This window comes from Olea europaea, unplaced genomic scaffold (assembly GCF_002742605.1).
Source record: "Olea europaea var. sylvestris unplaced genomic scaffold, O_europaea_v1 scaffold2960, whole genome shotgun sequence".
In the NCBI taxonomy this organism is placed as follows: Eukaryota; Viridiplantae; Streptophyta; class Magnoliopsida; order Lamiales; family Oleaceae; genus Olea; species Olea europaea.
In genome coordinates, this window is record NW_019248217.1 from 1 (window position 1) to 66,011 (window position 66,011).

General features: G+C 35.0%; 4 protein-coding genes across 9 annotated transcripts; 1 reads left to right on the forward strand and 3 right to left on the reverse strand.

Moving 5' to 3' along the window:
* The first annotated feature begins 5,265 nt into the window (after window positions 1–5,265).
* LOC111384633 (protein trichome birefringence-like 39) lies at window positions 5,266–9,242 on the forward strand. The gene is made up of 5 exons (XM_023008940.1): window positions 5,266–5,771; window positions 5,872–6,043; window positions 7,595–7,770; window positions 7,850–8,008; window positions 8,745–9,242. Exons 1-5 carry the CDS (start codon window positions 5,488–5,490, stop codon window positions 9,040–9,042), a joined length of 1,089 nt encoding a protein of 362 aa, XP_022864708.1. The 5' UTR covers window positions 5,266–5,487; the 3' UTR covers window positions 9,043–9,242.
* Window positions 9,243–10,216: 974 nt separating this feature from the next.
* LOC111384634 lies at window positions 10,217–14,122 on the reverse strand. Of its 3 annotated transcripts, none has more exons than XM_023008941.1 (7): window positions 13,930–14,122; window positions 12,917–13,067; window positions 12,311–12,584; window positions 11,597–11,749; window positions 11,356–11,436; window positions 10,762–10,934; window positions 10,217–10,680 (listed from the first exon to the last, which is right to left on the reverse strand). In XM_023008941.1, exons 2-7 carry the CDS (start codon window positions 13,001–13,003, stop codon window positions 10,489–10,491), a joined length of 960 nt encoding a protein of 319 aa, XP_022864709.1. In that variant the 5' UTR covers window positions 13,004–13,067; window positions 13,930–14,122; the 3' UTR covers window positions 10,217–10,488. The 3 variants fall into 3 exon arrangements, with proteins under 3 accessions (XP_022864709.1, XP_022864710.1, XP_022864711.1); XM_023008942.1 differs by lacking the exon at window positions 13,930–14,122 and adding an exon at window positions 13,741–13,877; XM_023008943.1 differs by lacking the exon at window positions 11,356–11,436.
* A 2,674-nt stretch (window positions 14,123–16,796) lies between these two features.
* LOC111384631 (uncharacterized protein At1g03900) lies at window positions 16,797–26,843 on the reverse strand. Of its 4 annotated transcripts, none has more exons than XM_023008936.1 (8): window positions 26,610–26,843; window positions 22,003–22,034; window positions 20,809–20,909; window positions 20,649–20,721; window positions 20,437–20,468; window positions 17,659–17,749; window positions 17,396–17,507; window positions 16,797–17,316 (listed from the first exon to the last, which is right to left on the reverse strand). In XM_023008936.1, the coding sequence occupies exons 1-8, from the start codon at window positions 26,703–26,705 to the stop codon at window positions 16,999–17,001; spliced, it is 855 nt and encodes a 284-aa protein (XP_022864704.1). In that variant the 5' UTR covers window positions 26,706–26,843; the 3' UTR covers window positions 16,797–16,998. The 4 variants fall into 4 exon arrangements, with proteins under 4 accessions (XP_022864704.1, XP_022864703.1, XP_022864706.1 ...); XM_023008935.1 differs by lacking the exon at window positions 22,003–22,034 and adding an exon at window positions 24,979–25,010; XM_023008938.1 differs by lacking the exon at window positions 26,610–26,843 and adding an exon at window positions 23,596–23,843 and having other exon boundaries at window positions 16,797–17,313.
* A 9,566-nt stretch (window positions 26,844–36,409) lies between these two features.
* LOC111384632 (transcription factor bHLH30-like) lies at window positions 36,410–38,832 on the reverse strand. The gene is made up of 2 exons (XM_023008939.1): window positions 38,240–38,832; window positions 36,410–37,103 (listed from the first exon to the last, which is right to left on the reverse strand). The coding sequence occupies exons 1-2, from the start codon at window positions 38,510–38,512 to the stop codon at window positions 36,606–36,608; spliced, it is 771 nt and encodes a 256-aa protein (XP_022864707.1). The 5' UTR covers window positions 38,513–38,832; the 3' UTR covers window positions 36,410–36,605.
* Between the last annotated feature and the right edge of the window lie 27,179 nt (window positions 38,833–66,011).

Here is a 66,011-nt window from a genome sequence, read left to right on the forward strand (position 1 = left end):
TCTAAGTTTGTGGAATGCTCGAGGTTGTAAAAGGGAATCTTGATTCCTTGACGGAAGGTTAGTATTTGCAGCTCGACTGGATGAAATGGGTAGTGCTATCTTGCCTTCTTCCACCAGTACGATGGTGGCACAGTATGCCTTCATTGATCTTTTGAGTACAATGCAAATTGTTCTCATCAATCAAATGACTTTACAGTTTTCAGAAGATTAACACGACTTAAAAAGTATAAAGCAATGCGACATCAAGGAAATATACATGTAACATCCATCAAGTTAATTTATTAACCAAACTTTATTTGGTAATATCTCCTTAAGAAGTCGACTTTTGATGTTAAACAAGTACACCGTGCTAGTCCTATTGTTCATGGAAATTTTTACTTCGACAAGATTTGATTTTGCCAAATTTTCTAAGCATATATGGTGATGCATTTAATGTAATAAGAACATTTCTACTAACATGGAAGAGATTTCTATATCTTTCGAGATCCATCCAACAACACGATGTTAAAAAGTCAAAAGTTATTTTCAATGTGATGTCAGTGTCTATTATGAACCTTCATTTAGATCGGTAGAAAGAAGAGAACTCATGCAAAAAATGTATGGTCGAAAAATTCCAGATGAGAAAATTCTTAGAAATTGGGTACAAAAATTCTCAACGTTTGATAAACAACATGATATTTCTGAGCTGCAGAAGTGTAACCATCTTCTTTTGATGGAGCATTTAAATTGAGCAATGGCTTCACTAATTGGTTCGAGTCGTGATCTGTTGTGCGAATTGTTCTAAGAGTATCTTTACAAGCTATAATGGAATGTGGATACTCTTTTGTTTCTCACTCATGGTTTAAGCAATGAAAAAAAATATATGGAATACGCATGTATATGCGTTTTATTTATTATTCCAAGTACAGTTGAAGAATTAAATAGAGACATACGAGGAAACTAAGAAATCAACTATAATATTATAAAAAAAAAAAAAGTAAATTATAATTTGGGACACAAATAAAGAAAGCAAATTTTATCGTTAGGGTTGGATGGAGTAGAATGCCAAAGAAATATGAATTGAATGCAAGAATTAATACACATTGGTCTTCTTCTCTTTTTCTTGATAAACTCAGTATGTAAGTATGAGAAAAATAATTAGTATGATGAATAGTTGGAAAATGGGGATGGTGATTTGATGAAATTTGGGAAAGTGGGGAAATTTGAGATATTCATTCAAATTTGGAAAAATGTTAGAATTGATATCCCATGCATGCGTTCATTTTCAATTTTTTATTTTTTTTAATTAACCACTTAAACCACCAAGCTCCACTTACAAAATAAGATTTGATTAAATTAGAAAAATTGATTAACCCAATAGGTGCGAGGAAATTTTATTTATTTAAGTGTAAAACATACTTAGTTTCAGAGAGACAAGAATTAATTTAATTTTTTTCCCGTTTATTAAGAATGAATGATAGTAAAAATTCTTCATTTTATCCCCTCCCCTAAGCTTGAAAACCTGGTGGAGGACTTATGTAAACCTATTCATATGTACATGATCAACCCTTTATACCTTTTAATATGCATATAAATAACCATTTCTATTCTTTATGTTAGACTAACAAATTGTAAATAAAATGGTAAAAGGATTAGGTTTTTTTTTTTTTTTTTCATGAAAATATCTTTCGAATTAAACCACCACAAATGTATCATTTGTTAATAAGTACTAAAGTGGAATTCAGTCTAAATATCGTCCCACGGAGATTGATTTAGTTCGATTTTAATTATCACAATCTCAACCAAAACAAGAATAATAGGATGTATTTGTTGTAATAAATTATAACAAAAATAAGTTACTATACAATTATGAGTGAATTAACTAAACTAAATGCAAATTTTACTAAATAAGAGTTGATCTCTTCTAATGAATGACAAATGCACTATGGTCACAAATTCCAATGTAATAAACACTGTTAACCTTAGTTCTACACTTTGACAACACGATTGAATTTTGACAAATCAATATTCCTATTTTATTCAGCAATCTCTGTCAAATAATGTCAAATATATTCTCACATATGAATCGACTATATTTCTATGATGGATGTTAACATATAAGAATGCATGAATTTTTATGAACACTTAAAGATTCACAAAGGCATAGCTGTATATCTCTATCCCCTATCGAATTCTATGACGATTTATACCATGTCGAGTCTATTTTCCTTCTTTCGAATGCATAAAATAAGTCATCATATTCACACAACTACTATGTAAATTAATTGTGAAGAAAAGAAAATCATATAAATCATTCAATATCCAAAAATATATTTTTGATGTCAACTATGTAAAATTGAAAATTAAAAATTCATATTACATGATTTATCGTTTTCCTAAGACAAATAAATCTAACCTAACATGTTGAAAAATAAAACAAAAGAAATATTGAAGAACCGATATTATTCAATTAAATTTGAATTGAATCTTCAAGTTTTGGAATCAATTTTCGTATTTTTTGCCTCCTTCTATTCTCTAAAACCTATATGAATACGTCGTAATATGTGGTAAACTACTTATGAACAGTCTTAGGTCTTTAAAAGACGTACCAAATCATGTTTCTATAAGAGTTTGAGTCATATGAGGAAACCAGAATTTTTCCTTTGAAAATGTACTATGCTATAGCATAGTACAATCGTATACTATAGCATAGTTCAATAAAATTCAGCCATGCGACCGCATGAAAGATATAGGTATGCTATAGCATAGTTCAAATGAAAATTTATTCTTTGCATTTTTGTCCTTAAACTCCATTTTCTTGTTTCTTGACTTCTTTCTCATTTCTTTTTCCAATGCTTCATGTCTTCGCAAAATTGGTCTTTAATCTTTCATATCTTCATTTCTTCCTCCAGGTCATCTTTTGACTATTGGCACTTTGGTTCCTAAACTTTGATTTTCATCCAGCTTAGTCATTTTCGCTTGTTTCTACTAAATCTCATTATATTCATTAATATTGTCTTGCAAAATGTAATTTATATAGAATTAAATGATATTTCAACACTACTAACAACTATTCATATTCTGTTGTCTAAATAAGTGTGTAAAATGCACTTATCAGTTTTGACATGGCTATAACCACAAATAGGCCCTTGCCCAACAATTTTATAACTTTTTAATTAATTTTTTTGTAGCAAAAAGTTTACAAATAAATAACCCACCCCTTCTAACAGCTGTGCCATGCCATCTTTCCAGCTCTCAATTATGTATTTCGTGTGCTTACTTGACGATCTCATTGGAGTGGTTCAATTAACTTGGCAATTCAATCCATCGAGTTATATAAAAATTGCTTGACTCTTCTAATGAACCTATTAATTTAGAGTGTGTCTGGTTCCGATTTTTTTCCAGAAGAAATGGATTTTATGACCGTTATTGTTCTGTATGTGGGCCCCTTTGTGAGACATGGAAGTCCGGCTTGCAAGGCTCCAACGGTCCAAAAAGGGCTGAAAATCGGGCAAAAAAGTGGAACCAAACACTCCCTTAGTTCCAATAACAATAATCAAGGTTTATAAATTGCAACCCTCAACACATTCCTCGGGGATATGCTAAGGTGATCCATTCAGTAGAGGAATACTTCATCGAATACCTTCTTCACGATAAAAGAATTGATAAAATTGAGCTTGAGATTATTTTCCTTAGGAACCATTCACTCCAACGAATCCATAATTGATTTGAATGGTAATCTTTTAGCCCTTTGTTAAGTAAATGCAGTCAATAATCATAATTGAGAATTGAGAGGACAAATATATAATTCCAAATTATTGTTTTTTATTATGTTTTACAAAATTATTTGGTTAATTACTCCAAAAGTAAAAGTTCCAAGCATAGGCAACCAGAACTTCAAGTAGTGGATGTTCAACTTCGTAAATCTGAGTGGGATTCTTATTACTTTATCTTTGATTCAATTTAGTTTTCACACGTTTCAACAATAACGAAATTATGAAACGTGCATTGAAAATAACCATGATTTGTATTTTTCTTTAGCAATTATTTAGAAAGAAAGTCACACTTAAGAGAAGTTTGAAGTGCAAATCAATAAATACTTTTTGATGATAGGTTTAAATTAAGTGCTAATTGAAGTACTTACGGATACAGCCTAAGCAAATATTTGAAGTGGCTTTTCTTGAAAGTGCCAATTATCAGGGTTTTATGTAGTTTTGGACTGTGATTTTATGGACAAATGAGTACATATTAAATTCATTTAATTGGAGGCCCTACATTTAACCTATCAATATAGCAAAGTCCAAATCTATCGCCATCTTATCTCTTTTGTGTTTTTAGTTTGTATTATTGGTGATTTGTGAGAGCTGAAATAAGTATAGATTTTGAGATTTTTGAAGAACTCTATACCTTTAACTGGTATTGAGATTCTTTTTACACGGAAAAAATTAGTTAATTATCAGTTCAAATAACTGGTTCAATTAAATTTAGGGATATAGAACTCATGTTATTGAACATGTTATTCAATATCATATAAATATGATTATTCATTGTCATGTTAACAAAAATCATTACAAGATCTACTCCTAACAAGTTGCTAACTTTTCATCTATCGAACTTCTAATTTTCAACATTTTTCTTCAAATATCCCACTCATTTGAAGTAAGACTATCTTTCACTTCAATACTTGTTCTTTTCCTTTTTATAACCATGCATGCAATATATTCATAACTCTTTTATTAGAGTTACTTTACATTAAAATGCAAATACTAAATTTAGAAATTGACATCTAAAATATTTGTAAACTATACGTGCATACAATTATTAAAAACATGAGAAAATATTAATTTAAAAAGTTGACCACAAGTTATAAATGTAGCAACATATCCCACATGCTAGCTGTCGGCCATTTCCATTGTTTCAAATTATCAATTTATTTAAATTTTGTGTACTCATGATAAGTGAAAAAATTATTTATGTGAAACGTATGACACTATATTATAATTTCATTTTTATTTCTTCGATATTTAACATAATTCAAACTTAATCACTAGTTAGTTTTTTTTAATATAAGAATTACATTTCAAAAATATGTAAATGTCTTGTTGAAGTATAATAAAATGCGTTCAAAAGTTTTTGTGAAGTTCGGTAAAGATTTTTTAATTTTACTAAAAAATAAAATTAAGCAAATTTTTTCGAGTTTTGCTTGATGGAGTTTTCAAAGAACTTTGATTTCTGAAGTAGGTCCAAAATAAAAATGCTAATATTTTAGAGGCTTGCGTACAACCTAGACGGCATTAAATCAAACTGAAATAAAATAATTCGTAAATCCCGGCAGATCAGGTCAATATAAGCCTTGCAGTTCTTCCTCTCTCCCTCATGCAAGTGTGTGATGTGTATATATATATATATATATATATGTATATACACTCAACATAGTGTGCATAGTACGACGCTAATTTGTTCAAAACTCGTTCTTTACTAAAAATTTTCTTGGATCGAAGTCCAAGAATGGGCTTCGTCTTCAAAACGCTGTTTCTCTCACTACTTTTCTTGTTTTCACGCCAAGCACATGCTGACTTAAATGCCACCAGCTCCACCGGCGGAAAACTCGTCGGAGCTGCAGGCGGCTGCAATATTTTCCGAGGCAAATGGGTTTTTGATGCCTCTTATCCTCTATATGATTTCTCAACTTGTCCTTTCATAGAGGATGAATTCAACTGTGGTAAGTACAAAAGACCTGATAAAATGTACCTCAAATACAGATGGCAGCCCTTCTCATGTAACTTACCAAGGTGAGGTGGACTCAACTTGGATTATTTTGTAACTTGGACTTGACTTTACTAGGCTAGACTCGGCTCGACTTACTTCCTTTTATTTATTTTTTTAATGTAGGTTTAATGGGGTGAAATTTTTGGAGAAATGGAGAGGGAAGAAGATCATGTTTGTGGGTGACTCACTCAGTTTGAACATGTGGCAATCACTGAGTTGCATGATTCATTCATGGATTCCAAAGGCGAGGACTACACTTATAAGAAGAGAGGGAATTGTCGCACTTGTATTCTTGGTAAGTTTTGAGCCCATAGTTTTATTTTTATTTTTTGCTTGAAAGCTAAATATTTTCATTAAGTAAATCGTCACAAATAAACCAGGTATACAGTCTCTCCAACTACGACTAACACAATTACATGCATCTTTTTTTTTTTCATTTTTTATGGGATTGAGAAGATATTCAATCTGGCCAAGCTATTCATAGCCACTTGATTTCAACTACTTTTCTTGATAAATTTTAGCCAAACCGATAAGTTTTTATAGTGCATTCATGTTATGTCCTTGTTCCTTAAGTTTGGGAAGGTAAAAGTTTAATGTGTATTCATTGAATCCAAATTTTTCTAGTTTCACTCCCCCGACAATTATTGTGTTATAACTCATAGAATAAATGGAGTAGAACTTTTAAAATTTATCAGTCCGACATGTGTAGCAAGTTAAATTGAACAACACTATTCCCTGCAACATTGATGCAGTAAAAATTTCATTTTTATTTACAATGCTGAAAATTTGTGATTGGCGCCAACGTCGATGACCTGAGCAGTAGCGGAAAGGTTAGATTTAGGTGGAATTTTCAAGGGTTGTGTACACGCAGCCTTACACTCCCCTCACATGGAGGAGGCCCACATATAATAAAATATTCGTGACCCTCTTCCATGTGAAGGGGGTGTAAAGTTGTGTGTACACCTTAGCCATCGTATTGAATTTGGGTCTTGGGAGGAAAGGGAAATGAATCGATTATTTGTGAAGAGTCATTCAGTACACTATTTTCCAATAATCCATACATCCCTACCTAACATGAATTCGATATTATTGGAATGTGGAATTTACTTTAGTCGGTGGAAGGCATTTTGGAACTGAAAATGGATAGGCATTTGGGGTATGCTTTTAATTGGCTGGTTATATCCTTTATTTGGAACTTTTAGGTGAAAAACTTTAGGCCCACAAATAAACTTTTATAAATTAATTTGCCAATGGCAGTAAACTTATATGTTAAATTTGATTTACTTCTCGTTTTGTCACTTCTTTGCCAAAAAGAAGATTCTTTTAAAAATTTAACACTTTGAGAGTGTCTTTATTTTTAAAGAGCATATTATATAATTTAAAGAGTAACTATAAATTTAGAGAGAAATTTTTTTTAAAGCACTTCAACGTGCTTTTTATATTTAACATTTAATTTTACTGCTCCAAAAAAATATTTATTATTTTTCACTGTTTTTTATTTTAACTAACTTTTCTTTATATTATAATATTATTTTTCAATATTGAAAATTGAAATACTTTGAATGTATTTAATTATTTTTCAACTCTTTAAATTAGAATATTAATTTAAAGAGTTTCTTGAAGCATGATTTTAAAAGTTGACTTTTTAAAATTGAGAACATTTCATGTTTAAAAAAGCTCTTGGAGACGCTTTCCAGGCACGGAGGGATGTATCTTTTTTTATGTGGGGATGCCAAACATTGTCTACTATTGTATGGACAACCCATTAAATGGTCCACATCTCCTGTCAATTTTATTAGGGACATAGTTCAATTTCTCATTAGAATCTAACTATAATTTGAAACAGGATTATGGAATGAAATTGTTATTATATAGCACGCCGTACCTCGTGGACTTGGAGAGCCAACAGGCAGGTCGGGTTCTCAAGCTCGACTCAATCCGAAATGGAGATGCATGGAGAGGAATGGATATGTTGATTTTCAACTCATGGCATTGGTGGACTCACACCGGAAGATCTAAACCGTAAGATTAACATTTTGAAAATAAATAGAAAAAATAATAACCTCTGGTAGAACAGGAGACTCAATGAATTTTATTTCAGATGGGATTACATGGAAGAGGGTGGCAAATTGTACAAAGATATGAACCGTCTGATTGCTTACTATAAAGGGTTGAACACATGGGCAAGATGGATCGATAGAAATATTGATCCTTCAAAAACCAAAGTGTTTTTCCAAGGAATTTCCCCCACACATTACGAGTAAGCATTCAATTTTCTTACTAAAGTGCAATATTCTTCCTCACTCAATTTCATGCTAAATTATGCGCTTGACAACACTGTGTTAGCATCCTAATAGAGATGACAATGAGGCAGGTGGGATGACACTCCCACTCCCCTACCTCGTAAAGGATTTCTAGGAGGTAGGGTTGGGAGGAAAATAAAAATATAATCACTTTTTGTCCATTTATTTATTTATTTTTAAATATGATTTTAAAAGTATAAAGATAAAATAAAAAAGAAAATAAGTGTGGTGGGATATTTACCTTCCTTACGTACTACCATAGTTGACATAAACTTTTAGCGGGATCAAAAGATAAACTATATAGTCTACAATCTATAATAATATATTGAACAATGCTTCAGTAATTTTGACATCATAATTGATAGCTCTTTTACATACAAGAGATGAGACCACGATTAAAATAATCGATGGCCCACGACCGTAAGAGTATTGTATGTATACAGCACTGTACACATAACATTCTTGTAATATATTTACTACCATGATGAAAAGTTAACAAAAGATGCGTTTAATGGCTCGATAGATAATTTTATAAGATTATATCAAGAGCTCTAAAATAAACAAGGGGGGTAAACTACGATTAACACAGTCAAAAATTGTTATTATAGATTTATTTTTACTACAGATCTTTTAATGAACCAAATCGAGTGGTGAAAAATTATTCATGTAATCGACCTTATCATTCAACTACAGGGGCAAGGATTGGCGTGAGCCATCAAAATCATGTAGTCGAGAGATACAACCATTCTTTGGCCTGAAATACCCAGCCTCCATACCCTCGTCTGCCGTTGTTGTAAACAAAGTGCTACGTAGAATCAAGAAACCAGTATATCTACTCGACATCACATTACTCTCACAATATCGAAAGGATGCACATCCAACGTACTACAGCTTGCAAAAAGGGCTCGATTGCAGCCATTGGTGCCTTCCTGGCTTACCAGATACTTGGAACGAGCTTCTCTATGCAGCTCTCTTTGCTGAAGATCGGTGATAGAAGATTAGAGCCAAAAATTTACTTATTGCAAGAAAAAGATGGTGATTGAATTGTACTACTGATTATTTTTGGCATGAAAGAGCTGCCTGAATTAATTAATTGACCGCAGGTTCTGACGGTAATATTGTAGTAAGCTGGTTCTAATGTAAAGCATTGGTCAGTTCTCAATAAACGAAATCGATCCTTGTTTTGATTCATACTGTTTCACGTCTATAAGTGCCCTCTTAGCGTTAGATAGAATGAGTGTTTAACATAGCTATGAAAACCTGTGCGAGTTGGGTCGATAAAAACATACTCAACCAGAACCAGTCTCTTTTAGGAGCATTTCACCAGAACATAAAGGAGAGAATTGGTGCTTAAAAGAGACAAAAACCATCAAGGACGACTAGTACATAACAGTGTTCTCAACAACCTTCGCAGACGCTGTGGAGCGAACAATAGCCAGGATGAAAACCCCAATAGAATCTGAATAACAGTGTGCTCAATGCCCTTCGCAGAGGCTGTGGAGCGAACAATAGCCAGGATGAAAACCCCAATAGAATCTGAACATTAAAAGCTTTCCCAGTATAGAATAGATGAACATCCAACAGTTCATACTTAAAAGAAAGACAAGCAACTGATTGAGTCGAAACTCAAAATACCAGAAATCACTGCTGACTGTAGCCACCTGTGCATGCGGGGACCGCCTGATATTACTGTATGCATCTATTGTCCCCGAAGGATTGGAGAGGAGTACTAATTCTTCGCATGAAGTTTTTGGTGATTTCTAAAGTCAATTTAAGCATTAGCATATTAAGATACGATAGATAGTACAGTAGACAAAATTTTAACTTATTTTTTTTGTTTAATACTGTACAATCCAACTTATCAAAGGCACAATATGAATTAGATAGAGTAGAAATACTGGATATTCATACAGCACAAAATATCAATGAAACAACTCAATATAAAAAACCCAGTTCAAGAGAATCCTAGTGACTCCTTCTGCCTTGTACGCCACTTAATTTTCATGCGATTTGCACGTCTATTCTTTGGCAATATGGATGCGGCTACAAACTTACAAGCAGTATTAATCATTGCGAATCAACACCTCCATCTTTAAGTGATTTGGTGTATCTACCCTAAATTTCAATCCCTTCAAGTAAAGATAAAAATAGCGTCCACAAAAGAGTAGAAAGATAAAAAGCCTTGGACTTTATGGAAGTTATCCGAAAGCAATGAAAATTTTAAACAGATATGCCACCAATATGTTACATAAAAAGAAACATATAAGCAAAATACCAATATTAGATTGGCCACGAAGCATGAACATATGGACTTCTATGTACAATGTGTGTTATTGATTTGTTCAAACACTAATTAGAGTATTTTCTGAATTCTCGATTCATACCATCCGCATAGTTATAGTAGAGGGAAAGCAATACACTCACAGCAGCAGCAAATCTAGAGAAGCTCCCAGTCAGAATCAGAAAAATTAAGACCTTGCAATTTCGCATTGTCAGAGACTTTATTTGAACCAGGAATCACCATCTCTGTTGCTTCCATTCCATCTCGATTTCCATATTGGACAAAAAGCTTGTGGTACTCTGGTTTCCTTGATATCAATTTTGACAAAAAAGCTTCACGAATCTTTTTCTGAAATAAAATTAAGTCAAAATCATAAATATAGAAAGTCGCATGAGCAAGCGCGCGCACACGCACAAAGAGAGATCGAACCTTGAATGATTTCTGTTTGGCAGTTTCTTGAAGAAAAAAACGGAGCATATCCCCTTCCACCATGACACATGATTCCTCTAAATTTGATTTATCATATTGCTCTAAGATATCTGCTCTTGGCTCAACAACTTCATCATTGTGGATGACACCAACATCAAATTTATCTTCAGCCACTGTAGAAATATACATCAGTAAAGATTTGGAAAAGGAATAATGCATCTTAGCAAAAACTGGATCCAGAGGACAATAAAGTTGAGTTCGTGTCCTGCACGTAAATGTACACAAGACTGAACGTGCATACTTGGCCCTTTTGGTTGTTTCCGACATTTTTTTTTTCTCCACAGAAAATATAGAGCATGATCGTGTAAATAAATTCATTACAGCAATATATCATTAAAATTATATTAAATGAGTTTCTTTCATTGTCATCTGCTGCGGTGGCTTGAACTAGTTAGAGCGTTAGTCAACTACTTAATGTTTCTTTATTTAACGTCACATTAATACTTTGTTTTTTTCCCAAGAAGACAAAAATAGAAACCTTTCATCCTATGATCCTAAAAGCACCTTCATAAAAAATGATAACCTCCTCATTACCAGACTTAATATCGCATTTATTGCTGCTTATGTTTGAGCCTTGTTGAGAAACTACATCACCATCCACATCCAGGAATGTAGCTGAAGAACAAATTATTATACAGGATTGAAGTAGTCAACCACAAATAAATACTGATAGATTCTGAAGGCCGGGGATGAGAAAATGAGGTATAACAAGAAACTTCTGCATCTTGCCTGGCACAATCAACTGATAATGTTACATTGGAAGTAGATGATTCACCTGGCGCTTTAATGATTGAATCATTAGTAATCACAGCATCCACAGAATTACAGCTTCCAACCAAATCTGTGGATAACATCACATTTGTCTGATCAGATGGAGGTACGCAACTTTCTCTCAAGTTACACAACAAGGATGTGCCTCTCTTGTCACCTGTTACAGGAGTCATTAGTACAGATATTTTCAAAGGATGATTGTTCTCAGAAATTGTTTCAAAGCAACAAGGTGATATTTATCAAATCCCACTTCTTTATATTTTGTAGAATATACAAGAATAAGGGTCCATTTAGCCAGGCTTTTGAAAAGCCAAAAGCTGCTTCTAAGATTAAGAACTGCTTTTGGAACTAATAACTTTCTCGAAATGCTTTGCCCTTTGTTTGAACTCCATTAAAATGCAATTTTGGGAAAAAATGTATTTTGTAATAATGATTTTTTTGGAGAATGTGTGGTTAAAAAATAAGGAAATGTTTTTTTTATTTACGTGTAATATTATTTTATGGGAGAATGTGCGGTTGAAAATGAATTCTAAAAAAATGAGTTTTTGAGAAAATAGGGGCCAAATATAGGCTTTGTCTAGCCAAAAGAGCTCCTAGAGGAAGTTGGCTCAAGGTTTCTTCCTCAAGAAGCTTTTCTACAAAAAGAAAAAGCAGAAGCAGGCCCTATGCATTTTGAGCAGAAACTTCACCTATGGTGATAAAAGATCATATACATTACCAAGTCCACTTAATGACAATTTCTTTCCCACATCCTCATCAGCATTCAATTTATCCTCAGTTGATTCCTTCTTTAAGTCACTATTTTCAAGCATAGCTTTTGGCTTTTCGTTCATATCCAAATGAGCACAAGGGCTAAGAGACACATCACCAGCAGCTACTTTCACAGGATCTACACCAGATAGAGGAAGCAAATCTTGCATGATTTCTGAATACAACTTCTTGACATTGATACCAACTTTCTGCACCTGATTTTCCACATACTTAACAGTATCCTGTAATTTTCCAACTTGATAAACTTTCGTTATAAATCAATGCCCAAATGCAGTTGTTTTCCAAAAGAAAAAGGAACAACAATCCAGCTAGTTTCTTTAGCTACAATAAAGATTTTGATGAAATAAAATGTAAAATCTGCCTGTGGAGATTTTACTAAGAAGTTAGGTATTAGCTTTAACATACTATAAAACATTATTCATTTTTGTAAACAAATACATAAGAGATAAACAACAAAATAACAAACGGTCACACACAACAGACAATCCAACATTGAAAAGGAGAGACTAAGCTTTACAGAGAAAGCTAAAGAAGGATGGAAAGGAGGCTTTACCTGTCGCATAACCTCTTCCACCTCCAAACACATAGCTTCAAACTTCTCATATACATTATCAGCCCAGGCTAAACCTTTAAAATCCATGTCTATTTGTTAGATGCCACCTGGCTTCACTCGGTCCAAGTTGGAAGATGTCGTCACTTCACAACTACGAAATTACATATGGAGATGAGACTTGCATGAAATGCTTTGTTCCGAGTACAACAAAATTTCCAGCATAAGATAATGTGATTTTCTACAGTCGAAAAGGCCTCTAATGAAGAAAAAAACCACCAAATGCTGAAAACAGTTGACAGCTAAGCTCAATTCATAAATAAAAATGTATATGCCATATATCTTTTCAGCAATAGCTGCTTCCAGTAATGATATCCATCTCCAAAACAAGAAAATTGAAAGACAATACTAATACGACCTCCTTGTGTGTCAAAGAAATCACATATGATTAACAGGACAACTTACTAAACAGAAACAAAGCACTAAAGATCCTTCCTCTCTTTTCTCATTAAGCACACAATCCCCTTTCCAATTCTTAATTTTGATAATTAACTTAAATTCCCTATATAATAAATATACTTCTCCAAGATAGAACTTCACACCAAGAATTTAAATAAGGAATGACACTTCACTGATATGCGACAACAAGCCACTCAAGAGTTTAGTTAGGAGTTCTCAGTTTCATCAAATTTCCAGTAAAAGTACCCCAGAAACCCATCAATTAAATCATCAAACACTAAATAATAGTAAAGTCAAAATCTTTCCTCAAACTTCCATCTTCCTAAAAACACAAATTCATTATACTGGAGAACTAAACACACACGTACCTACACAGAGAAAAGCAAACAGTTACTTTTAGTACTAAAACCACACACCAGTTTTCATCAGAAAGCAGCATAATTGGAGAATCAGTAAAATTATCAAAAGCATATAGAGAAACTTTGGAAAAAGTGACTAAAATTCGAAAATAATTTACAAAAATAAAAAATTAGTAAACGTTGAAACGAAATACTTACAAATACAGAAAAATGGTATGGCCCAGAAGCAGGAATCTTGATAATGAACTATTATCATCTAAATTATTAGCTTTAAAGCGGCGAGAAATAAACTGAAACACGAGTAATAATAAATAATAATTCTAGAGAGAGAGAGAGTTGAAGCCTTTTTCTTTTTGGGTTCTTCACGTGTACTAGAATTCCATTAGATATATGGTGAGAAATTATTGCAAAGTTTCAATTTAGTTTTTAAAGTTTTTTCTCGACTAAATCGTCACTATTAATTCAATAAGAGCAATATTATAAGTATAGATTTTTTTTTAAGCATTAATACAAAAAGACAGTCATCTTTTTGTAATTGGCCGTTGTCAAATTTTTTGCAACAACAAATCATAAGAAGATTATTGTTTTCTGGGTACCAATTCTGTTAAAAAAATCTATACTCCACGATTTATTTCTTGACTATTTAATGATAACGATTAAAAAAAAAAAAACTGCATTTTTGTTCCAATTTGAGCTCCAATTTTGCCGCCTTTCGTATACGTGAACGAGTAACGGAAAAGGAGATATGTGTTACCAGTAATTAGGTTCCACTCTGCCAATTTTCAGTTGCACAATCAAATTTAAGGTCTTAGTTGTTCGTTTAACCATTTAAGAGCTAACACGCAAGTGATTGGCGTGGATATTTGTTAACATTAGCTTATCATTTGGTTCAAAAGAAAAGGACTGACTTAAAATTTTTCATGATATAGTGACTAATTGTGAAATTAAATGAAATAAATACTAATATTATGATCCTAATATTTATTTTTCTATTGATCTATGTTTTTATTTATTCAAATAAATATACACTTGGAACATTATATAGGTTTGACTTCTTCATAACTTAGCCATCCTAAGTAATGATTTAGGAAATTGCTGGAAATTTGATGTGTAATTGAAAATATTACTTAAATAACAGCTTATATTTGACAACAATATTACCAATTACATAATTACTTTTATTTAAATTTAAGATATTTTATTTATTTATGTATTTAATACATGTTACACCCAAAATAATGACATGACCTGATTTGAAAGTCAGAACAAACCACCTTATTCGACGGATAAAAATCGGATATTAATTCATATTTAGTTCGGATAAGGTCGGACCCTCTTATTCCGAGCTAAGAATGACTAGTTAATACTTAGACGAATTGAATAAAATTTAGAATTTGATTCAACATCTTGAATGATTATAGTAGTATCCTTATATGGTATGTAGGATGAATTAGTGAATTTGTGAGTTTGATACAATGCATTCTCCAATTATCACTTGTTTATTTCAAAGCATTAATTTGGTAAGGAGCAATTGTAAGATATCGAACAAATTATGCCATTTTTGATACATTATTTCTATATTATTACCTTTATTAAGGCTCCGTTTGAAAGCAATTTTGAGAATTGATTTTTTAACCGTTAGGAAAAAAGTGGAGGTCACCTGTGAGAAAGGAAGTCAAACTTTATGACTGAAATTGTGAAATAACGATCAAAAAATTAATTTTTTATGGTGAAAAATCACTCCCAAACACCCTTTAACTCACGTCCGTAATGAAATTTTTTTTTTTGCTCCACCCCTACAGCTTCAGGATACTCAGGATGTTGTGATTGCATCTGCAACTTATAGGAAACGAGGTTACGGCATCGTCTGCTAGAGAAAACTTGTGCGAACTACATTATCATGCAAGGATGGATGTTTATACCAGCATTCTATATAGTTTGCAGAATCTCAAAGTGTTGGATTTGGCTTACATTACTATTAGTCTATTACAGCAGTTGATTTCCTTGTTATGATCTTTTTTGTTATGCTTGTATATCAGCTTTAGATTGCAGTCTCTCGCTCACTGCCTGAAGTCATGACCCTTGTGAAGATTCACATCAGATGACAATTTAGATCCACAACCACAAGAGACGATGAAGTTGAGTAGTAAATCACTAAAGAATATTCATGCTGAAGGAATCAGATGGCGTAAGTTCATATTGGAGGTCGATATCTTGGAGAAATTGCACTAGAATGATTGCGCTCTTGATGTTTTTGCAACTGTTGGCAAGGGAATGCACAAGATTGAATGCGTTATTGTCAAAAATTTTGAAATTCATGAGAGTTGAGGATGTGAGGAAGGGCACAATAATACGGCCAAAATTCTATCACATGAACTCAATATCATCAAAATTGAGAACGCTTAGGCATTGGGGCGTCAAGTATTATATCAAAAACATGTGGTTGAATTAGAGATGATTTCTTGGTGCTTTTCTTTTCTCGAGTCATCTGTCACTGACGAACGATCGTAGTGAGAATGCCATTCAGTATGGATTTCAAGGTTCATTTGTTCTCGAGAATGTGGTTATCTTGTTTTAAGTTATTTTCCGTCTCTCCTTACTTTATTGCTCTGAGATTGCTCCTTCACTTCGATGCCATAGATTTTTCACCAATTAAGAAAGTTTTATAAGAGGAGATCACATGCCTCACACCGGCAAAAAAGGATCCCCCGTCGTACTCATCATATAACATAGGAAATATGAGTTCTTAATGTACTTATATAATGGAAACAAATTGCCAACACTGTAATTAGGGTCCACGAAATCCAAGAACATTGATATTGTGTGCATAAAGACATGTTGGACATGGACAGCTTAAACCAGACTACACTAATCAGAATTAAAGAAGAAAAGGACCCAAAAAAAAAAAAAAAAAAAATCTAATCTCTTGTCTCGACTAGTATTATTAAATTATATGTGCTTAACATGCCACAAGAGGGCACCACCCAGAGTAAAGCAGTATTTAGGAATTGGGTGCAATTGACCCATCACATTTGACCACTACGTAGTAAATTTCTAAAGCCATGTACCAGTTAACAAGGAATTTCATAAGTACGAAAGAAAAAAACTCTTGTAGTACCATACAAGAAAGCAAAATATATGAAATTGATAAAAATAAAAAATAAAAATACATGGTAACGATGCCTGTAAAACCTTTATATATAACCCATAAAACATGGAACCAACTCAAAAATTTCAAGTACAAAGAAATCAAATTCCAAGATTGAGTTATCCAGCTGCTTGAAAATCTCCGAAATCATCGTCTGGTATATCTTGGAGATTTTGAGCTTCATAAGATCCCGATCCTTTTGGTTGTTCTTTTTCAGGTTCGGATGCGTCGGCTTTAGAAGTTTCATTGAGAGTAAATTTGGGGGGCGATCCCAAGGGAGAATTTTGAGCAGTAACAGCAGGCGAGAGCGGTGCAGATGGGGGTGGAGGCAATTTGATACCTACAGTCGATTCTCTCTTGGTGCCCTTGTCTTCCAAGGAAAGATTATTCAAGCCTTGCTCAAAGAACTTGGACTTTATGTTGCCACTACCTTTCTGCTGAACACCGAAAAGGGTATTATAAGATGTATATGCAACTACAGCGAAAATTCATAAATATGATACTAGAGCAATTTACATTCTTTAATTGAAGCACCAAGGTCTCCCCATCTTTTAAACTGTAATCAACTGAAGAAGTCTTCTGGTGTTGCTGTTCCATCTCTTCAGCAGTTTTCTTCTTATTCAGGTACCTTCAAAAGTTGAATACATTAAACTCGAACCCATCCCCCCAAAACCAGGGAAGACAAAATGTATAACTCAGAAAAAATTAATGAACGAAATTTAAAACAAAACTCAAAATTGAAAGAATTAAGGTAAAAATAAGGAGGATTTGAAAAGTACTTCATATGGTCATGGAGAGCAGCTTGGAAGTCATAAGCTTCAGGCCTTTCTCGAAATCCTATACCAATAAAAGCATGTCGAAGGCGTCCACCTACATCGATTTAAATCAGTATCATTTGAGTATTACTGTATCTATACACGAGCAATAAATAACTCAAAAGAAGTGATGACAAAATACAATTTGTGGAAAAAAGCACATAATAAATGCCATGATCTGAAGGAACGCATGTAAAGCAGCTAGAAGAACTCATTTCACATCTTTTAATTCTATTCAAGAATTAATTTGGAAAGCCAACAGAAAGATTCAACATGTGCTTCTCATTTTCCTACAATTAACAAAGACTAAAAGATAATAATCCGAAGTCCACAATCTACCCTGTAGATAATCATAGAACTCCAATCCCATATATGTTCGGGGAATGACTCGATAACCTTGTCTTTTAATTTTTTTAATAGAGGTGAGCCTGGGTAATTCCTGGAAAGACTAAGAAGTGTCACTAATTTTAGAAAAATAAGGGAAAAAAGGCAGATGTCCACCTTGCAAAGTTAAGAGGTTTCTAAGGTAGCTAATGTTGTCACAAGTTCACCTATTGCTTGAAGGTTTTGCGCTCAATACTTCCACAAATAAATTGCTTAACTATAATCACAAGAGAATGGAGGAATGGATCAACCAAACACAAGGACAAAAAAGGACATGACTTATAAGATTTAAATATGGTCGATATCAAACTACTGGCCTGTTTGGCATCGTTTTTGAAAAGTCAAAAGCTGCTTTTTAGACTAAGCAACTACTTTTTGGTCTGTTTAAATAATTTATTGAAAGTGATTTGTATGATTAAAAGGTCTTTTAGAGAAAGCTAGCCTAAGGTGGTTTCCTTAGGAAGCTATTCTACAAAATGCAAAGTTAGAAGCAAAAGCTATCCTAACAGTATATAAAAGATTTTCCATATGATGTTTAAAGAGAAAATTAACGTCTTAATCTTCTTAAGAAATAATTATCAGAGTCCTATCAATTCAACATGGTATAGCAGCAACCAAATCTCTCATGTCTATTAACCAGCCCTCAATAAACATTTTTAATATAGCAAGAGATGACCAAATACCAAAGATGCGAAAAAAGGCTTCATAAAAATTTGATGGCACTTTGTCAAACTTCTTTAAGACTCAGGTTGGGGGGTGTGAAGGGACCTTCCCAAAATAAATAGAAAAAAATATTTTCCACAAGAAAATTTTTAAACTAGTTCAGGTTTGCCTCGCATGACCTTGATGTAATAGCAGAAGGGTTGAAGTAACATGTGCCTAAGTCATAAGATGATACGTAGAGAAGAAAAATAAGAAATGAATGGTAATAATACATCAAAAAGGCAACAACAAATTAATTTTTTAGGCATCGAGGCCAACCTTGAGATACAAGCAAAACATGCTTGATTTCACCCGAAGTTCTAAGTAGCACCCAAATTGCTGTACAGCAGTACAGGTGATTGACCACATAAAAGTTTCTTGTCCTTTTTAGAGGATGTAATCCGGGTGCCACATCAAACATTAGACCGTTTAATATGCTAAAAACTAATTCATATAATTATCCTGGAAGGAGCAGCACTCAGCATATCTTACCGTAATGTCTATGAAACGGGTCAAAGTATAAAATAGCAGGAGAGAGATATATATTGGCATTCCATCCAGGTGGCCACATACATATTAATATTGTCACTCGACATCTCTTACTGGAATATATACAACACTATAAAAATTGTCCCTTTTCACTGAAAAGGCTATAAAAAAGCACCTAGATAATTACATTATGAGCAAAGATACTTCTTGTAAGGAGATATAAAATCGGAATCTTGGTTCTTATGTAGTGAACCTAATGTAGGATGCAACGAATAAAGAAAGAAATTTGAGAGGAAAGGGAGAGAGAAGAAAAGGGAGAAAATCAAGAGAAATTAGAAGGAGAAATATACTTTATTCAATAATCAAGTCCTATTACAATGCATAAGCCCCTCTATATAGGGTTTAAACTAGTCTGATTTTAAGTAGAAAAATGTTAGAAAATCTATTAAATAAAACCCTAATTACTTTTCATATAATAAGAGTATCAACTTGGAAAGTCTTCATATGATATATATAACAAGATCTCCATCATTTCTATCCTACTAAAAGAACTTGACTTCGATGAAATACACCGCTACATCTTACCCAAAGAATCCTTCCTGACCAAATTACAACAACGACACTGGCAATATGGCGACAAGCAAATGCACAAATCATCTCCATACCAAATTGATGTAGAATGCAATGAACAAGAATGGGAATTGAGAGAAAAGTAGAGAGGAAAAGAGAAGAAAGTGGAGAGAATAAAGAGAAATTAGAGGGAGAAACTGGTCTATTTTAGATAGGAAAATAATAGAAAATTTATTACAATGCATAATCCCCCTTTATTTAGATTTTAAACTGGTCTATTTTAGATAGGAAAATAATAGAAAATTTATTAAATAAAACTCTAATTACTTTCTTAAAATAAGGCTCTATACATGGAAAGTCTTCATAAAATATATCTAATAAAATATCCATCAAAACTGTTAAATCGTCATTGAAATTTGTTACTAAAGTGCCCATGCTGGGAATACATATATCAGTTAGAAGTGAATGAACCTCAATACAGAAATAAAACATTGTTAGACAACTCTATTCTGCTACAATCAATTGATAAACATTCAAGAAACAGAACTTATAATGAAAGAAAAAAATTTAAAAGAAGAGAGGGAAATTCAAAATTACCAATATTCTCTTCTACCCGAAGAACGAAATATCTGCAATAATTTAGAATTAACAGAATGAGTTAGAGAGCAACATAAGTGACTGGGTTTAAAGTCATGAGAATTCGTGCAGACAAATATCAGAAGCCCCAAATGAAATAACACACCACTTTAAACATTTCAAAAATTGCTCTCATAAGAAGTGAAATAAATTTTATGACTTGTTTAACAAACCTGCTGCTATCTATAACAGGCTCCACAGGATGTGGCTCCCCTTCTCTCAAAAATGCTCGAGCATACAATTCACCTATTTTAGACATATTATTGGTCATCAACAAACTACATTTAGACAAGTTATGGAACATTAGTTTATATCTATTTCCAAAAAATCCACCTGTCTTCTTGTCTTCTAATCTGATGATGCATTCTTCTCCTTTGCTAATAACTTTCAGAGTGCCTTCCCATTCCCATTTATTGACATTCCAATCATCAGCCCTACAAGAAAGAAAAGTTCAATTATAGTTTCAACCCCCATCCCCTGAAATGAAGTTCCAGCAACAGGTATGTCATCAACATCTCCATATTCTAGTGCAAATTTTAGATGTAATGTAAAAGCTTATAACCATAACTTATAGCAGGCTCATGTATTGGAAAAAGAAAAATAGATATGTACACACTCCAAAATTTTGATGAATGTACATCCAATGACCGTTGCAAGGTTCATTTAAATGGTTTTGTTCAAATTAATTTAGACAAGCTTGAAACAAACAAAAACAAGTAACTAAAAGATTTTCAAATGCAGTGCTGAAGATAATTTATTTGTTCCAAGGCTACAACTCAACTCAAAAAAGATTTCTCTCATAATTATGTGCAGTAAGCTACATGGACCCATAGGTAATATCCACTTATTCTTCACTCATTTCTATCTATTTATAAATTAAATTGTTTATAAATTCTTCCCAAGCGGAGGCTTATACTAACCAAACTGAAGCATTGCTTGCATCCTCTTCACTTCATCCAGAAAAAAGGAATCACCCATAGCGACTAGATATTAAACGGTTACTCTTCATATGACATTACGGCTCTCTCTTTTTATCTTGTCCTTCTGCTTGCCTCAGCATTTACTTTTCTCTTCTGAGTATGTAATCACTTTATCTTTCGTGATAGTTAATCCCAGAACAAACAAGAGGGAGTCAAAATATAATATGGCCTACAACTCCACAGTATCAATTATAGTTAAGGCAAAGCTTCAAAAGTTGTCTCTTCAATCAAAGCATTTCATAAATTACTAATTCGTTTTTCTTAAACATAGCCACTACAAATTTGGACAAGCATTAGGGATGGAAGTAGGTATAATCTTATATTGGATTTCCTTATTCTTCAAAATGACTTTATTAACCGGCAAGTATGGGCGAGAGAGAATACAAGATTATGGTGGATGGCCAACAAATAGAAAACACCGCTCCCTTTTGTCAACAATTTATCATAACAAAGCATGGACATGAAATGAAATGAATAATGTCAAAGATTAAACAAACACATGTCAAGAAACAAAGTCAATTCACTGATTTGACATTAGAGAGAAAACCTGTAAGAAGCTGCAGTTTTCCGTGGAGGTATCTGCGATCAATATAAAGAGAATTATTATGTTGACATCAAAATGACTTCCAAGCTATCCACATAAGTAATGGTAGTAAAAGGAACCACAAATGTCAAACATACTCAGTTCAATTAGATTACAAAAATGGAACTATTAATAAATAAAATTTGATATGCAATAGCACACATATGAAAGTTGCTTGAGCTTTTCATTATGACCTTGTAACCTTATTACATATCAGTCAGTTGACTTTACACAGCTGATGGTCGAGGTGTTAAAAGCGTGGTAATTTTGGGTATTTATGTTGGATCATGTACAAAGAACGAGTTGTAAAGAGAATGAAAATGCATAAGATTAGAGCAGGTTGAATGTAATGGAGAACTGGTATAGGGAATCTATATGATAGGAGTATTACTGTATTACTGAAAGGCAAATTTACAAGTTTCACAGAATTGATACTTGACGTGCTACACTTTATAGTATTGGGTATTGGCTGTTAAGAACAAAATATCCATAAGATCAACGCATGATGGAAATGAGGATGTTAAGATGGATGTATGGCTACGCCACTATACTAGTACAAATAAGTTATCGATAGAAAATGCTAATAACTAAGTTATTGATAGTACATGCTAATAAGCGTTGCATTGCAACGAGATTACATTAAAAGAATGATGATTTAGGATGTAGAGACATGTCTTGCATAAACCTAAAGAACCTCCCCTTCACCATTCAGAGACCTTAGGCGGTGGAATATAGAAAATTCTATAACTGAAACATCTATTCAAAAAATTTATCTTCCACCATCATCGTGAATGTGCCCTTAGTTCTGACTACTGAATTTTCATTATTTTGGAGTATGTTTTTCTTAATACAATGATGATCAAACTCCTAGATGAAGGCAAAACTGAAGAAAAAAGTAGCACCCACATTGTCGAGCTTGCCATCAATACACCAGACTAAAGGCTGCCAACCTACTGAACAATGGCATATAGAGATCCGCATTCCTAGAATCTCCTATCATCAACCTCAAATAACCAAATAAATTAAATGCCTCGTAAAACTTTTCTGAAAAACAATACTAAGATCAACTTCTATTGGAAATGCCTCCATATCGAGCCAAAGACTTGTTCTTGTCATTGCTTCAATTTTATGAAGAGGACTTCACATTATGTTCCCTGTGCACAATATTAAATGACAACTATATTCCATGGACATAAAACGATTCAATATTGCCTGAACTCTTTGCTGCCAATCTTTTTATTTTATTTATTTATTTTTTTTTGGCGCATCACTCAAGCAACTCAAAAGTTAAAAGCTTTCGAAACAAATCTCCGATATCAGAATCTAACATCAATTAGAAGACTACCCAAACTCTATTACAATATTCAATATTTTCTCACAATCTGGAAATAATATGCTATAAATTGAACACTATATTCAGCCATTCCTCTCTTCCAGTCAATCACCATCTAGTACAAATAATTAAATAGAAGCCCAATTAAGAGCGATATAATTGTAAAATTTCAAGATTAAAAATTTATCACACTGAACCCTAAAAGGAGTAGAACATCAAATTACCAAATACACGTAGCATTCAGATACTTGAAACAGAACCAACTCAATTGCTTCTGCTTCTTCGTCTTCCTTTACTTCCAAATTCTTTTCCTTTTCCATATGATCCCTTTATTCGAAGCTGAACTCCAGTGAATCTTAAATACAATTGCCTTCGATCTGAACTCTTAGGACTATGGGGCAGAAATTTGAGGACCAAATTGATATTTTTTAACATCTACGGGGTGTTTTCGGGAAGTAAAATTTTATGCTGGTGTTTGTTTATATCATTATGTAAGTATGTCATCTACATCTCCATATTCTAGTGCAAATTTTAGATGTAATGTAAAAGCTTATAACCATAACTTATAGGAGGCTCATGTATTGGAAAAACAAAAATAGATATGTACACACTCCAAAATTTTGATGAATGTACGTCCAATGACCATTGCAAGGTTCATTTAAATGGTTTCGTTCAAATTAATTTAGACAAGCTTTAAACAAACAAAAACAAGTAACTAAAAGATTTTCAAATGCAGTGCTGAAGATAATTTATTTGTTCCTGGACTACAACTCAACTCAACAAAGAATTCTCTCATACTTATGTGCAGTACGCTACATGGACCCATAGGTAATATACACTTATTCATCACTCATTTCTATCTATTTATAAATTAAGGGGGCGTTTGTTTCCTATTTTTACAAAAATGAGAATAAAAAATATAGTCGTTATGAGCCCCACACAAGAGATAAAAATTCAAATTTGATGGCTTGATGTGATGAATAATGGTCATATTTTTCATTTTAATGGAGAAAGAATGGGAAACAAACAGGGGCTAAATTGTTTATAAATTCTTCCCAAGATGAGGCTTATACTAACCAAACTGAAGCATTGCTTGCATCCTCTTCACTTCATCCAGAAAAAAGGAATCACCCATAGCTACTAGATATTAAATGGTGACTCTTCATATGACATTACAGCTCTCTCTTTTTATCTTGTCCTTTTGCTTGCCTCAGCATTTACTTTTCTCTTCTGAGTATGTAATCACTTCATCTTTCGTGATAGTTAATCCCAGAACAAACAAGAGGGAGTCAAAGCATTTCATAAATTACTAATTCTTTTTTCTTAAACATAGCCACTACAAATTTGGACAAGCATTAGGGATGGAAGTAGGTATAATCTTATATTGGATTTCCTTATTCTTCAAAATGACTTTATTAACCGGCAAGTATGGGTGAGAGAGAATACAAGATTATGGTGGATGGCCAACAAATAGAAAACACAGGTTCCTTTCTTCTACAATTTATCATAACAAAGCATGGACATGAATGAAATGAATAATGTCAAAGATTAAACAAACACATGTCAAGAAACAAAGTCAATTCACTGATTTGAAATTAGAGAGAAACCTGTAAGAAGCTGCAGTTTTCCGTGGAGGTATCTGCGATCAATATAAAGAGAATTATTATGTTGACATCAAAATGACTTCAAAGCTATCCACATAAGTAATGGTGGTAAAAGGAACCACAAATGCCAAACACACTCAGTTCAGTTAGATTACACAAATGGAACCATTAATAAATAAAATTTGATATGCAATAGCACGCATATGAAAGTTGCTTGAGCTTTTCATTATGACCTTGTAACCTTATTACATATCAGTCAGTTGACTTTACACAGCTGATGGTCGAGGTGTTAAAAGCGTGGTAATTTGGGGAATTTATGTTGTATCATGTACAAAGAACGAGGCTGTAAAGAGAATGAAAATGCATAAGACTAGAGCAGGTTGAATGTAATGGAGAACTGGTATAGGGAATCTATATGATAGGAGTATTACTAAAAGGTAAATTTACGCTTTCACAGAATTGATACTTGACGTGCTACACTTTATAGTATTGAGTATTGGCTGTTAAGAACAAAATATCCATAAGATCAATGCATGATGGAAATGAGGATGTTAAGATGGATGTATGGCTATGCCACTATACTAGTACAAATAAGTTATTGATAGAAAATGCTAATAACTAATTTATTGACAGTACATGCTAATAAGCGTGCATTGCGCCGAGATTACATTAAAGGAATGATGATTTAGGATGTAGAGACATGTCTTGCATAAACCTATAGAACCTCCCCTTTACCATTCAGAGACCTTAGACGGTGGAATATAGAAAATTCTATAATTGAAACATCTATTCAAAAAATTTATCTTCCACCATCATTGTGAATGTGCCCTTAGTTCTGACTACTGAATTTTCATTATTTTGGAGTATGTTTTTCATAATACAATGATGATCAAACTCCTAGATGAAGGCAAAACTGAAGAAAAGAGTAGCACCCACATTGTCGAGCTTGCGATCAATACACCAGACTAAAGGCTGCCAACCTACTGAACAATGGCATATAGAGATCCACATTCCTAGAATCTCCTATCCTCAACCTCAAATAACCAAATAAATTAAATGCCTCTTAAAACTTTTCTGAAAACAATACTAAGATCAACTTCTATTGGAAATGCCTCAATATCGAGACAAAGACTTGTTCTTGTCATTGCTTCAATTTTATGAAGCGGACTTCACATCATGTTCCCTGTGCACAATATTAAATGACAACGATATTCCATGGACACAAAACGATTCAATATTGCCTGATCTCCTTGCTGCCAATCAAAGTTTCCATTTTATTTTATTTTATATATATATATATAATTTTTATTTTTTCATTTTCTTTTTTATTTTTTATTTTTTGCGCATCACTCAAGCAACTCAAAAGTTAACAGCTTTCAAACAAATCTCCCATATCAGAATCTAACATCAATTAGAAGACTACCAAACTCTATTACAATCTTCAATATTTTCTGACAATCTGGGAGTAATATGCTATAAATTGAACACTATATTCAATCATTCCTCTCTTCCAGTCAATCACCATCTAATACAAATAATTAAATAGAAGCCCAATTAAGAGTGATATAATTGTAAAATTTCAAGCCTAAAAATTTATCATACTGAACCCTAAAAGGAGTAGAACATCAAATTACCAAATACACGTAGCATTCAGATACTTGAAACAGAACCAACTCAATTGCTTCTGCTTCTTCGTCTTCCTTTACTTCCAAATTCTTTTCCTTTTCCATATGATCTCTTTATTCGAAGCTGAACTCCAGTGAATCTTAAATACAATTGCCTTCGATCTGAACTCTTAGGACTATGGAGCAGAAATTTGGGGACCAAATTGATATTTTTTAACATCTACGGGGTGTTTTCGGGAAGTAAAATTTTATGCTGGTGTTTGTTTATATCATTATGTACAGTTGTCTAGAGACCGTCGATTCAGTAGAATTAATCTCTGGCCGTCAGATCTGTTGACTTGCTCTGAGTTGTTTCTTTTAGGTAGGTGGAGCGGATTGCGGAATTTAGAAGAAACGAAGATCCTTTAATCCTTAGCATATACCCCTAATAAAAATAATTTTTTTTAATTACTCAAATAAAATTTCATATTGGATGTACAAGAAATTAGTGATTTTTATTGGAAGGTTAACACTTAATATCTTTAATATTTTATATAATATTTAGCTCTTAAACATAGATAAATATGTCAGTAATTAAGGTTTCCTTTTGAAAATTGACCTTTAGGAATGACAATGAATTCGAATCGTTGTTCGCTAATGGGCCGATTTGGACCCGCATCAAATTGAGTCAAGGGCTAGGCCAAGCTCAGTTTTTGATTAGTTAAGTAGAGCTCGAGGTCAAGACTCGTGGATTCAGAAGTCTTCTCTTATCTTTCATTATATATACTAATGTTGATTGCATAAATATAAAAAATAAAAAATCAAAAATCAAAAATTGTAGCTAATATAGACGTAGTCTATAAAAGTTTCTCTCCATTGCAACATGTCTAGAACTATAAGCCTGTTTCGCATGGCTTTTGAAAAGCGAAAAGGAGCTTTTGAGGTTCAAAATCTGGTTTTGGATCCGTTTGGCTAATTTTGTTAAAGTGCATTTGACGGTTAGAAGAGTTTTTAAAGGAAGTAGGTTCAATATGAATTCCTTTATAAGTACTTCCAGAATAGAAAATGCTTTTAAATATTAGTTTTTAAACAAAAATTAAAATAATTTCCTTCAAAAGCTCTTCTACAAAAAGTAAAAGATATGCCAAACAGGCCCTATAACTAGCTGACCTAACAAGCAAAAATAGATATTATTAAGAGGACTATCTATGTCATGCTGCTATCCAAAAATGATAAAATCTCTATTGAACTGTTATTAAACTAAAGAATCATGCTACAATGCCACATGACATCATATTATTAAATTGTTTAAACATGATCAATTTCCCATCAAATCATATCTTGTCAAAATTCGTTCTGTTGAAGCACCTGTCAGCATTTTTCTATTAAAGTGGCCTTTACCTTAAAGGATAAAATGAATAGAAATTTGCAATTGGGAAGGCGATTCCAAAAAATGTTTAGGCTCTTTCTGGAGGGGATGAGTCGCCATAATTTAATATGTATCTTTCTTTTTCTTTTTTTTTCTTTTTTTTTAATTTTTTTTCTTAGTTAGAAATTAATGTCACATAGAACAAAAGTTTTTGAACTTAGATGCGACCTTGCTTACGATTCAGAAAATGTATTGAAGACACTCTAATAGGCTGCTACACCTCTTGCAACCTTTTAACATTGATTTCAATTATAATTTTAATTTAAAAATTAAATTTTATTTAAAAGATACATAATATATGGGCTTGTGAGCTAGCTTGACTCTACCTTCACGGGCAGAACCTGACCTCTTGGTCAACAAGCCAACTCCAACTCAACTTGTCGACCAATGGATCGAGCCCGGCTGGCCCAACAAGTCGAACTAAGCTTAGATGGTGGGCTCGTGGAATGAGATCAGCTCAGCTCTATACCACCCATACATTTGAATTAATATTTTATATAATCTTAAACATAAATAAATATGTTAGTAATTAAGGTTTTTTTTCGAATATAGTCTTTCCCTTGGAAATGGACCTTTGAGTATAGGGATGACAATGAATTTGAATCGTTGTTCTCCTAATGGGCCAACTTGGACATGCATCTAATCGGTCAAGGGCTAAGCCAAACTCAATATTTGACCAATTAAGTTGAACACGAGGTCCTAGGCTCATAGGATTCAAAAGTATTTTCCTATCTTTCATTATACACTAACGTTGATTGCATTAAAATAATAATAATAATAATAAAATTGTTACATAAGCTAAAATAGACTATGCCTACAAAAGTTTCTCTCCATTGCAACATGTCCAGAACTATATCTAGCTAACCGAACAAGCAAAAATAGATATCATTTAGATGACTATCTATGTCATGCTGTTATCTAAAAATGACTAAATCGCTATTGAATTGTTATTAAATTGTAGAATCTTGCTTCAGTAATATAATAATTGACATAATCTTTGATATAATGTCACACGACATCATATTATTGGACTATTTAAACGCAGTCAACATTTTTCATTCAATCATATCTTGCCAAAATCCATTTTACCAAAGCATACATTTTTCTGTTAAAGTGGCTTTTACCTTAAATGGTAAAACGAATAAAAACTTGCAAATTGGAAGGCTAATCAGAACAATGTATAGGCTCTTCTAGAGGGGATCAGTCACCATAATTTAATACTTATCTTTCTTTTTCTTTTTATTTCTTATATTTTTTCTTTCTCATATTTCATATATATTTTTTCTAATATACATTAGAAATGAAATTTATTTTATAGGAGATGAAATTTGAATTAGGTTGCCTATTCGATAGAAATTAATGTCACATAGACTGAAAATTTTTGAATTTAGATACGACCTAGTTTACAATTCAGAAAATGTATTGAAGACACTCTAGTAGGCTTTTTTGTCTCTTGCAGCCTTTTAAGATTGATTTCAATTATAATTTTAAATTTAAAATTAAATTTTATTTAAAAATACATAATATAAGGGTTTGTGAGCTAGCTCGACTGGACCTTCTGTTATATATTTATGGTATAAAATTAAAATGTGAAAGAAATAATCAAATTAGATAAAGTGTCAAAGTGGTAAGAAATGTGACATTTGTGTGGGACGTCAGGGGTTCGAGTCACTCCCCACGCAGATATTAAAATGTCTTGATCGGGGTCTTGGGCTCTTAGGTTTCCTTGATTAAAATAAATGATTTTTTTCTTTATTATTTAATGGGTAAAACTAGTCAGTATTTTCTGATTGTTTGTTTTTGTAACAACCCACTAACAACTATTAAAACACTCACTACTCAGTCATTAAAATTCTGCATTAATATGGTGAAAATTGTTACTTCCATCTTGCCTATATAAACCCATATCTCGTTTTGGAAAAAATACATATAAAAAGAAAATAGAAAAATCATCTTGCATCAATCCTCCTTTTCATATTCTGAATTTCTTATATTCGGGTTTTTACATTTATTATGGAGTACAATTGAGAGTTTTAAAAAAGCCATTTGTGATTGCTGCACAAGTGGTTTACGATCGTTGTATCCTGGGAGTGATTGTCCACGGAGGTTGCAGCAATTATTGACGGGCAATTTCACTTTAGGACATCGTGCTGTCACGAGACTCGATCGGACAATAAGTTTTATATTTCTGCATTATATTGTTCTGATCACTACTGCAACTAATTATTTTTTTACCAACAATCTAAAGTGAAAGTATCTTTATAATTAATTGCCATGTCTGCCGTAGATATATCTGTTCCTAAATATTCTGAAAAGCCTGAATTGTTTGATGGAAAGAATTTTAAGAGATGGCAAATGAAACTGCGATTTTATTTGACAACACTTAAAGTCGTTGATGCTATTGAATCAGATAAACCCAATTTTGCAATTGCTAATAATCCTACAGATAAGGAAATCGAGGATTTAGCTAATTGGGAACATAAGGATTATATGTGCAGGAATTATATTCTGAATTGTTTGACTTTAGATCTGTATGATGTTTACTACTCGTGTAAATCTGTAAAAGAGTTATGGAATTCATTAGAAAAGAAATATGCTACAGAAGATGCTGGAACCAAGAAATTTGTTGTGGGAAAATTTTTAGATTTTAAAATGTATGATGTTAGAACTGTGGTTAGTCAGATTGAAGAATAGCAGATTATAATTCATGAAATTCTTGCTGAAGGATATAAAATCTGTGAGGACTTTCAAGTGTCAACTATAATTAAAAAATTGCCAACTTCTTGGAAAGAGTATAAAAATAGTTTGAAGCATAAGAGAAAAGAAATGTCCTTAGAGGATTTGATATCAGGATTAGAATCGAGGAGAACAATAGAATGGCAGAACGTAAAGAAATGTCAGACTTTGATACCAAGGCTAATCTTATTGAAGGAAGTTCTAGGACTAAGAAACCAATTGGAAATTTTACAAGGGGTCAGAATTTTAAAGGCAGAAACAAGGGAAAATAATTTTTAGGAAAGAACAATCGGTCTAAACCCTAATTTAAAAATAAAATTGTTAGTGACTGTTTTGTTTGTGGTAAACAGGTCACCTTGCAAAGGATTGCGGAAATAAGAAAGGAAAAGCTGTGAAGTATCAGGCACATGTGGTAAAGGATGAAAATTTCTCTACTATGGTGATAGAAGTGAATCTAGTAAACAACATGACAGACTGGTGGGTAGATTCTGGAGCTACCAAGCATATTTGCTGCACGAGAGGTGCATTTTCTTCATTCACTCCCGCTAGTGATGGAGAATGTCTGTTCATGGGCAATGCTTTCTCCTCCAAAATCGAGGGGAAAGGAACTGTGACGCTTACATTTACTTCTGGAAATATCCTTAATTTGAAGGATGTCCTTTATGTATCTGATATTAGGAAAAATCTAGTATGCAGATGAGAGTCTGTTTAAACTAAATATCTCTGTGATTAATAATAAAGCATCTAACTCTTCCGTTTACTTGTTGGATTCTTATGATTTGTGACATGCTAGATTTGGACACGTTAATAAAACTTCTATTAAAAAATTAATAACTTTGGGAAACATTCCCAAAATCGATAATTGTCCAAATTCAAAATGTGAAACGTGTGTTGAATCTAAATATTCTAGAAAATCATTTCCTCGTGTTGATAGGACTACTTCGGTCTTAAGTTTGATACATTTTGATATATGTGACTTAAAAAGATATGTTACTTGTGGTGTAAATAAATATTTCTTAACTTTCATTGATGATTATTCTCAATATTGTTATATTTATCTACTTAAAAGTAAGGATGAAAGCTATTCAAAATTTATTTCCTATAAAACTGAAGTAGAAAATCAGCTAGACAAAACTATTAAAATTTTAAGATCTGATAGGGGAGGAGAATATACAGGAGATTTTAATAAATTTTGTGTTGAGAATGATATTATTCATAAGACTACTCCACCTTATTCTCCCCAATCTAATGGTGTAAGTGAAAGGAAAAATCGAACCCTTAAGGATATGGTCATATCAATGCTAAACTCTTCTAGATTACCTTTTAACATGTCGGGTGAAGCACTTCTTATTGCATATTATATTCTTAACAGAATTCCTAGTAAGAAAATAATAAGTCTCCTTATGAAATATGGAAGGGCAGAACACCTTCATATAAATATCTTAAAGTGTGGGGGTGTTTAGCTAAAACTTCTATTCCAGCACCTAAGAGAACTAAACTTGGTTCGAAAATTGTTGATTGTGTTTTTATAGGGTATGCTTTTCATAATAATGCCTATAGATTTTTAGTCATTGACTCTAAAAATAATTTGATTGAAAAGAACACAATATTTGAAATTAGAGATGCTGAATTTTTTGAAAATAGATTTTCGTTTAAAGAAAAGTCTGAAGGATCAAGCAGTTCTTTTATTATTCCTCCTAGTGTTAGAGAGGAGCCATCTAAATTAGAAGAAGCTGAAATTAGAAGAAGCAAAAGACCTAGGACCACTACTTCTTTCGGTCCTGACTTTATAACCTACTTAGTAAAGGATGATCCTAGTACTTTTGGTGAAGTTATGTTTTCACCAGATTCTATATTTTGGAAGGAAACTGTAAATAGTGAATATGATTCAATTATATCTAGTAATACTTGGGAGTTAGTGGACTTACCTCAAGGATGTAAGACAATTGGGTGTAGATGGTTGTTTAAGAAAAAACTTAAACCTGATGGTTCAATTGATAAGTATAAAGCAAGACTTGTAGCTAAAAGCTATAAACAAAAAGAAGGAGTTGACTTCTTTGATACTTATTCACCCGTTACTAGGATTACCTCTATTAGGATGTTAATTGTAATTGCCTCACTGTATGATCTTACTATACATCAAACGGATGTCAAGACTGCATTTTTAAATGGAGACTTAGAAGAGGAGATTTATATGGATCAGCCTGAAGGATTTGTTGTAGAAGGCCTTGAGGATAAAGTATGTAGACTTAAAAAATCCCTTTATAGCCTTAAACAAGCTCCTAAACAATGGCACGAAAAATTTGATACAGTTTTGACATCAAGTGGTTATATGATAAATGAAGAAGATAAATGCATATTTAGCAAATTTGAAAATAATTGTGGTGCGATAATTTGCTTATATGTTGATAATATGCTGATTATGGGAACTAGTTTGGATGTGGTTAATAAAACTAAGCAGTTTCTGAACAAGCACTTTGAAATGAAAGATTTGGGTGTTGCTGATGTTATTCTAGGAATCAAAATAGTAAAACATTCTGAAAGAATTATTTTGACCCAATCGCATTATGTAGAAAAGGTGCTTTAAAAGTTTAATCAATACAACTGTATTCCTGTTAAAACACCTTATGATGTAAGCCGTCATTTGAGAAAACATTCAGGTCCTAGTGTTTCCACTTTAGAGTATGCTAAAATAATCGGCAGTCTCATGTATCTCATGAACTGTATAAGACCTGATATAGCATATGCTGTCGGTAGACTTAGCAGGTATACTAGTAATCTTAACAATGAACATTGGAATGCTCTCATTCGAGTCTTGAGGTATTTGAGATACACTCTAGACTGGGGAATACATTATACCAAATTCCCTGCTATACTTGAGGGATATTGTGATGCTAATTGGATTTCCGATACCAATGAAAGTAAATCTACAAGTGGATATGTATTTACATTAGCAGGCGGAGCTGTCTCCTGAAAATTCACTAAGCAAACCTGCATTGCTAGATTTACTATGGAATTTGAGTTCATAGCTTTAGATAAGGCAGGTGAGGAGGCTGAATGGTTAAGGAATTTTCTTATAGATGTTCCTTTGTGGTCTAAACCATTTCCAACTATTTCAATACATTGTGACAGTCAAACAGCTATCTCAAGAGCTCAAAATTCATCCTACAATGGAAAGTCTAGACATATTTGTAGGAGGCACAATACTGTGTGTCAGCTGCTTAAGATGTGATTATAACTATTGACTATGTGAAGTCAAGTGATAACATTGTTGACCCATTAACCAAAGGATTGGCTAGAGAGCTAATTCAACAAACATCGAGGGGGATGGGGCTAAAGCCGATTATTTATTAGATCACCTATAATGGAAACCCAACCTTGCAATTGGAGATCCCATGTTCAAGGTTTAATGGGACAACAAAGTTATTGGAGTGGTCTGTGGGGGTACTATATTGGATTTATTCCAAACCCCTTCCTATGATGCGTAGTACTAACTGTATTGATTAGAGGATGAGCTAATGCTCTTAATGTTTACTATAGCTAATATTCAGTGGGGTGTTTAAATACAGTGCACCCTTGATAATAGCACCAATTTGAGTGTGGAAGTGGGGCCACTTCCTATGAGAATTGAGGCGAATTCTCTAGAGCACTCAAAAAAATTGGGAAAGTTCACGATCGAAATGAACACAACCGCGAGAACTCAATGACTGTTCTAGAAATCATGTGTGTGTTCTATTGTCTCAGTTTGCAACTATAATTGTAGAGTTCAAGACATAGTTTACTCTATAGTTAGTAAGCTCGATAAAATATACAAAGCCAATGTTAAGTCGATAGACACCTAAGTCTGCATGATTTCTACCGTATTCCAGAGTAATATTTTCATTTATCTTATTTCTTTCATGTGGGAGATTGTTATATATTTATGGTATAAATATAAAATGTGAAAGAAATAATCAAATTAGATAAAGTGTCAAAGTGGTGGGAAATGTGACATTTGTGTGGGACATCAAGGGTTTGAGTCACTCCCCACGCAGATATTAAAATGTCTTCATTGGGGCCTTGGGCTTCTTTGACTAAAATAAACGATTTTTTTCTTTATTATTTAATGGGTAAAACTAGCCAGTATTTTCTGATTGTTTATTTTTGTAACAACCCACTAACAGCTATTAAAACACCCACTACTCAGTCATTAAAATTCTGCATTAACATGGTGAAGACTGTTACTTCCATCTTGCCTATATAAACCCATATTTCGTTTTGGGAAAAATACACACAAAAAGAAAATAGAAAAATCATCTTGCATCAATCCTCCTTTTCATATTCTGAATTTCTTATATTCGGGTTTTTACATTTATTATGAAGTACAATTGAGAGTTCTAAAAAAGCCATTCGTGATTGCTGCACAAGTGGTTTACGATCGTTGTATTCTGGGAGTGATTGTCCACGGAGGTCGCAACAATTATTGACGGGCAATTTCACTTTAGGACATCGTGCTGTCACGAGATTCGATCGAACGATAAGTTTTATATCTTTGCATTATATTTTTCTGATCACTACTGCAACTAATTAGTTTTTTACCAACACCTTCACGGCCAGGACATGACCTCTTGGTGAACAAGCCAACTCAAACTCACTTGTTGACCAATGGATCGAGCTCGGCTTGCCCAACAAGTCGAACTAAGCTTGGATGGTGGGCTCGTGAACGAGACCAGCGCAGCTCCTTACCACCCATTCGTTCGAATATGAATTTAAAATTGGATTTAGGCCTAAAAAATAGTTGGGTCATATAACAACTCAAAATGGTCTCGAAAGGCTGAAACTATCAAAATTTCCAAATCTCCACATAGATTTTATTTTTGGGTCATTATAATCACCTTCTAGTCGTCCAATTTCTCTGGAAATTCAATTAAATGTCTTAACAAGATGTCTAATTTTTAGGAATGGTTCACAATGAAACATGGTTGTAAATTTCTATAGTTCGAGAGCGATTTACGAGCAAACACCACTCATGCCTAGGCTAGATAAGGCCTGGTGAACCTTCAATCCAATAAGAAAGGAGACGTATTTTATGACATTTAAAAATACAATAGGAGAAAGAATCGAAGCATTGAAACAACATAAACTTGGAAATGCTGATTCAGTTACAAAACTTGAGAGGAACATACTAGAGTTACAAATGAAGAATCTTGCTTCTTAACGTACACAAGGAAATTGAATGTTTAACTCATTCCAAATAGACGTGGCGATTTTTGTTCATTTTTCTAGTATTACAAATCAAACATTTTATTTGACTTTCTAAATAAATAATGTTTAGTTTTAATATGAATTATAATAAGGAAATACGTTGGTAAATGAGTAGGTAAAATAGTAGGTATTTGATATGCATGCTTCAATGGTACATTTTTGTTTAATATAATATTTACTTTACTAAGAGTAGGTATCAGGTCAATGGTTTTGATAGAATAATACTAAAATTTGGTTCCTCAATCTTCCACAACTTTTGATCGCGGCTCAAATAATACTTGTGAGTTGAAGGACATGTCCTCTTTCTTGTCACGAAAGGGTATGTTGCTACGAACAAATCTTCATAAAGAAAGAGTCTATATACTCCATATTATGTTGGATAAAAACTAGACGAATATCTTGTACATTTTCAAGACAAGTATATTAGAATTTAGAACCATAAATTTTTATTATTTTGCAAGAAGTACTACACTTATTAACCATAAAAGCAAGCATATGACATGGCATGCACATCCCTTCTATTATACAAGACATGTATGCTAAGGCATATGCTAGCGAAGTCGAAATTGCTATATCATAAACATAAAGAGACTAGGGCCATGAACGAAATCAACTTCTCACCAGAAATCTCCCAAATAAGATGAATTCGCAGGACTGAAAAACGAAACTTTTCTCCTTTTGCTCGAAACCATGTTTCTTGATGTGAATTCCTCTGATGCATAAAATTTATCAAGCACGGATTTCAGAGCCTGACGAACAGAATCTATGAGAGGCTGGCAATCTTCTATATTATTATCGACATTTTCTGTGTTGCATCCAGTCACAACGAAAACATTCACCATTCTACTTCCCAAGGTAGCGATCTCGGCCTTCACTGTCTTCAAAGGGAGAGATTCAAGTGCTAGTCTTAAATCAGAGAGAATCTCGTGTCTGTAATCAGAGCACAGAGATGCCCGGATGGAAAACGTCGCTCCATCACGTTGGTCTGCTTCTTGTTCGACTCTTACTTCATCAATGTCAGTCGGCACAAGTGTGCCTTTAGTAGCTTCTGCGACACTCCCTCTCAACTCTTTTACCTTTTTAATAACTTCAGCCAGTAATGCTGCTTTGTCCATCTGTTCATATAAATGTACTCATTCAGTACAGCAAAAACATGCATCCCATTTAGATGCCCGGTTATTTTATAACATCAGTGATTTAGTTACTGCCAACACGGGAGTAGGAACTAGGAAACAAATTCGAAGTATGGCCTAAATCAAAATTATTGAATTCAATGTATGTGCGACGATGCCCCCATCAACCCATTTCCTCTACCATCTGGTTGCTTTTAATCATTGTAATGCTTAGATACATTCAAGGTCTTTCGAAGATTACATTTACCATATGCTACTGCAGGAATCAGTTATATCTGTACAAAGCATGATAGAAAAAATTGTAAAAGACAGCTTTTTTGTGCTTTAAATATCCATAAATTGTGAAAAATCTCAAAGTGTTGGAATCTGTTCATTTAAGTCAGACACCAGCAACCGATCGCCGTAAATCTCATGACATAGAAAAAGTTTGGATATTGATATTCAGTAGCTTTGGAAACGATCACAGTCAAAATATAGCATTCATCTAAACTTTGATTTCTTCAAAGAGATGCCTATTAAAATTTCTTGGTGAGTAGTGGGTTGATGATTATGGATTAAACATATAATTTATCGGGAATACTTTTAGTTAAAATACCTGGGAATAAACTCAACAACACAAACTTTAATACCCCAACAAAAAAAATCACCATATAAGCTTCAACAGTAATGGCATGCTTTGTTAGGTGGACACGATTGGAGGAAGAAAAAAAAGGTTAAAATCTCATTCATTATAATATCAAACATTTGCCAATATTATATATCTACTTTTATCTAAGTTCTTATATATCTGCAGTATGGATCTGCTGCATGTTTGCAGATCATGCTTACAATCATTCAATTAAATAACTGCAAGAGCATATAAAGGTGAATTTTTTCTCACATGCATTGAATCAAACACTAAAACTACCTATTTCAATGCTTCGTAAGTTCAACAAGAGAGGATGAAGAAGAGAAAGGCTAAAATCTTAATCACTATAATATCGATTCCTCTCCAATATTACGATAACCAAACATGCCCCAAGTATATCTACTATATCTTGTTCTTGGAAGTAAATAACAGAAAGAGCACATAAAGGCAAAAGTTTCCTAACATGCATTTAATCAAAAAGCTAAACTACCTTATCTGTGCCAGGAATTAGGCTCCTTAGAGTCGTCAAATGCCCATTAATTCTTTCTCTTCTACGTCTTTCAGCCTCACTGTGGTTCCTCATAGCTATCAATGCCTTCTCTTCATTGACTTTTTTCTCGCCCGGCTTCAGCATAGCCTTCACAAGCTCTCCTCTTTCTTTATCCAAAATCAACGATGAATTTGATGAGGACCCATTTGTTATTACACCTTGGAACCCAAATAGGTTCTCAGAATACCCATTGATTGTGTTGAAAAAATCCATTCTTTTTTGTCAGAAACCACAGTTGAAACTAACCAAAGAGACTTTGAAGGTTCTTGAAGTGGAAGAACAAGTTTTGAGTTTTTCTTTTATTCCCATTGCTTGAAACAGAAAAAGCGATACTGTAATAAGCAGTTTTTCAAGATTTTCGGCAAGAAAGTATGTATATCATATAAAAGTGCTTCGTTTTGTTAATTCTTCTTCAATTAAAACGTTGCAAAACTGTTTTGGGATCACAAACTCAAGAACATAGATACTGTGTGCGTGTGTGTGAGAGAGAGAGAGAGAGAGAGAGAGAGAGAGAGATTACAAGAAAGTTGCGGAGCATGTTCGGATATTTAAACCCAAGAGTGAGTCATATTTTGTAATTTTATCCTTGTTATTTTTTTGAGTTAATTGTTATAATAGTCATTGAACTTAGGTTCATATTATAGATTGCTAATTAAAGTTTAAAATGTCGAATTTTGACCATTGAATTTTGAAAAATATTGTACATTACTCAATGTAAACTCGATATTTTTCAAAGTTCAACATTTATGCTAGTGAGTAATGTATGACATTTTTCAAAATTTAGTAGCCAAAACTCGACAATTTAAATTTCAGTGAGCAATTAAAAGCATGGACTTAAATTCAATGATCAAAATTCGACGACATTTTAAATTTTAGTAATCAATCAAAAGTATTGACCTAAGTTCAATAACCATTGAAACAATTAATTCTATTTTTTTGGAGCAAGCTTTATTAATTAATTCAAAATCAAATCATGTACGTAACTAGTAAGTACACATGATGATGGAGATGAAGTTTGAAGAATTCGTGAACATAGCTATCAAGAATCGAAAATTCGCAAATTCAATACTCAAGATAAAAAATTAGAGGTAATCTCTTGCAACTTGATTGAAATTTAGCTCACTTTTACAAACGATTTATAAGAATGCAAGTCAATTTTTTATCTACGTATATCTCGAAAACTCACAAATACTATTCATTTATTTACTATACATTTTAATTATTCTTAATATAAATTATTTATATACACTTCCAAAACATTCCGTATTGCTTCACCTCGGCCAACCTCCACTACAGCTTAGCTTTCCACGTCAAGCCGTGGACAATTGCTTCTCCTTCTGACCCTTTGCATGATCATGTCCGTCTAAAAAGGTAAATTGCGATATCATCCTCCTGACATGAAAAAAATTTATATAGTTATGGTCATGTTTGGCTAAGCTTATCTAACATTGAGTTTACTTACAAATAAATAATTAAATTTCAAAATTAACTAAAATGAAATTAAGTATTTTATTTTACTTATAAGTAAACTTAAAACATGACACGATCTTGTAGTTAGGCTGTAAGTAGATAATTGTGACAGGTCTAGTTTAACCCTCAATAGTTTAACTAACATTAATAGCACAAGGGCAAGCCAATGATGCAAATATTACCTAGCAAAGATTATTTTAAATAATGCAAATGCCCCAATAATTAGGGCATTAAATAAAGACATCTTACAATTGTTTGCCACATGAAATGATAAAACAATGATTAAATTTTTGAATTGGCATTAAATCGAGAATATTTTATTTTTCGTGTATTAAGAACTTGTTATATTTTCTTCAATTATAAACGAATGCATGTTAGTAAATTTTTAGTCATATCAAGATGGGAAATGCTTTTTTAGTTTTCATGTGATATCAAAAGCTTATTACACTAGATTCATTTACTTTGATCATAAATATATAACTATGTCTTAGTAAATTTTTAAAATATATGAACATGTTATGTATTGTTACGTTCCGATCTGATACGCCTCGGAACGCTCACTACCATATATTCCGACCTGGTAAAGATTCGTCCGAAGTGTTTCCGAAGTGATGTCAACAATGCCTGCAACCTAGTAGTACTGACCTGACCAAAGGTACCTCGCCCTCGAGGCCGAGGCTAAGTGGATCCCGGTAAGAGGATCCGCTACCAATTTCCATAAGAGATTTGTGCCAAGATCTTTCCTGCACCTAAGGTCTAAATTGATTTGACGTCCTCATGAGGTTAGATGATGTGACTTATCAACTTTATGTCAATTCAACTCAGAAGAGACAAGCTGTCCGTCCACTCTACAGACGCGGCTGATTGACGCCTATGAGCGAACGCCTCATATCATCAGATGCATACACGCGTCCCACATCCAACGACTTATACCACCTATAAATACCCAAGATTTGGTAAGAGGCAAAGGTAATGAAACTCTTATTACATAGCACTCCATAGCAAGCTTAAATATTTTCTCCTCCCCCATTACCATTGATTTGCACAGTCCCTGAGTATTGTTCCAACCACTTAAACCTGATTTGATCGTCGGAGTGTATACGGCCGCCACCACCCTCGTTGGTCCCGGCCGTGTGCGTCTGACGATTCGCTGATTGTGCGCAGGGAGGAAACGTGGAGTAGCTCTCGGTTGACCACGTGGAAAAACCAATTTTCGAGGTCAACATGTATCATACTCATTTATGCCCTATGGACTAGAATAATAAAATTTTATGAAGAAACAATAACAATGCAAATGATAAAATTACCTATTTTACTTAGTCATAAATACATTTTAGTTTTTCTAGATATTTATTTCCAATAGTAATTTAGAAGTAGCATAGCGAATGAATATTATGAAATAACACTTTAATTATTTATAAATAAGAAATTCCTCATTTTCATATATTAGAAATTATTTTGCAAGTAGGTTATCAAATAAGTTAAATACTAAAAATAAGAAATTATTTATATAATAACCATATTTACAAATTGAAAAGTTAGTTTGATATATTAAATATCAAATTTATTTCTACTAAAGTTAGCTAAAAAAGTGTTTATCAGTAGTAATGTTAAACAATTAACTATTTAAATAATCAACTTAAAAATAATTTAATTTCTAGATTCTTGAAATTAATAATATATGTAATCATGCACTATTTCAGTAGGATTTATTGATTTAGAAAGATGGAAGCTTTTGTACTTTATTAGATCCTTTTTATGACCTATGATATATTTATAATATAGTATAATAAACTGCCAATATATTTTTGAATAAAAATAAAATACATAGTTTTATCACATAAAAGTATATTTCATAATTATAATGCCATTTTCTAACTAGTAATCCATTTTGTCAAATAAAGTACTTTATGAGAACAACTCATCCAAAAGTATATATTAGAAAAACAATTCTACTTGTAAAAGTCTAAGAAAAATCAATAAATTAAGATCGTGTTTTAGTTCGTCAAACACGTGTTTCTTAGCACTTAGATATCATAATTTGAAAAACAAATTCCACTATAGTTTGTCCCTTAATTGGCCGGTGCTTTTGAACGCTGCATTAGCCTCTTGCGGGTTTTCTGATCAAAGGCCAATAACTACCTCACCTACTTCCTTTATTACAATAAAATTTAGTGTGAACTTGTAAAAGGGATCATTCTTTTCCCATTTTACAAGATCATAAGACTCGTATTGATCGATTTTGTTACTTCATAATGCTAATTTGGTGTTAATTCGTATTATGGTGACAAAATGTTGAACTAACGAGTGTAAAATTTAAGACCATATGAGAAATATCTAATCATTTAAATTTCATCTTTAATATGTTTTCAGTCATAGTCTGGATTCATTTAATGACACTGTATGGTATTATCATGGTTGTGAAGCATGAAATTAGGACGTTTGTATGTGATTTCATTTTATATTTGGCGGATTCTAAACGTTTAAGGCGGTATTTTTTCATCAACTAAATTAATCACCATATCGAATCCAATGCTGATTAATAACTTTATCCAAACTAACCTACATTTTTTCATCACTATGAAATCCTCCACCACTGCTAACTTTTCAAGCCATGCCTACGCGATAATGGGGCCATTGTACATCAGCACTTCCATCAGTTAACATAATTGTTCCAATTATTATCCCTTATTGACGATTTTTACTGACTCAGTTTGTTACATGACTTTCCGTATTTGGATTTCACAAATAGCAGCTTATCTTTTTCCTGACGTGATCAGAAATATAGTTGAAATTTTGATACCAAAATGATACAGGAAAAAATAATAAAGAATGATTAATAATCTAAATATATTTAATTCAAAATGTGATACTTAGAATTAGAAAACATATGAAGAAAAAAGTTTAAATATCTTATTTATGGTAAAAGCAGCAAAATCAAAGTGAAAAATCAATCTAAATAATTTTTATCTCGAGGTCAAAATTTTCCACTTTAAAGTTTTTAATCAAATTTAATTTTATAGCCTAATTATGTCGCTAAATAACATACTAAATAAAATATTAAGATTAATGACAAAAAAAATTAATAGGTCACAAAAATAAAATAAATATAATAGTGGAGTTTTTTTTTTTTTTTAGATGACATAAAATTTAATAAATTTAATTATGGATATTACTTCTATCGTTATATAAAATAATAAAAAATATTCAATGTTAAATATTCTTCAAAAAAAATTCAGTAATTGAATAATAATTAAAAAATTATTTTAAGATAATTTACAAAATACTTTTACTTTGTAATATTAAAACATAAATAGTATATAATTTTGAATACCAACAAAATTTCGTCAATAAATAAAGTAGTAAAAATAAAAGAATAAAAACTAATTGAGAATAAAATGATATTAAAAAAGTTAACTTATTCATTGGAATATTATAAAGAAAAATAGAAAGATATTTGAACTTAAATTTAGAAAAATTATAAAGGAAATGTAGAAAGAAAAAACAGTTTTGTAATGTCAACACTTCTTCCCGATGATCACCAACTGAAACACAATCATTGATAGTCAAAAAAATCATCGATGATATTCTCTTAATAATTGCCAACAAAGTTACATCGATAATCACAGCATCATTTTCGATAGTTTCATCTTAAACACCTATAAATATAGATTTTCTGTCACAATATTCCATTGAAGTATATATACCTTGGGCAATCATGTTATTTTCGCAGTGATCATTTATCCATCAATATTCTCCCTTATTATTATTCTGAAAAAGAACCTCTTAGCAACTTTTCTAAGACCTCCAAGTTGTTTGAGCTGCCTCTGAATATATTTTTTAATTATAATGATCAATAAAATTAAAAAACCTTTATTTCTAACAATTTTTTAGCATGCATGCTCATGCAATGAAAATATATAAAAAACATCTACGTGACATTAGCAACACCTAAACACTTATTATAAGACTAGTCAACTGATTATTGTGACCTCTATCTGTTGGAAGTCAACTCTTTTCACAAACACTATAATTTTGTTTTTCAATTAAATCCAGTTTGATCTAAATTCTAAAAAGGTTCTCAAGCAGACAGCAGAGACCTTATTGCACGCATGAAAATAAACCAGATAAATAAACAAAGCAGAAATTTTAAAGAATATCAGATCTTATAGCATAGGATTCCAAGTAATTGGTTGAAGTTTAGTTGGATAATTCCTTAAATTATTGCATCATGAAATGTTAACTATCTGCCAAGGAGATTAATGATTGATGTCAAAAAACCTGTGATTTACATAACCAATATTATATTGTACTTAGGGTCAACTTTCATGATAGAAAATATATTAACTTGCTACGAATATGATGTATATGTTGGAAAACTGTAAAAATTTAAATAAAATATAGCACTTGTTTGGTAAAGAATAAAATAAAATTTTAGTAGATTTTTTAAAAAAAGTTGATAAAATATGTGTATGTATGCCAATTATAAAACGTGAACTTGAGATACGTGATTTTGCTGCAATTCAACGATCTCTCCATATGAAACTTGCACAGTGACTTATGACTAGTAACAGTTTGTTGGCCAATTTTTTACGTGCCAAATATGTAAAGAGTGGGCATCTTTTGCTGAATTCTAATAACAAGGGATCCAGCTTGTGGAAATCAATCTAAAGATTCTACCTGAGGTATATGAGAATTCGAAGTGGAGGATTAAAGAAGGGTCGGCATCCTTTTGGTATGATCGATGGTTAGCGAGTGGTGTTGAATTAATTAATTAGATTCATTTCTAGAATAATCCATAAATACCTAGATTAATTAGGGTTAGAATGTTTTAATGCATGAATTAAAAGGAGTACATGTATATCCATTGGTCTTATTAATGTACTTAGGTAGAGGGAAAGTATGCAATTAAATATTGATACATGTACTAGACTTGGTTCATGTTGGGAAAATCCTATATATACTCATATAATCCAGTCATTTGAGATATAAAGCAAGAATAGTTGCAAAATGATACAAACAAAAAGCCGGCATTGACTATGGTGAGTTGTTCGTTCCGGTTACTCATTTAGAAACAATTTGTTTGACAAACCAAAAACCAATGAAAAATTCATCAAATGGATGTTAAATCTGCATTCTTGAATATATTTTTGGAGGAAGAAGTTTACATTGATCAGCCCTTGGGTTGTGTGATTGAAGGACAAGAAGCTATGGTCCTAAAATTGAAGAAGGCTCTCTATGGGTTGAAGCAAGTTCTGCGTGCTTGGAATAAAATAATTGACAAATATTTTCAAGCAAATAACTTCTCCAAGTGTCCACATGAACATGCGCTTTATGTGAAATTGAAAAAAAAATGGTGATATTTTCCTTATTTGTTTGTGTTACCGTCAAAATTAGTAAGGTTAATTTTAAGCAAACTTTAAGAAAAAAATGGTGATTTATTGTTGAAAAAAGACCACAAAATATATTTAGAGAGTGTAATTATGCCTTGAGTTGTTGTATGAAATCATTTGCCCTTTACAAGAGTCCTTTTCAACTATTTATACACAGTTTCAACCGACATTACATCAAATCAGTCAAATCAGCAACAGTACCGAGCTCGGAACTCGGGTCGCCGGATTCTCTTGTGATTGATCGATGAGGCCGGTGACCATGTGTCAATGTTTTCCCCAGGTAATGGTGACCTGCAAGGGGCTGGAGGTTGATGACTTATGATTGGTTGTTCCGGGCGGTGATAATGTCACATCTGGCAAGTGTATTTGATTGATAGGGTGATGTGACAGAGGGTAATCATGATATTTTTCTGAGATAACGGCGGGATTGTCCAACCTGGGAGTAAGGACCGAACTCACATTTAACTGAGGTGGGGTTAGCAAACTGTTTTTATTAGATCAAAAAATGTCAACAGTTACCCCCCAAATCAGTTTTTCTGTAAGGGGGGCTGCCCTTTTGACTTCACGGTTTCTTTTTTCAAGAAAAGTAATTATTATTATGCCAAGTGTCATGCCTGGGTAGGGATGAGCTATATGACATTTTTAGATAGCTTCTTTGATAAGTTTACTGATACTGTGTCGTTTTGCCCAGGAGACATTTCAACCGTAGATCTTCCCTCCTTTTAAATATTCAATGGTTTTTCATTTTGTCGTTTTACTTTACCCTGTTTTCTCTCAAAGCACCAAGGAATTCTGAGCACACCTTGTCTGTCGTTTGAGTAAGGTCGTCTTTCGAGTTCCCAGGTATTCCTTCGCTTCTTCAATTAGTCCATTTGTTTTGTTCTTTTCCATGAGTTCGGACGAGTCGAGGGTTCAATCTTGGGGAAATCAACAGGAAGAATCCGTCCCTTCTACTTCTAGTTCGTCTTCGGGTGTAGAGAGATTTTTACTCCTGCTGCCATTTTTGTTGCTAACCTCATTACTTTGGCTCGTCCTGGGGAGATGGGGGGAGATAGGATAGACGAGGAGGTGGGTTCCCCTATGGGTAGTGAAGGGAACGATCAGTTGGAGTGGGGGACTGGTTCTTATAGGTCGGTAGTTACAGGTGATATATTAGCTATTTGGAGGGCAAAATATGATATTTTGAGTTGGGTAATTATGATAATCCCTGAACCATCTGACCGTACTGACGCTTCTCCTATGGGATGTGTCGCATTGAATTCTGCCATCTTTCAAGCTGGGCTGAGATTACCTATTCCTAGGGTTATCCGTAAGTTCTTGTCTTCTTGGAGCGTAGCTCCGACCCAGTTATGCCCAAATGGGTGACGGACTCTGATCGCCACGCTTATTTTGTGGGATAGATTAGGTAACCCTGAGCTTACGGTTGAGCAGTTCAACTTTTTATTTGCTTTAATGAGGATGGGAAGAACTCGAGTTGGTGGTACACAAGTGTTAGGCCAAGGACGGGAGGTTCTTTGGTTTTAGACACCCCCTTCTCGATTAAGAAATGGAAGGAAGAATGGTTCTATGTGTCGAGGGAGTGGCAGTTTCATTCTGCCTAGGTGAATAGGGACGACGTGGTCGTAGCGCTTTATCACTCGTTATGTAAGTAACTGCCTCTTGGTGTTTTGACCTAGATTGTATTTTGAGCGGCTCTAATTGATATCATGTTACTGTGCAGATTACAAGAGGCCTACACTGAGGAAAGACACTCAGAGGCGAGCAGAAGCAATTCGTGCATTGCCGAAGAAACAGAGATCTTGCAAATTTTTGCTCTCAAATTCCAACATTTTTCAAGCCGGCTTGATTCAAACTAGGGTGCCGAGGCCTTCCACCGTCGCAGTGTCTACATCCATTTCGACCAGTTCAGGTCGGTTTTGATTCGTTTATTGAGGTGATATTTGTTAGAGTTGAGTACTGACATACTTTTTTGTTTACAGCTCACAATTCAGAAATGTTGGGTACAAGGCGGCGAAAGTTGCGACCGCAGCGAAGGCCAAGAAGAGGGACGTCCCAAAATGGGATGAAAGCTATTCTGAGGAAGTGAAGGATGAGGTCCCCTTGAAGAGGAACCGTACTGGTACGTCGATCGCACCAAGGGTCCCTGAAGCTGATCCTGCGTTGAGCTCTTCTCCTTCGGTGGCCATCACTTTGCCGTCTCCAGCTCATACCTCACCATCTCCTGCGGCACCTGCTTTCGCTTCGACTAGCTCGACAAGGGTGCATAAGAGATGCCCGGACTTATAGAGGCCATCACTGGACAGTTTGCTAGGCCACCGTCCAGAGATCTTCCTGGATTACTTGCGAGCTCCATCTCCATCGAGGGAGGTTACTGCTGCATTTCCCCCACCTCTACGTGATTCTGCAAACTTGCTTACCAGGAGTTGGGATGAAAGCGAGTTGGGCTTCCTTAATGAGATGCCCATAGGCGAAGCCCTAGTAACTTCTCAACTCCACGACCATCGCTCTATCCTGTACATGATGACCGTAGCTGATAAGGTATTTTCCTTACTTCATTTTATTTGATGATTTACATATTTGCGAGGTGCTTAACTTATGGATTTTAATGTAAGTGAAATCTGAGCTCGACAAATTGATGGAGGCCAAGGATCAGGCCTTGAATTTGTATAACAACATGGAGGTTAGGAGAGCTCAGTTTGCAATAAAAGAAAAATGAATACGAGGAGAAGCTTAACACGATGGGGTTTGAGCTGAACTCGAGGCTGGAGATGAAAGAGAAGTGGATGGGAGAGATTAGAGCTCTGAGGGAGTAGGCCGGTCATAGGGCTGAGGCTGAGAAGAAGAGGATTGAGGAAGAGAGAGTTTGGACTGAGGAGGCTATGGAGAAGGTACAGGAGGTAAATGAGAGAGCAAGAGAGGCGATGCGTAGATTTGATGAGGCTAAATCTAGGGTTGCGAGGGCAGTGGAGACTTGGAGGTCGTCCTCCGAGTTTGACGCTTTTGCTCAGGATGCTTACGTCGTGGCTCTGGAGGAAGTAGTAAAACACATTCGTAGAGAGAGGCTAGGTTCGATGTGGGTTTCCTTGAGGAGGCTGTGGAAGAGCAGAAGGAAGAGTTTCAACGTTTGTCAGAAGCGATAGGGGTTCGAATTTCTCCTACTGATGAAAATGATGTTGCTTCTCGTGAAGACCTCCCTTCCCCTAGCTCTTCTTAGGACATTTTTTGGATTTGTGATGAGTTTGTTTAAACTTTATGGATATTTTGTTTATACTTGAAGATGAGTCGTACTCTATTTTGAATGCTTATGAAAATGTATGTTTTCTTTTTCTTGTGGGGTTTAAATTTTATTGCTTATTTAATCCTTTCGTGAATTTTTAATGATGGAATGTCTTCTAGTCAGCGTATGTGACAGAACTCGTAAGTCATGCGAACCTAGATCGGCCTGCACATGCTGCTGGGCTTTGTAGAATTTGCAAATAGGAATTTTCGTTAAAGGTTGTAGCATTTACGACCTTAGATCGGCCTGCGTATGTAGTAGGATTTTGTAAGATTTTTTAGGAGGAATGTCCACTAAGGGTAATACGTACAGTTTTAGATCAGCCTGCGTAAGTAGCAGGTCTTAGTAAGATTCCTTAGGAGGAATGTTCACTACGGGTAACACGTACAGCCTTAGATCGGCCTGCGTAAGTAACAGGGCTTTGTAAGATTCCTTAGGAAGAATGTCCACTAAGGGTAGCACGTACAGCCTTAGATCGGCTCGCGTATATAGCAGGGCTTTGTAAGATTCCTTAGGAGGAATGTCTACTAAGGGTAACACGTACAGCCTTAGATCAGCCTGCGTATATAGCAGGGCTTTGTAAGATTCTTTAGGATGAATGTCCACTAAGGGTCGCAGCACTGATGAGTTTAGATCGGCCTGTGTATGGAGCATGGCTTTGTAAGATTCCTTACGAGGAATATCCATTAAGGATAACACGTACAGCCTTAGATCGGCCTGCGTATTTAGCAGGACTTTGTAAGATTCCTTAGGAAGAATGTCCACTAAGGGTCGCAGCACTTATAACCTTAGATCGGCCTGCGTATGGAGCAGGGCTTTGTACTCTGCCTCATTGTCTGAGGCTTTAAAGTCAAATGACAAGGCTTCACAGAATATGCGATGTTTAGGGTTGATTAATACGACGCCTATCGCAAATCGTTCTCCGGTGGATGAACCGTCGACATAAAGTCTCCATGGGGTTTCTTCTTGTAGTTCCTCGATTGGGATGTTGCAGAACTCAGAGACAAAGTCAACGAGTGCTTGGCCCTTGATGGAGGAACGTGACGTGTATTTGATGTCGAATTATCCAAACTCGACTGCCCATTTTACCGTCCGACCTGAAGTGTCGAGTCTTTGTAGTGTTTGCCTTAATGGAGAGTTGGTGAGGACCTCAATGGGGTGTTCCAAGAAACAAGGCCTTAGTTTTCGTGCGACCATCAGCAGGGTGAATGCCAGTTTCTCTACAGGTAAATATCTGAGCTCGACTTCGTGAAGCGCCTTGCTTATGTAATAGACTGGGTGTTGAACACTGTTCTCTTCTTGGGTTAGAACCGCACTAATGGCGTGTTCTGAAATAGATTAATAGAGCTTCAGGACCTCGCCGGTCTTAGGTTTTGAAAGCAACGGAGGCTGAGCTAGTTGTCTCTTTAGCTCGTTAAAGGCGTCCTGGCATTCTTTGGTCCATTCGAACTTCTTTCCTTCTCGTAACGTGTTAAAGAAGGGTTTGACTTGGAGATGAACCGGCCGAGGGCGGCAATCCTTTCGGTTAAACTTTGTACCTCTCTAGATTTAGTTGGAGGCCTCATTTGGATGACAGCTTATATTTTTTCAGGATTTGCCTCGATTCCTTGATTGTTCACAATGTAACCTAGGAATCTTCCAGAGCTGACCCCAAAAGCGCATTTCTTTGGGTTCAACTTTATTCCATACTTTCTCAGTATATCAAACATCTTGGTCAGGTGCTGACAGTGATCCTTGGCCTTGATGCTTTTGACCAGCATATCGTCAACATACACTTCCATTGTTTTTTCGATCTGTTGGGAAAACATGAAATTCACTAGTCGTTGGTTGGTCGCACTAGCGTTTTTAAGACCAAATGGCATTACTCTGTAGCAGTAAAGACCTCGATTAGTTACAAATGAGGCATGTTCTTGATTTGGGCCGTACATTGGTATCTGGTTATATCCGCAATACGTGTCCATGAAGCTGAGTAGTTCATATTCGGTAGTGGCGTCTACCATTTGATCTATTCTTGTCAAAGGAAAACTGCCTTTTGGGCATGCTTTGTAGAGGTCAGTGAAGTCTATGTATACCTTCCAATCTCCGTTGTGTTTTTTCACAAGGACCGGATTTGCAACCCACTTTGGGTATTTGGCCTCATGGAGAAAACCGTTATGCAACAGTTTTTGCACTTCCTTTTCGAGTGTTTCATATCTTTCAGGGTTCAGAGGTCGTCATTTTTGCTGCTTTGGCCGAACTGAAAGATCCACCTGTAATTTGTGGCATGCGATGTTGGGGTTTATTCCTCTCATGTTCCCATGATTCTAGGCGAAGATATCAAGGTTTTGCCTAAGGAAGGCCACAATTTCATTTCGGGTGGATGGCTGCAGCTCGCGCCCGACTTTGAGCTCTTTTGTTGGGTCCTTGGCACAGACTTGAACTCCTTCTAGTTCTTCGACGGGTTCTCCTCCTTCGATCCTGGTCCGTGAGCCTAATGGAATGAGCTCGAATTCCCATAAATTTGGCTTATGCACTCCCCGGGAGTTGCATGGATGGCTGGTACAGGTTTCCCTCGTGGTGGTCGTTTGAGGTCCTGCGTCATGGAGAACTTGGTGGTGTATTCGTTTCATCAGGGTGGGTGTGAAATGAGTTTCTAGAACTTGAGCTACGACTCATGGCTCTCGAATTTTGTGAAGAGAATAAGACTATTTCTCACAATTAGGGCCCTCCTTCTAGCGCCAAACTGTTGACGTCAAAATTAGCAAGACTAATCGTAAGCCAACTTTAAGAAAAAAAAACCACAAAATATGTTTAAATAGTGTAATTATACCTTGAGTTGTTGTATGAAATCACTTGCCTTGAGTTGTTGTATGAAATCATTTGCCCTTTACAAGAGTCCTATTCAACTATTTATACACAGTTTCAGTCGACATTACATCAAATCAGTTAAATCAGCAACAGTACCGAGCTCGAAACTCGGGTCGTCGGATTCTCTTGTGATTGGTTGATGAGGCCGGTGGCCATGTATCAATATTTTCCCCAGGTAATGATGACTTGCAAGGGGTGGAGGTTGAGGACTTAGGATTGATTGTTCTGGGCGTTGATGATGTCACCTGTAGCAGGTGTATCTGATTGATAGGGTGATGTGACATGGGGTAATCATGATATTTTTTTGAGATAACAGCGGGATTATCCGACCTGATAGTAAGGACCAAACTCACATTTAACTGAGGTGGGATTAGTGAACTGTTTTTATTAGATCGGAGTTTGAATGTCAACAGTTTGTATGTGGATGACTTGATTTTGACAGGAAATAATCTAAAGATGTTTGAAGAATTCAAGAAAGCTATGGCTAGAGAATTTGAGATGACGGACATTGGATTATTGTCCTACTATCTTGGCTTGAGGTGAAACAAAGAGATGATAGAATCTTTATCTCTCAAGAAGGTTATGAAAAAGAAATTTTTAAAAGGTTCAAAATGGCGAATTGCAAGCCAGTAAGCACCCCCCGTTGAATTTGACATTAAATTATCTAAGCAAAGAGATGGAGAGAAGATCAATCCCACATTTTTCAAGAGCCTTGTTAGAAGCTTGAGGTATTTAACTTTGTACAAGACTGAATATTCTTTTTGAGTTGGAATTATAAGTTGCTTCATGGAAACTCCTACTACTTTTCATTTAAAGAATACTTCGTTACATTAATGGTACATTTGACTTTGGTTTTCTATACATCTTCTCAAGATTTCAAGTTTGTTGGCTATTGTGATAGTGATTGGACCGGTGATATTGATGATCGAAAAAGCATTACTGGGTTTATTTTCTTTATGGGAAATATGGCATTTACTCGGAATTCTAAGGAGCAACCTATTGTGACTCTTTCTATGTGTAAAGCAGAATATGTCGCAGCTACTTCTTGTGTTTGTTATGCAATTTCACTTGGGAGTTTGACGGGGAGCTCAATCAACTACAAAAAGGTCCAACAGAGATTTTTTATTGATAATAAGTCCGCTCTCGCATTTGCCAAAACCCAATGTTTCATGAAAGGAGTAAACATATTCATACGAAATATCATTTTATACGAGAGTGCATATCTAAGAAAGAAGTGAAGCTTGAGTTTGTGTGAAGTCTCAAGACCAAGTTGCAGATATTTTCACCAAGCCCTTAAATATTGACATTTTTCAAAAGTTGCGGATGTTCTTTGGCATAATGAATCAAGTTTAAGAGAGGGTGTTGAATTAATAAACTAGATTCATTTCTAGAATAATCCATAAATACCTAGATTAGTGTTGTAATGTTTTAATGCATGAATTAATGAGAGTACATGTATGTCCATTGGTATTATTCATGCACTTAGGTAGAGGGAAAGTACGCAATTAAATATTGATACATGTACTAGACTAGGTTCAATTTGGAAACATCCTATATATACTCTTGTAATTTAGCCATTTGAAAATCAAGTCAAGTTGAAGTGATAGTAAAAAATAACATATATTTCCTCCACTACTTTTCTTGAGTTTGAGTGTTAAGTGAACTTATGCTCTTCAATTTCTAACAATTGGCCCTTCAAGTGAGCATGTTTTGGAGGCTCGAGTAAAATGGAGCCAATTTTTTTCGAGCTCGAGTCGAGCTGAGTTTTTCATAGTTACCGATTTAAGGCAACTATTAAACAAATAGAAAATCTACTGCCAATGGCCTGTTGATCGAGGCAGCTTTATAGCTGCCTTAACTATATGCCTATAATTTTTTTGCTGTCATTTTTTTATTTAAGTAGTCAGCTCAAGTTCGAGCCAATGCCTCGAAATGGGGCTTTGCACAAGCCTCAAGCCATGGGCCACCCCAGCTGATGAGCCAAATTTTACGTGTTGGATTGAAGATGGCTGGGATTTCACATATCTTAAAGGGCTAGTGGTTGAGATGAAGGTAGTAGAAGTTACAAACCACAAGGGCCAAAAAAGAAAGAAGTTATATGATCATATGGAAGCTAAATGATAATGGAGAATTCTCTACTTCAAGTGCCTGGGATATTGTAAGATTGAGGAGTCCAGAGATTCCTTGGATAAAATGGAAATGGAATAAATATCTAACAAGCTAAGTTTCTGTTTGTATGTGGAAAGCTAAGTTTAATTGTTTAAGTTTGGATACTAAGGTGAGATCAATAGGGGTTGGTCTAGTTTCACTTTGCGATTGTTGTCATAAAAGACAAGTGGAAACACTTGATCATGTGCTCAACTTTGGTAATATTACTAAAGTAGTTTGGAAGTGGGCTTCTTTGGTCTTGGGAGTGCACTACATGGAGGCACAATCATGGTGGACGAGTTAATATATGGTTAACATGTGCAAAATATGTTTCACAACGTGGAATTTTAATTGGGCTATTACCAAGCTTGATAACATGGAAGCTATAGGGACGTCAATGCAAGGCACTATGGAAGGGATTCAAGAATATACGAAGGAAGTATGGCTTGTAATAAATGTTTGATTACGTTTTCCAGCTGAAGAAATTGTTAAAGTTTCAAAGCTAAGCAAAACAGACTATGAACTTCTCAAAGCTTTAGAGTTGCCTATGTGTTCTAAGGTGAGTAAACCAACTATTTTAGTTTCTTGGAGGAAACATGCTATTGGTTAGGTAAAACTCAAGGTAGATAGGAGTTGTTTTGGTAATTCGGGACCTTGTGGAGGTAGGGAGTGATTTGGGATCATTATGGTAATTTTGGTTACTGGTTATTTTGTTACATATGGTTATAGAATAAACAATAAAGCGGAATTGCGTGCCGTCATGATTGGCGTGGAGCTATGTAAAGAGATGGGTTTTCAACAAGTAGAGATTGAGTGTGATTCAAAAGTAGTGGTAAACTGATTAACAAATTGTTTATACAGGGTTTGGTATTTGTGGGATTATTTGGATGAGTTATTAAAATTGCTTAGCAGCATTAGTTTTACTATTTCTAATCAATATAGAGAAGCAAATAGAGTAGCAGACTTTCTAGCCCGACAAGGGACGGATAGTCTCACGATGAGGTACATGCACTAAGATCAAATACCAAATTCATTAAAAGGTATTATTCATATGGCTAAACTTAGTTTTTCCAACATTAGACAATAATAGTGAGGCTGATGTGTCAGCTTTATTTGCTTGGTTAGTGCCTTTATGGTTATTTGGTTCTTATGTTTGTTTTGTTGGATTTGTTTCCATGGTATTCCACCGCTATAAGTGAGAGGTGATTGAATAAAGTTTTTTTTTTTTAAATGTGTTTGGACAGTTATGGATCCCATTAAATATAATGAAATTAATTATTCACTTTAACTTAAATTAAAATATAGATTTTAATTCTTAACAAATATAAACATATTTTAAGTCTGTGATGTGCTTGTTATTATTATTAAGTCTCACTTTTCATGAATAGTCGGAACATTGAGAAATAATAAATGAAGTGACAAAAAATAATTATTTTAGTCTATTCTAATTTTATGGCGAATAACATATACTTTATGGTGTAATTCTATTTTTGTTACATTTTTACCTCTTCTGCCTTCAAGTAATCAGGTAAAATATACCGTTTGTTTGATTACAGCTTTGAGTGACAGTTGTAAGGTTACCAAAAAATAGAAAGAACATTTTTTTTTTGGGCAATTTTTAAGAATTCCAATTGGATAGAGAAAAATAGGGCTGGGCAAATCTCCCGAACCGAACCGACCGAACCGAATTGAACCGAACCTAACGGTTATTGTCAAATTAAATACCCGAACGGGTATCTGAATTGAGAACCGATGGGTACGATTCAGTTCTCGGTACTAGACCAAGAACCGAAGAACCGAATAAAAATCGAAATTTTCTATTTTTTTTATATTGAGTAAATCAAATTATTTTAATTTTAATTTTTCTAAACGAATTAATAAATTAACAATTTCTAAATTCAAATTTTTGACCTAATAATTTGTTTCATTTCTAATTTTTTAATTTTTGGTCCAATTACCCATTTTATTGTTTTATTTCTTAGCTCAACAAGATCCAATCCACTAAATAACCATAAACACCTACACTAAAGTGCATAACGTTGTCTCGACTCTCGTACTCACTCTTGCAGCCTCGCTAACATTCCAAAACCTATACAATCGTCGGCCAATTATTGTAGTACCAAGTGTCATAGTTTCAGCTGGGATGAGTTGTACAGCACTTATGGTTACTTCCTTGGGAAGTTTTACGGCCACAGGGCTTTTGGGCCATTGATTTTTCCCTCCCTTTTTCAATAGGCGGCCCAGATCCAAGACCGTTGGCCTTCCTCCCCTTTCTAATTTCCCATTTGCCTTTTCATTTAACCATTTCATGCTGTGAATTTTCTCTCTGGGGCAGTGGGCAAATTTTACAGATACGTCTTTCCACCTTCGCTTAGTAAGGTCGTCTTTCGAGTTCCCAGGTATTCCTTCGCTTCTTCAATTAGTCCATTTGTTTTGTTCTTTTCCATGAGTTCGGACGAGTCGAGGGTTCAATCTTGGAGAAATCAACAGGAAGAATCCGTCCCTTCTACTTCTAGTTCGTCTTCGGGTGTAGAGAGATTTTTACTCCTGCTGCCATTTTTGTTGCTAACCTCATTACTTTGGCTCGTCCTGGGGAGATGGGGGGAGATAGGATAGACGAGGAGGTGGGTTCCCCTATGGGTGGTGAAGGGAACAATCAGTTGGAGTGGGGGGTTGGTTCTTACATGTCGGTAGTTACAGGTGATATGTTAGCTAGTTGGAGGGCAAAATTTGATATTCCGTACCTATTCCTAGGGTTATCCGTAAGTTCTTGTCTTCTTGGAGCGTAGCTCCGACCCAGTTATGCCCAAATGGGTGACGGACTCTGATCGCCACGCTTATTTTGTGGGATAGATTAGGTAACCCTGAGCTTACGGTTGAGCAGTTCAACTTTTTATTTGCTTTAATGAGGATGGGAAGAACTCGAGTTGGTGGTACACAAGTGTTAGGCCAAGGACGGGAGGTTCTTTGGTTTTAGACACCCCCTTCTCGATTAAGAAATGGAAGGAAGAATGGTTCTATGTGTCGAGGGAGTGGCAGTTTCATTCTGCCTAGGTGAATAGGGACGACGTGGTCGTAGCGCTTTATCACTCGTTATGTAAGTAACTGCCTCTTGGTGTTTTGACCTAGATTGTATTTTGAGCGGCTCTAATTGATATCATGTTACTGTGCAGATTACAAGAGGCCTACACTGAGGAAAGACACTCAGAGGCGAGCAGAAGCAATTCGTGCATTGCCGAAGAAACAGAGATCTTGCAAATTTTTGCTCTCAAATTCCAACCTTTTTCAAGCCGGCTTGATTCAAACTAGGGTGCCGAGGCCTTCCATCGTCGCAGTGTCTACATCGATTTCGACCAGTTCAGGTCGGTTTTGATTGGTTTATTGAGGTGATATTTGTTAGAGTTGAGTACTGACATACTTTTTTGTTTATAGCTCACAATTCAGAAATGTTGGGTACAAGGCGGCGAAAGTTGCGACCGCAGCGAAGGCCAGGAAGAGGGATGTCCCAAAACGGGATGAAAGCTATTCTGAGGAAGTGAAGGATGAGGTCCCCTTGAAGAGGAACCGTACTGGTACGTCGATCGCACCAAGGGTCCCTGAAGCTGATCCTGCGTTGAGCTCTTCTCCTTCGGTGGCCATCACTTTGCCGTCTCCAGCTCATACCTCACCATCTCCTGCGGCACCTGCTTCCGCTTCGACTAGCTCGACAAGGGTGCATAAGAGATGCCCGGACTTATAGAGGCCATCACTGGACAGTTTGCTAGGCCACCGTCCAGCGATCTTCCTGGATTACTTGCGAGCTCCATCTCCATCGAGGGAGGTTACTGCTGCATTTCCCCCACCTCTACGTGATTCTGCAAACTTGCTTACCAGGAGTTGGGATGAAAACGAGTAGGGCTTCCTTAATGAGATGCCCATAGGCGAAGCCCTAGTAACTGCTCAACTCCACGACCATCGCTCTATCCTGTACATGATGACCGTAGCTGATAAGGTATTTTCCTTACTTCATTTTATTTGATGATTTACATATTTGCGAGGTGCTTAACTTATGGATTTTAATGTAAGTGAAATCTGAGCTCGACAAACTGATGGAGGCCAAGGATCAGGCCTTGAATTTGTATAACAACATGGAGGTTAGGAGAGCTCAGTTTGCAATAAAAGAAAAATGAATACGAGGAGAAGCTTAACACGATGGGGTTTGAGCTGAACTCGAGGCTGGAGATGAAAGAGAAGTGGATGGGAGAGATTAGAGCTCTGAGGGAGTAGGCCGGTCATAGGGCTGAGGCTGAGAAGAAGAGGATTGAGGAAGAGAGAGTTTGGACTGAGGAGGCTATGGAGAAGGTACAGGAGGTAAATGAGAGAGCAAGAGAGGCGATGCGTAGATTTGATGAGGCTAAATCTAGGGTTGCGAGGGCAGTGGAGACTTGGAGGTCGTCCTCCGAGTTTGACGCTTTTGCTCAGGATGCTTACGTCGTGGCTCTGGAGGAAGTAGTAAAACACATTCGTAGAGAGAGGCTAGGTTCGATGTGGGTTTCCTTGAGGAGACTGTGGAAGAGCAGAAGGAAGAGTTTCAACGTTTGTCAGAAGCGATAGGGGTTCGAATTTCTCCTACTGATGAAAATGATGTTGCTTCTCGTGAAGACCTCCCTCCCCCTAGCTCTTCTTAGGACATTTTTTGGATTTGTGATGAGTTTGTTTAAACTTTATGGATATTTTGTTTATACTTGAAGATGAGTCGTACTCTATTTTGAATGCTTATGAAAATGCATGTTTTCTTTTTCTTGTGGGGTTTAAATTTTATTGCTTATTTAATCCTTTCATGAATTTTTAATGATGGAATGTCTTCTAGTCAGCGTATGTGACAGAACTCGTAAGTCATGCGAACCTAGATCGGCCTGCACATGCTGCTGGGCTTTGTAGAATTTGCAAATAGGAATTTTCGTTAAAGGTTGCAGCATTTACGACCTTAGATCGGCCTGCGTATGTAGCAGGATTTTGTAAGATTTTTTAGGAGGAATGTCCACTAAGGGTAATACGTACAGTTTTAGATCAGCCTGCGTAAGTAGCAGGTCTTAGTAAGATTCCTTAGGAGGAATGTTCACTACGGGTAACACGTACAGCCTTAGATCGGCCTGCGTAAGTAACAGGGCTTTGTAAGATTCCTTAGGAAGAATGTCCACTAAGGGTAGCACGTACAGCCTTAGATCGGCTCGCGTATATAGCAGGGCTTTGTAAGATTCCTTAGGAGGAATGTCTACTAAGGGTAACACGTACAGCCTTAGATCAGCCTGCGTATATAGCAGGGCTTTGTAAGATTCTTTAGGATGAATGTCCACTAAGGGTCGCAGCACTGATGAGTTTAGATCGGCCTGTGTATGGAGCATGGCTTTGTAAGATTCCTTACGAGGAATGTCCATTAAGGGTAACACGTACAGCCTTAGATCGGCCTGCGTATTTAGCAGGACTTTGTAAGATTCCTTAGGAAGAATGTCCACTAAGGGTCGCAGCACTTATAACCTTAGATCGGCCTGCGTATGGAGTAGGGCTTTGTACTCTGCCTCATTGTCTGAGGCTTTAAAGTCAAATGACAAGGCTTCACAGAATATGCGATGTTTAGGGTTGATTAATACGACGCCTATCGCAAATCGTTCTCCGGTGGATGAACCGTCGACATAAAGTCTCCATGGGGTTTCTTCTTGTAGTTCCTCGATTGGGATGTTGCAGAACTCAGAGACAAAGTCAACGAGTGCTTGGCCCTTGATGGAGGAACGTGACGTGTATTTGATGTCGAATTATCCAAACTCGACTGCCCATTTTACCGTCCGACCTGAAGTGTCGAGTCTTTGTAGTGTTTGCCTTAATGGAGAGTTGGTGAGGACCTCAATGGGGTGTTCCAAGAAACAAGGCCTTAGTTTTCGTGCGACCATCAGCAGGGTGAATGCCAGTTTCTCTACAGGTAAATATCTGAGCTCGACTTCGTGAAGCGCCTTGCTTATGTAATAGACTGGGTGTTGAATACTGTTCTCTTCTTGGGTTAGAACCGCACTAATGGCGTGTTCTGAAATAGATTAATAGAGCTTCAGGACCTCGCTGGTCTTAGGTTTTGAAAGCAACGGAGGCTGAGCTAGTTGTCTCTTTAGCTCGTTAAAGGCGTCCTGGCATTCTTTGGTCCATTCGAACTTCTTTCCTTCTCGTAACGTGTTAAAGAAGGGTTTGACTTGGAGATGAACCGGCCGAGGGCGGCAATCCTTTCGGTTAAACTTTGTACCTCTCTAGATTTAGTTGGAGGCCTCATTTGGATGACAGCTTATATTTTTTCAGGATTTGCCTCGATTCCTTGATTGTTCACAATGTAACCTAGGAATCTTCCAGAGCTGACCCCAAAAGCGCATTTCTTTGGGTTCAACTTTATTCCATACTTTCTCAGTATATCAAACATCTTGGTCAGGTGCTGACAGTGATCCTTGGCCTTGATGCTTTTGACCAGCATATCGTCAACATACACTTCCATTGTTTTTCCGATCTGTTGGGAAAACATGAAATTCACTAGTCGTTGGTTGGTCGCACCAGCGTTTTTGAGACCAAATGGCATTACTCTGTAGCAGTAAAGACCTCGATTAGTTACAAATGAGGCATGTTCTTGATCTGGGCCGTACATTGGTATCTGGTTATATCCGCAATACGTGTCCATGAAGCTGAGTAGTTCATATTCGGTAGTGGCGTCTACCATTTGATCTATTCTTGTCAAAGGAAAACTGTCTTTTGGGCATGCTTTGTAGAGGTCGGTGAAGTCTATGTATACCTTCCAATCTCCGTTGTGTTTTTTCACAAGGACCGGATTTGCAACCCACTTTGGGTATTTGGCCTCATGGAGAAAACCGTTATGCAACAGTTTTTGCACTTCCTTGTCGAGTGTTTCATATCTTTCAGGGTTCAGAGGTCGTCATTTTTGCTGCTTTGGCCGAACTGAAAGATCCACCTGTAATTTGTGGCATGTGATGTTGGGGTTTATTCCTCTCATGTTCCCATGATTCTAGTCGAAGATATCAAGGTTTTGCCTAAGGAAGGCCACAATTTCATTTCGGGTGGATGGCTGCAGCTCGCGCCCGACTTTGAGCTCTTTTGTTGGGTCCTTGGCACAGACTTGAACTCCTTCTAGTTCTTCGACGGGTTCTCCTCCTTCGATCCTGGTCCGTGAGCCTAATGGAATGAGCTCGAATTCCCATAAATTTGGCTTATGCACTCCCCGGGAGTTGCATGGATGGCTGGTACAGGTTTCCCTCATGGTGGTCGTTTGAGGTCCTGCGTCATGGAGAACTTGGTGGTGTATTCGTTTCATCAGGGTGGGTGTGAAATGAGTTTCTAGAACTTGAGCTACGACTCATGGCTCTCGAATTTTGTGAAGAGAATAAGACTATTTTTCACAATTAGGGCCCTCCTTCTAGCGCCAAACTGTTGACGTCAAAATTAGCAAGACTAATCGTAAAAAAAAACCACAAAATATGTTTAGATAGTGTAATTATACCTTGAGTTGTTGTATGAAATCACTTGCCTTGAGTTGTTGTATGAAATCATTTGCCCTTTACAAGAGTCCTATTCAACTATTTATACACAGTTTCAGTCGACATTACATCAAATCAGTTAAATCAGCAACAGTACCGAGCTCGGAACTCGGGTCGCCGGATTCTCTTGTGATTGGTTGATGAGGCCGGTGGCCATGTATCAATATTTTCCCCAGGTAATGATGACTTGCAAGGGGTGGAGGTTGAGGACTTAGGATTGATTGTTCTGGGCGTTGATGATGTCACCTGTAGCAAGTGTATCTGATTGATAGGGTGATGTGACATGGGGTAATCATGATATTTTTTTGAGATAACAGCGGGATTATCCGACCTGATAGTAAGGACCAAACTCACATTTAACTGAGGTGGGATTAGTGAACTGTTTTTATTAGATCGGAGTTTGAATGTCAACAGTTTGTATGTGGATGACTTGATTTTGACAGGAAATAATCTAAAGATGTTTGAAGAATTCAAGAAAGCTATGGCTAGAGAATTTGAGATGACGGACATTGGATTATTGTCCTACTATCTTGGCTTGAGGTGAAACAAAGAGATGATAGAATCTTTATCTCTCAAGAAGGTTATGAAAAAGAAATTTTTAAAAGGTTCAAAATGGCGAATTGCAAGCCAGTAAGCACCCCCCGTTGAATTTGACATTAAATTATCTAAGCAAAGAGATGGAGAGAAGATCAATCCCACATTTTTCAAGAGCCTTGTTAGAAGCTTGAGGTATTTAACTTTGTACAAGACTGAATATTCTTTTTGAGTTGGAATTATAAGTTGCTTCATGGAAACTCCTACTACTTTTCATTTAAAGAATACTTCGTTACATTAATGGTACATTTGACTTTGGTTTTCTATACATCTTCTCAAGATTTCAAGTTTGTTGGCTATTGTGATAGTGATTGGACCGGTGATATTGATGATCGAAAAAGCATTACTGGGTTTATTTTCTTTATGGGAAATATGGCATTTACTCGGAATTCTAAGGAGCAACCTATTGTGACTCTTTCTATGTGTAAAGCAGAATATGTTGCAGCTACTTCTTGTGTTTGTTATGCAATTTCACTTGGGAGTTTGACGGGGAGCTCAATCAACTACAAAAAGGCCCAACAGAGATTTTTTATTGATAATAAGTCCGCTCTCGCATTTGCCAAAACCCAATGTTTCATGAAAGGAGTAAACATATTCATACGAAATATCATTTTATACGAGAGTGCATATCTAAGAAAGAAGTGAAGCTTGAGTTTGTGTGAAGTCTCAAGACCAAGTTGCAGATATTTTCACCAAGCCCTTAAATATTGACATTTTTCAAAAGTTGCGGATGTTCTTTGGCATAATGAATCAAGTTTAAGAGAGGGTGTTGAATTAATAAACTAGATTCATTTCTAGAATAATCCATAAATACCTAGATTAGTGTTGTAATGTTTTAATGCATGAATTAATGAGAGTACATGTATGTCCATTGGTATTATTCATGCACTTAGGTAGAGGGAAAGTATGCAATTAAATATTGATACATGTACTAGACTAGGTTCAATTTGGAAACATCCTATATATACTCTTGTAATTTAGCCATTTGAAAATCAAGTCAAGTTGAAGTGATAGTAAAAAATAACATATATTTCCTCCACTACTTTTCTTGAGTTTGAGTGTTAAGTGAACTTATGCTCTTCAATTTCTAACAATTGGCCCTTCAAGTGAGCATGTTTTGGAGGCTCGAGTAAAATGGAGCCAATTTTTTTCGAGCTCGAGTCGAGCTGAGTTTTTCATAGTTACCGATTTAAGGCAACTATTAAACAAATAGAAAATCTACTGCCAATGGCCTGTTGATCGAGGCAGCTTTATAGCTACCTTAACTATATGCCTATAATTTTTTTGCTGTCATTTTTTTATTTAAGTAGTCAGCTCAAGTTCGAGCGAATGCCTCGAAATGGGGCTTTGCACAAGCCTCAAGCCATGGGCCACCCCAGCTGATGAGCCAAATTTTACGTGTTGGATTGAAGATGGCTGGGATTTCACATATCTTAAAGGGCTAGTGGTTGAGATGAAGGTAGTAGAAGTTGCAAACCACAAGGGCCAAAAAAGAAAGAAGTTATATGATCATATGGAAGCTAAATGATAATGGAGAATTCTCTACTTCAAGTGCCTGGGATATTGTAAGATTGAGGAGTCCAGAGATTCCTTGGATAAAATGGAAATGGAATAAATATCTAACAAGCTAAGTTTCTGTTTGTATGTGGAAAGCTAAGTTTAATTGTTTAAGTTTGGATACTAAGGTGAGATCAATAGGGGTTGGTCTAGTTTCACTTTGCGATTGTTGTCATAAAAGACAAGTGGAAACACTTGATCATGTGCTCAACTTTGGTAATATTACTAAAGTAGTTTGGAAGTGGGCTTCTTTGGTCTTGGGAGTGCACTACATGGAGGCACAATCATGGCGGACGAGTTAATATATGGTTAACATGTGCAAAATATGTTTCACAACGTGGAATCTTAATTGGGCTATTACCAAGCTTGATAACATGGAAGCTATAGGGACGTCAATGCAAGGCACTATGGAAGGGATTCAAGAATATACGAAGGAAGTATGGCTTGTAATAAATGTTTGATTACGTTTTCCAGCTGAAGAAATTGTTAAAGTTTCAAAGCTAAGCAAAACAGACTATGAACTTCTCAAAGCTTTAGAGTTGCCTATGTGTTCTAAGGTGAGTAAACCAACTATTTTAGTTTCTTGGAGGAAACATGCTATTGGTTAGGTAAAACTCAAGGTAGATAGGAGTTGTTTTGGTAATTCGGGACCTTGTGGAGGTAGGGAGTGATTTGGGATCATTATGGTAATTTTGGTTACTGGTTATTTTGTTACATATGGTTATAGAATAAACAATAAAGCGGAATTGCGTGCCGTCATGATTGGCGTGGAGCTATGTAAAGAGATGGGTTTTCAACAAGTAGAGATTGAGTGTGATTCAAAAGTAGTGGTAAACTGATTAACAAATTGTTTATACAGGGTTTGGTATTTGTGGGATTATTTGGATGAGTTATTAAAATTGCTTAGCAGCATTAGTTTTACTATTTCTAATCAATATAGAGAAGCAAATAGAGTAGCAGACTTTCTAGCCCGACAAGGGACGGATAGTCTCACGATGAGGTACATGCACTAAGATCAAATACCAAATTCATTAAAAGGTATTATTCATATGGCTAAACTTAGTTTTTCCAACATTAGACAATAATAGTGAGGCTGATGTGTCAGCTTTATTTGCTTGGTTAGTGCCTTTATGGTTATTTGGTTCTTATGTTTGTTTTGTTGGATTTGTTTCCATGGTATTCCACCGCTATAAGTGAGAGGTGATTGAATAAAGTTTTTTTTTTTTAAATGTGTTTGGACAGTTATGGATCCCATTAAATATAATGAAATTAATTATTCACTTTAACTTAAATTAAAATATAGATTTTAATTCTTAACAAATATAAACATATTTTAAGTCTGTGATGTGCTTGTTATTATTATTAAGTCTCACTTTTCATGAATAGTCGGAACATTGAGAAATAATAAATGAAGTGACAAAAAATAATTATTTTAGTCTATTCTAATTTTATGGCGAATAACATATACTTTATGGTGTAATTCTATTTTTGTTACATTTTTACCTCTTCTGCCTTCAAGTAATCAGGTAAAATATACCGTTTGTTTGATTACAGCTTTGAGTGACAGTTGTAAGGTTACCAAAAAATAGAAAGAACATTTTTTTTTGGGCAATTTTTAAGAATTCCAATTGGATAGAGAAAAATAGGGCTGGGCAAATCTCCCGAACCGAACCGACCGAACCGAATTGAACCGAACCTAACGGTTATTGTCAAATTAAATACCCGAATGGGTATCTGAATTGAGAACCGATGGGTACGATTCAGTTCTCGGTACTAGACCAAGAACCGAAGAACCGAATAAAAATCGAAATTTTCTATTTTTTTTTATATTGAGTAAATCAAATTATTTTAATTTTAATTTTTCTAAACGAATTAATAAATTAACAATTTCTAAATTCAAATTTTTGACCTAATAATTTGTTTCATTTCTAATTTTTTAATTTTTGGTCCAATTACCCATTTTATTGTTTTATTTCTTAGCTCAACAAGATCCAATCCACTAAATAACCATAAACACCTACACTAAAGTGCATAACGTTGTCTCGACTCTCGTACTCACTCTTGCAGCCTCGCTAACATTCCAAAACCTATACAATCGTCGGCCGACGCTGTGACCTCAGATCGAAGCTGTGACCTCCGTCGACCGAAACTTTGACTGTAGCGATCATTTGAATAAAGTAGTCTACTAGTCTCTGACATTCCAAAACCATTGAATGTATCATTAGTTGTATTTATATAATATCGTTATAAATGTTAAAAAATTTTAATTATAGTACAGAACCGAACGGAACGGAACCGAACAGAACCGAATGGTTCCATAATTATATTTGGACCCGACGGTTCCATTTACTAGATACCTAAAAATTTTAGTTCGATTCGGTTCTAAAGAGAACCGAACCGACCCGACCCGCGCCCACCCCTAGAGAAAAAACCCACTTAGGCCCTAGTTCCCAGCATTTGTTCAAGCTGGTCAAATATGTTGAGATGATTTTTGTTGTGTTTTCCATTTATATCTATGAGTTATTAGGAGAGAAACTCAATTGATCTCATTCCAAACTTAGCTTATTGTAGCAAAAAAATCCTGATATTTCCAAATAATTGGAACATGTGGGATTTTTCAAGAAGTCACAGTTAATATTGGTAGGTGCCATTTTTTCACAAGAACTTATCTTTACTTGACAATGCTTGTTAATGGAAATTAGCTCCTGAAAAGTTTGAGAAACACTCAAGAACAATTCAAAACCAACAATAACACATCACATATAAAAGTAACAGAAATCGAAATCAAAATCAACACAGGATTTTTTCAACAGAAGCCCGAGAAGTTTAACGACCACTTCTAACCCCTAATTCTCTGTTGAATA

Excerpts from the sequence above, each read along its gene's own strand:
- LOC111384633 (XM_023008940.1), top strand. The coding sequence starts at position 5,488 with ATGGGCTTCGTCTTCAAAACGCTGTTTCTCTCACTACTTTTCTTGTTT. Across the intron at positions 6,044-7,594 it reads TTGTCGCACTTGTATTCTTG|GATTATGGAATGAAATTGTT; the intron begins GTAAGTTTTGAG and ends AATTTGAAACAG. Across the intron at positions 7,771-7,849 it reads CACACCGGAAGATCTAAACC|ATGGGATTACATGGAAGAGG; the intron begins GTAAGATTAACA and ends ATTTTATTTCAG.
- LOC111384634 (XM_023008941.1), bottom strand. The coding sequence starts at position 13,003 with ATGGATTTTAAAGGTTTAGCCTGGGCTGATAATGTATATGAGAAGTTT. Across the intron at positions 12,585-12,916 it reads TGGAAGAGGTTATGCGACAG|GATACTGTTAAGTATGTGGA; the intron begins GTAAAGCCTCCT and ends GGAAAATTACAG. Across the intron at positions 10,935-11,355 it reads TAAATGCGATATTAAGTCTG|TGGCTGAAGATAAATTTGAT; the intron begins GTAATGAGGAGG and ends ATATTTCTACAG.
- LOC111384631 (XM_023008936.1), bottom strand. The coding sequence starts at position 26,705 with ATGGAAAAGGAAAAGAATTTGGAAGTAAAGGAAGACGAAGAAGCAGAA. Across the intron at positions 20,722-20,808 it reads ATTAGAAGACAAGAAGACAG|GTGAATTGTATGCTCGAGCA; the intron begins GTGGATTTTTTG and ends TGTCTAAAATAG. Across the intron at positions 17,508-17,658 it reads GCTCTCCATGACCATATGAA|GTACCTGAATAAGAAGAAAA; the intron begins GTACTTTTCAAA and ends CAACTTTTGAAG.
- LOC111384632 (XM_023008939.1), bottom strand. The coding sequence starts at position 38,512 with ATGGATTTTTTCAACACAATCAATGGGTATTCTGAGAACCTATTTGGG. Across the intron at positions 37,104-38,239 it reads TAATTCCTGGCACAGATAAG|ATGGACAAAGCAGCATTACT; the intron begins GTAGTTTAGCTT and ends TTATATGAACAG.